The sequence below is a fragment of the Sapajus apella genome, unplaced genomic scaffold (assembly GCF_009761245.1).
Source record: "Sapajus apella isolate SASKATOON/1434 unplaced genomic scaffold, GSC_monkey_1.0 scaffold7, whole genome shotgun sequence".
In the NCBI taxonomy this organism is placed as follows: domain Eukaryota; kingdom Metazoa; phylum Chordata; class Mammalia; order Primates; family Cebidae; genus Sapajus; species Sapajus apella.
Genome location: NW_022436947.1, coordinates 12,816,593 through 12,887,809, shown reverse-complemented (window position 1 = coordinate 12,887,809; position 71,217 = coordinate 12,816,593). Strand labels below are relative to the sequence as shown.

Below are 71,217 nucleotides of genomic sequence, written 5' to 3'. Positions count from 1 at the left end.
CTTTTTCTGATTTCAGACAGTTTCATGTGCCAGTAGTTGCCCTTTCCTAGTCATATTTCTTGTATTTGATATATTTTCTCATTCTCATGCCTCTGTAATTTGGGTATTTTTGAACTTTCAATTGGAGAGCTGCACTTTAAGCCTCTCCTCCAAGTGGTTTAGTTGAACCCTTGTGGTTGGATGGGGCCATGTCTTTAGTTCTAGCCAGTGAGCTGTGAGTGGTAGTGACTTGGGTTAATTCTACATGAGAGCATTTCAGTGCTGGAGAAACCTGTGAGGCCCTCTTTTTCCTTCTGTGCAGTGACCAGCAGTGTTTCATATGGAACTGTTCCATTAGTGTAGGTCCTGGAATGATGATGCCATGAAGCAGAGCCCTTAATCTGTCCAATCTGACTGGGATGTGGAAGAGAATTCTAGACCGGTTGCTTTCTCTAGGGCATGCTCTTGTATTTCCCTTTACCCACCACCCGTCTGCAAAAGGACTGAGCCTGTTGCAGGAAGGTGACTGACACCTGCACTGCAGCACAGGAATTGTGCTACTGATATCTGGGGATTTTGTTAACTGAAGTGTAACAGTCTATCCTGACTGATACATTGTGTACAGCACCTATTGGATGCCAGGCATCAGCTAAGACCTCATCACTACCTGCCTCAAAATGTACAGGAGGTAGTAGGGGGAAACCTTGTGAACAAATAATGTGCCATGGTTTTATGATAGACATGTGTATACAGGATAGGGGGTATATAAAGATATTTGTAGGCAGGAGGAAAAACTTTAGAGGATTTCAATTTTTTAAAAATGAGTAGGTTGTAGGCCTCCTGGTCAACTTAGGGAAAGGTGTCTGAGTAAAGAGAACACTGTCAGCAAAGGCACGGATATGAGCCTATGCACAGCTCATTTAGAAAACTGCAAGTACAGTCCAGGCACGGTGGCTTACACCTGTAATCCTAGCAGTGGGAGACTGAGGCTGGTGGATCACCGGAGGTCAGGAATTCATGACCAGCCGGGCCAACATAATGAAACCGCAACTCTACTAAAAATACAAAAACTTAGGCAGGCGTGGTCACAGGCACCTGTAATCTCAGCTCAGTAGGCTGAGGCAGGAGAATTTCTTGAACTCGGGGGTTGAAGGTTGCAGCGAGCCGAGATCACACCATTGCTGTCCAGCCTGGGCAACAAGAGTGAAACTCCATCTCAAAAAAGAAAAAGAAAAATGCAAGTACAGGCTAGGCACAGTGGCTTATACCTGTAACTCCAGTGCTTTGAGAGGCTGAGGCAGGAGGATTGCTTGAGCCCAGGAGTTCAAGACCAGAGAACAGAGCAAGACCCTGCCTCTATTATAAAAATTCAAATTAAAAAAAATTTTTTTTTCCATCCAGGATCTCACTTTGTTGCCCAGGTTGGAGTGCAGTGGTTCAATCTTGGCTCACTGCAACCTCCACCTCCTAGGCACAAACAATCTTCCTGCCTCGGTCTCCCGAGTAGTAGGGACCACAGGTGTGCACCACTACCCCCAGCTAATTTTTGTATTTTTTGTAGAGACAGAGTTTCACCATGTTGCCCAGGCTGTTCTTGAACACCTGGACTCAAGTGACCTACCTACTTCAGCCTCCCAAAGTGCTGGAATTATAGGTGTGAGCCACTGCACCTGCCCCCCCCGCATCCATTTTTTTAAAAATATTAGCTGGGCATAATGATGCATACTTGTAGGCCTAGCTACCAAGGAGGCTGAAGTGGGAGGATAACTTGAGCCCAGGAATTTGAGGCTGCAGGGAGCCATGATCATGCTACTGTGCTCCAGCTTGGGTGACAGAACTAGACCCTGTCTCTTAAAATAAAACATTAAGGCCAGGCACTGTGACTAACACCTGTAATCCCAGCACTTTGGGAGGCCGAAGCGGGTAGGTCATTTGAGATCAGGAATTCGAGACCAGCCTGACCAATATGGTAAAACCCCATCTCTACTAAAAATACAAAACTTAGCTGGGCATGGTGGCGTACACCTGCAGTTCCAGCTACTGGGGAAACTGAGACAGGAGAATTGCTTGAACCTCCAGACTGGGTGACAGAGCGAGATTCCATCTATAAATAAATAAATAAATTTAAAAAGTGCAAGTACAAATTTTAAATCTTACTAGCTTGTGGCCTGAACTCTAGTGCCACCTAGTGGACTCTAAAGACGGGACTATTTTATATACGTACTATGTGCTGTGTAACGCTTTCTGAATTTGAATGACTGCTTCTAAAGCTTAAGATACAATCTAGTCATGCATTGTCCACTAAAAATATAATGCAAGGCACATATATAATTTAAAATTTTCTAGTGTCCACATTAAAAAGTAAAAAGAAACAAGGTACTTTTTACGTATTTAACCCAATATATTAAAGATATCATTCCAAAATATAACACAAAGTATTATTAAGGAGATATTTTAAATACTTTTTTTGTGGTACTAAGTGTGTATACTGGTACTAACAATATGTCTTTACTTGGATTTTGCACAATTTAGTTAGTTTTTGTTGGTCGTGCTGGTTGGTTTGTTGTGTCTTTTTTGAGAGTCTTGCTCTGTCGCCCAGGCTGGAGTGCAGTGGCATGATCTTGGCTCACTGCAACCTCTGCCTCCCAAGTTCAAGCAATTCTCCTGCCTCAGCCTCCTGAGTAGCTGGGATTACGGGCACCTGCCACCATACTGGACTATTTTTTTGTATTTTTGGTAGAGACAGGGTTTCACCATGTTGGCCAGGCTGGTTACGAACTCTTGCCTTCATGTGATCCACCTGCCTCAGCCTCCCAAAGTGTTGTGATTACAGGTGTGAGCCACTATGCCTGGCCTGGATTTGCCACATTTTAAACACTCACTGCTCACATGTGGTAGGTTAGTGGCTACTGCACTAGACAGTGCAGGTCTGGCCCAGGCTTTTCATTTTACTGCTGAGAAAATTGGCAGAAGACGACTATGTCACTTAGACAGTGCTACTGAGCTGATTGGTAGTCAGTTCTAGAATGCAGCTCTATTCTCCGCTGCATGCTTTTTTTTGGTCTTTTTCTAAAACTCTGAAATGCAGTATAACAAAGCATGTTAATAATGAGCTTTGTTTGTTACTCCTGGGACATTCTTAAGTGGGAACATGGGATTTGACTCCTTTCTTTTCTTTTTTTTTTTTTAATTAAAGGCAACCCAGTATAAAATTTAAAATTATAAAATGGGTATTACTTAGAATGTTTTCATGCTGCCTTGCCCATAGACCATCAACAATGCCTACAGACTTGATTTGCTTTGTACGGCAAAAATATGTCAAATTAATCACCTATAATTAATCACTTGAACACTGTTTTTATTACTATTTTATTTTAGGCCATGTCCATACACATGGGGAATTTTTTTTTTTTTTTTTTTGAGACAGTCTTGCTCTGTCACACAGGCTAGAGTGCAATGGTGAGATCTCAGCTCACTGTGACCTCTGTTTCCTGGGCTCAAGCAATTCTCCTGCCTCAGCCTCCTGAATAGCTGGGATCACAGGCATGCACCACCACGCCTGGCTAATTTTTGCATTTTTAGTAGAGATGCGGTTTTACCATGTTGGCCAGGCTGGTCTTGAACTCCTGACCTCAAGTGATCTGCCCGCCTCAGCCTCCCAAAGTGCTGGGATTACAGGTGTGAGCCACCATGCCCAAACTGGAAATTTCTGTATTATTTTAATCGTATGAATGCAATTTGGCATCTTTTTTCTTTTACTTACCATTATAACCTGCAGAATCAAATAATTAATAAAAGTTAAATAGTTCAATGTAATCTGAGGAATTCTAATTTGGAGAACATTATACTCATATAAGACTTATTAGCAAAATGTAATGTTAAATTTAAAAATATTATATGAAGTTCTCAGATTTTAATAGATCTTAGGTGCCCAGGGATGACAGAACTTAATAATTGGATGGGAGAATATAGAGAAAGCAAGACAATACATGCTGGAAATGTGCTAAAAGTGCTTCAAAGGAAAGCTATTACCCAATAACTAAAAAGAAATCGCTTTCATCTCACTTTTTATGTAAAGCTTTCCCTTCTTTTTTGTATATTTCTTCTTGGTGGTGGTGGGCTGTACTTGTTGGGGTTAGTATATCAGTTGTCGATTGCTATGTAACACATACACATTAACTTAGCAGTTTCAAGCAATTATTATCACATACGGTTACTGATGGTCAGGAATTTGGGAGTGGCTTAGCTACATGGTTCTGGCTCAGAGCCAGAACCTCTCATGAGTTTGCAGTCAAGCTGTTGGCTGGGACTGCAGTCATCTGAAGTCTCATCAGCAGCTAGAGGATTCATTTCCAAGTTAGCTCACATGGCTGTTGGCAGGCCTTGGTTCCTGGATGGCTATTGGCTGGAGGCCTTAGTTCTTCATCATGTGGACTTCTCCATAAGGCGGCTCATGACATGGCAGATGGCTTCCCCTTAGGTGGAATGATAAGGGGGCAAGGGCCAGGGCGGGGCTGGTATGGAGAGAGAAAGCTACCAAGATGAAAGCTGCAGTGCCTTTTATAACCTAATGTTGGAAGGGACATACCACTACTTGCGTCTTATTCTTTCAGTCACACAGCCCAACCTTGATACGTAATGGATAGAGACTTAGAGAGACTACTCCAAAGACCAGGAGGCGGGGATCACAGTCTTGAAGACTGGCCACCACAGTTGCCTTTTCCTTTTCAGGTCACTTACAAGGGTTTTTGTTGCTATGGAGGTGGATGTGGGCATATCGAAGGATACATGTTATACAGGCCTTTATTATGCAAACCTCTGCAGTAAAACAATGAAAAATACACCCCTGCCAAGACAGTTATACAGTGTTGAATTGAAGTGGAAAGGAAGGAATCAGAATTTCAAATGACAGAATGCCTAAAGTCTGCCTGTGCACATGTATGAATATGCATTAGGGAGAAGTAAAAGAGTGACCTGAAAATCTTCCTAAAGTAATATTGTCTAGAAAGTTTGAGAGGTTTAAATGTGGCCGACAAGATTTCCTGAAGATAAAATGTTCCTGGGGCCTTAATAGTTACGAGAACTTTGCCAAATCAAGAAAGCAAATATATAGGAGTCTAAAAATTATTCAGTTTTGCATAATCATTTCAGAGTACCAATTATAATTTTATTTTTAATTTTAAAAAGTTTCAAAAAAAGCAAGAGAACCAATTACAATATTGAAAGGAAACAGAGGAAGGATAGATTCGGGGCCAATTATATTCCCATTTGGGTTTTTGTTACTATAAAAATGGAAATATCAAAGATTTTAGAAAATGAGTATGGTAATAGAGTACAAATCTGCAAATGATGAATCAGTAATTATATCTTTATATCACACAGGATATGTTTGTGATATTGATGTATTAATGCACTACGAATTAATTAATTAATTAATTTTGAGATTGAGTCTTGCTCTGTCACCCAGGATGGAGTGCAGTGGTGCAATCTCAGCTCACTACAACCTCTGTGATATGATTTGGCTGTGTCCCCACACAGATCTCATCTTGAATTCCTATGTGTTGTGGGAGGGACCTGGTGGAAAGTAATTGACTCATGGGGGCAATTCTTTCCTGTGCTGTTCTCATGATAGTAAATAAGTCTCACAAGATCTGATTGTTTTTGTTTTGTTTTTCAAGATAGTCTCACTCTGTTATCCAGGCTGGAGTGAAGTGATGTGATTTCAGCTCACTGCAGCCTCTGCCTCCCAGGTTCAAGTGATTCTTCTGTCTCAGCCTACCAAGTACCTGGGATTACAGTTGCCTGCTACCATGCCTGGCTAATTTTTGTATTTTTAGCAGAGATGGGGTTTCACCATGTTAGCCAGGTTGGCCTTGAATTCCTGACCTCAGGTAGTCTGCCTGCCTCGACCTCCCTAAGTACCAGGATTATAGGCATGAGCCACTGTGCCCAGCCGAGATCTGATGGTTTTTTAAAAAAAGGAGGAGTTCCCCTGCACGAGATCTCTCCTTTGCCTGCTACCATCCGTGTAAAACATGACTTGCTCCTTCTCGTCTTCCATCATGATTGTGAGGCTTCCCTAGCCACATGGAACTGTAAGTCCAATTAAACCTCTTTTCTTTGTAAATTTCCCAGTCTCAGGTATGTGTTTATCAGCAGCATGAAAATGGATTAATACAGTAAATTGGTACCAGGAGTAGGGTATTGCTGAAAGATACCTGAAAATGTGGAAAGGACTTTGGAACTGGGTAATAGGCAGAGGTTGGAACAGTTTGGAGGGTTCAGAAAAAGACAAGAAAATGTGGAAAAGCTTGGAACTTTCTAGAAACTTGTTGAATGGTTTTACCAAAAATGCTCATAGTGATATGGATAATAAGGCCCAGGCTGAGGTGGTCTCAGATGGAGATGAGGAACTTGACAGGAACTGGAGCAAAGGTGACTCTTGTTATGTATTAGCAAGGAGACTGGCAGCATTTTGTCCCTGCCCTAGAGATTTGTGGAACTTTGGACTTGAGAGAGATGATTTAGGGTATCTGGTGAAAGAAATTTCTAAGCAGCCAAGCATTCAAGAGGTGACTTGGGTGCTGTTAAAAGCATTCAGTTTTCAAAGGGAAACAGCATAAAAGTTTGAAAAATTTGCAGCCTGACAATGTGATAGAAAAGAAAATTCCATTTTCTGAGGAGAAATTCAAGCCAGCTGCAGAAATTTGCTTAAGTAAGGAGAAGCCAATTGTGAATCTCCAAGACAATGGGGAAAATGTCTTCAGCACATGTCAGAGGTTTTTATAGCAGCCCCTCCCATCACAGGCCTGGAGGCCTGGGAGGAAAAAGTGGTTTCATGGGCTGGGCCCAGGGTTCCCAGGCTATGTGCAGCATGGGGTTTGGTGCACTGCATCCCAACTGCTGTAGCCATGGCTGAAAAGGACCAATGTAGAACTCAGGCCCTGGCTTCAGATGGTGCAAGTCCCAAGCCTTGGCAGCATCCATGTGGTGTTGAGCCTGCAGGTGCACAGAAGTCAAGAATTGAGGTTTGGGAACCTCCACTTAGATTTCAGAAGATGTATGGAAATGCCTGGATGCCCAGGCAGAAGTTTGTTGCAGGGGTGGGGGCTCTCATGGAGAACTTCTGTAAGGGCAGTGCAGAAGGGAAATGTGGGGGTCATAGCCCCCACACAGAGTCCCTGCTGGGTCACCATCCTCCAGACCCCAGAATGGTAAATCCACCAACAGCTTGTACCATGCACCTGGAAAAGCCACAGACACTCAATGCCAACCTGTGAAAGCAGCAGGAGGGAGGCTGTACTCTGCAAAGCCACAGGGGCAGAGGTGCCCAAGACCATTAGAACCTACCCCTTGCATCAGCACGACCTAGATGTGAGACATGGAGTCAAAGGAGATCATTTTGGAGCTCTATGATTTGACTGCCCTGCTGGATTTTGGATTTGCATGGGCCTGTAGCCCCTTTGTTTTGGCCAATTTCTCCCATTTGGAATGGCTGTATTTACCCAATGCCTGTACCCCCATTGTATCCAGGAAGTAACCTGCTTTTTTTTTTTTTTCTGAGACAGGGTCTTGCTCTGTCACCCAGGCTGGAGTGCAGTGGTGCAATCTTGTCTCACTGCAACCTCTGCCTGCTGGGTTCAAGCGATTCTTCTGCCTCAGCCTCTCAAGTAGCTGGGATTACAGGTGCACACCATCACGCCTGGCTAATTTTTGTATTTGTAGTAGAGACAGGTTTTCATCATGTTGGCCAGGCTGGTCTCAAACTCCTGACCTCAGGTAATCCACCTGCTTCAGCCTCCCAAAGTGCTGGGATTACAGGCGTGAGCCACCGGGGCCGGCACCTGCTATTGATTTTATAGACTCATGGGTAGAAGGGACTTCCAACTTGTCCAGTTGCCTTGTCTCAGGTGAGACTTTGGACTGTGGACTTTTGAGTTAATGCTGAAATGAGTTAAGACTTTGGGGGACTGTTGGGAAGGCATGATTGGTTTTGAAATGTGAGGTCATGAGATTTGGGAGCGGCCAGGGGTGGAATGATATGGTTTGGCTGTGTCCCTACCCACATCTCATCTTGAATTCTCACATGTTGTGGGAGGGACCTGGTGGGAGGTAATTGAATGATACGGGCAAGTCTTTTCTGTACTGTTCTCATGATAATTAAGTCTTATGAGATCTGATCATTTTAAAGAGAGGAGTCTCCCTGCACAAGCTCTCTCTCTGCCTGCTGCCATCCATGTAAGACATGACTTGCTCCTCCTTACCCTCTGCCATGATTGTGAAGCTTCCCCAGCCATGTGGAACTGTAAGTCCAACTAAACTTCTTTCCTTTGTAAATTGCCCAGTCTTGGGTATGTCTTTATCAGCAGCATGAAAACAGACTAATGCACTCTGCCTCTCAGGTTCAAGAAATTCTCATGCATTAGTCTCCTGGGTAGCTGGGACTACAGGTATGCACCACCACACATGGCTAATTTTTGTATTTTTAGTGGAAACAGAGTTTCACCATGTTGTCCAGGCTGGTCTTGAACTTCTGACCTCAAGTGATTCACCCAACTCAGCCTCCCAAAGTGCTGGGATTATAGGCATGAGCCACTGCGCCTGGCCTGCACTGTGAATTTATAATTCCAGTGATTAGATATGGATATTAATGTTATTCATTTTCTTTTTACCTTAAATATTTTGTTTGTTCTTAATAATAATTTTTAAATATTTGAAGATACAAATATCCTTAAATACTTTTAAAGTCATGTTAAAAAATATTCTGATTTCAAAAATTGATAATTCATTTGGAAATTGTAGAAATATGAGAGGGTCCTAATTTTGAAAATGAGGCACTCTGATATAGGTCAGTTGTACAAGGACATCAGTACATTAGTACTGGTGATTTCTTCATGTTTGGCAATTATAGTCAGGTACTTCTTTTATGAATTTAAAATTAGTAATTTATTTTATGACCAACTTTTCAGGAGCTGTTATTGTGAAAGTCTTTTTGCTACTGTGAGTTTTATCCAGTCAGAAACAGGAACCAGTTGTAAGCAATTACTTGTATTGCTGCAAACAATTTTTAAAACCTGCCAAATAAGCAATGCCTTGCTATTCAAAAGAAAAAAAAAATCATTGGTTTAACTCCATAGCTCTTTTTTTTTTTTTTTTTTTCTTGAGATGGAGCCTCGCTCTATCCCCCAGGCTGGAGTGCAGTGGCACCATCTCAGCTCACTGCAACCTCCACCTCCCAGATTCAAGCAATTCTCCTGCCTCAGCCTCCCGAGAGTAGCTGGGATTACGGGCATGCACCACCATGCCCAGCTAATTTTTGTATTTTTAGTAGAGACAGGGTTTCACCATGTTGGCCAGGCTGGTTTTGAACTTTTTACCTCAGGTGATCCACCCACCTTGGCTTCCCAAAGTGCTGGGATTACACATGTGAGCCACCATGCCACAAAAGAAAAAAAATTCAAATTTCATCCCTGAAAAATTGTCTCCTTCATGAGATCAACACCTGTGGAAAGAAAAGAAAAAAGAAAACATTATCTCCTTCAAACTAACCTGATAAGGTTTACGAATACGATAAATCCTCAATATTTAAAATAGTATAGTGCCACCATGTGAATAGGCAGTTCAAGACAATGTAAAATAAATTCTGAAATTGGCTCACTATAGTTAAGACTTTTGATTCTGAGAAAGGTGGCATTGTCCTCATGAATCTCAATGAGGCTTAAACTGACCTTCCTATTTAATAGCACAACCTTCCACCACATCCATCCCCAACATTCCTGCTCCCCCTTATCCTGTTCTTTTCTTTCTATAGCACTTACCACCTCCTAACACACTATATCATTTTTTTTAATTGTTGGAATCCCCTTGCTTAAATGTAGGCTTTTTATTTTGTTCATTGATTTATTCCAAGCATCTAGGATAATGCCCATCATATATAGTAGACACTTAATAACTAATTGTTAAATGAATGAATCTCAAATCAGTAGTGAAAGATGTAACATACTATACTATAAGTGACATGGGACAATTGATAGCCATCTGGGGAAATACAGACAAACACATTGGTTCTAGACTTTACCTCACACACCAGGAAAAAACCTAGGTGGATTAAAGACTTAAATAGAAAGATAATAACCGTAAAAGTAGTTCAGGAAACCATGGGGAAATTATTGCATAATCTTAGAATGGGGAAACTTTGTCAAAATATCATACAAAATCCCAAAGCCATAAATGAAAATATTATAAAACTACAATAAACATATTCAAAGACAAATTTAAAATTAGGAAAAAAATCACAACTCAATCTTTCCAATATGAAAATATTGCCTAAAAAATAGATAAGAAAAAGACCAGTAGCCTAATAGAAAAATTGGCAAATGTTGTGAATTAAAAATTCATAGAATAAAAACCAATGAAGGAAATGAAAAGATACCCAATTAAAATTACATTGAGATACTGTTTTAAAAACTTTCAGCCTGGTAAATTCAAAAGCTTGATGACATACTGGGATGGTAGATCTATAAGAAGCACAAGCTCTCAAACATTATTGGTAGAAATATAAATTGGTATACTTGTTATGATGCCCATTACAGTGGTATCCACCAGCATATACACTATTTTTTTTTTCAAATTATTTATTTGTTTTGAGACAGGGTCTCACTCTGTTACCCAGGCTGGAGTGCAGTGGCATGATCTCGGCTCACTGCAACCTCTGCCTCCTAAGATCAAGTGATCCTCCCACCTCTGCCTCCTGAGAATCTGGGACCACAGGCATGCACCACCATGCCTGGCTGATTTTTTCTATTGTTTGTAGGGATGGAGTTTCACCACATTGCCCAGGCCAGTCTCAAACTCCTGGACTCAAGCGATCTCACCTCAGTCTCCCAAAGTGCTGGGATTACAGGCATGAGCCATCACACCTGGCTCATATTCATCCTTTCACACCAATTCTACTTCTTTTTTTTTTTTTTTTTTTTTTTTTTTGAGACAGAGTCTTGTTCTGTCACCAGCCTGGAGTGCAGTGGTGTGATCTTGGCTCACTGCAACCTCCCAATCCCTGGTTCAAGCAATTCTCCTGCCTCAGCCTCCCAAGTAGCTGGGATTACAGGCATGTACCACCATGCCCAGCTACTTTTTGTATTTTTAGTAGAGATGGGATTTCACCATGTTGGCCACGATGGTCTCAATCTCCTGACCTCATGATCCACCTGCCTCAGTTTCCCAACAATTCTACTTCTAAGAGTTTATTCTTGTTACCAATCAGGATTAGCTAGGTTACGGTGAGGTAATAAACAATCTCAAAACATTAATGGCTTAAAATTACAAAGGCCTTTTAAAAATGTCTCACTAGGGCCATGGAAACACTATCCTTTAAAACATATCTAAAATGGCCTGGCCAAGTTGCTCATGCCTGTAATATCAGCACTTTGGGAGGCCGGCCGAGGCTGGTGGATCACCTGAGGTCAGGAGTTCAAGGCCAGCCTGACCAACATGGAAAAACTCTGTCTCTACTTAAAATATTAAAAAAAAAAAAATTAGCTGGGCGTGGTGGTTCATGCCTGTAATCCCAGCTACTCAGAAGGCTGAGGCAGGAGAATTGCTTGAACCTGGGAGGTAGAGGTTGCGGTGAGCCAAGATCACACCAATGCACTCCAGCCTGGGCAACAGGAGCAAAACTCCGTCTCGAAAAAAAAAAAAAAGTTTTAATAATTGCTGTGTTTAACAACTGGCTTGTAACATTCTGGAAAATGCAACAACCAGCTCTCATGACCTCTTTTGGTCTGGCTCCAGGACACAACTGTGCCACTGCCTTCTCCTTTGCCCACTGTTTCCAAATGAATAAGCCTGTTTGTTTGGTTAATAGGTGTTTATTTCTTTTTTAAAAAAAATCTCCTTTTCTCTCCCATGAGAGGGGGTAGGGAAGAGGAACTCCCTTTCTCCTACCCTTAGACTTCTCTGAGCAGGTGAACAAGTCACACAGAAGTTTTGTAACAGGCTTCACTGGGAGGCAAGAGAATGAAAGCCTGTTCCCCAGAGACTTCCTTGCATCTGGCCAGCTCACTGCTGTCTTGGCATAACTTTGGGAGGGTCATATTCCCCATTTGGAGTATGACTGAATGTTTAAAAAGTGGAATAGGCTGCATTACTGCTGGTTTGTAGTTGGTGGAAAGAGGGAGAAAAGAGCCTGGCACATCCTCTGTCCTTCCTCTCCTCTTCTTTTTTTTTTCCTTTTCTGTTGTCACCATCACATTCCTTGATGTCATTCCTGCCATTGTGAGCTGACAGGCCCTCCCGGCCCTGGTGGACAGCCCGTAAGTAAGGAGAGGAGAAAGAGCTGGGGAGGTGGGGGCAGATCACATCAACATCTTGCCATTGGGCTGGGTCTACGTGGAGCCCCAGAAATGTTCCCCAGCCCATTCTTCCCAAGAATCAATGAGTAAAATCAGGGGCTTCCCACCTGAGGTCAGGGAACCAGGCCCTGGAGTGGAACTTGGGGTGGAAAATGGCCTTCTTTGTCAACTAATTCATTCTCCAGAATTCAACTTGTTCTCCGACTCGGTGGTGTTTGAAAGCAACTTTATCCAGGTACCCTCGTGGCGCTCAGGGCCAGCTGTCTTTCTCTTTCCAAAACTTGTTCCTAGGGGATGGTTAGGAAATGCTGTGGCCTTTGAAAGCCCTGGGGAGGACAAAGAAGCCACCAAAGCTAGAGAAAACCAGAAGGTCTGGGTCCCATGTTCACCTCCATTTATGCCTGTATTATATTGAGGATCCCAGCAGGTCATCTGCTTTAAGGAAATCAATTTATACCTTACAAAAGGAGAGATCAGAGCTCAGTCTCCAGGCAGGATTCACAGGCCCTTTCTGGGCCACTTGTTCAAACTGGATGGTTACAGGGAATGAAGGTTGCTGTTAGAAACTCTGCTCTGAAATCCAACCTCCTCACTCTGGGTGGTTTAGAAACAGCCTTATTTGAAAGCAAAGACACTGGGTAAATAGGCGTTGCCCAGATCCTACCATTCCCTAAAAGGGTGGTGTTGACATGACCAATGGAAGTGAGCCTGGGATGGAGCTACTGGGAGTGGAGGGTGATCGTTTTCCTAAGTATCAAGTCTTCCGCAGGTGCTGCCTGCCTCCCTCTAGCGGTCTAGCCTGAACCCGCGCTCCTGTGCAGGAGAGCATAATCAGTTAGTCAGCCGGTAAGCACACACTAAACATCTACTGCATGCAGAGCAGGAGGTACAGAGAAAGATCAGAGAGTGTCCCTGGCCAGGAAGCCTATGAGTTTGGTTTACCTGTTATTTGGTAACTGTCTAAGCAAGTTGTATGTCAGAGAGTTTGGACCAGCTGATGCCCCAGGCGTGGCTGCAGAGAGTGTTAAAGGCATTCTTTCTGGACTTTGTCTGAAGACTTTACAGAAGGGTCTTAAGCCATTCTTTAAGAGACTGCTGAGATTTTGGTAAGTGGAAGAGCAGGGGGGAGTATATCCCAGACAGAGGGGCTTCAGAGTACCTGAGGAAAGGCAGGGAGACTGGAATGCAGGGAGGTCTGCAAGACAGACCCATTCAAATGGAGGGGGAAAGCAGCCAGGGGTTATAGGAGAGAAGGTGGGAACAGTTGGAGGTGAGTATTGGGCTTCATTTAGAGACTCTTTACAGAGCAATGAGCTACTCCCTGATGGAGTCTCAAGATTTTGGAGAGCTGTGTTTATGGCTCCTGCTGCTCCTGTGCTGCCCCTGGCAGATGTGTAGTTGGGTGATCAGCTGGCAAATCTGGGGTGAGCTCATTCCTAACATACCCTTGGTGGAGACAGAGCAGTAACATTGGAAATCCAGTCTCAGGATCTAATTTCTAGTTATTTCTATTTGGGTGTAATGATTTGGCTGCAAATATGTTCTCTTAATGTGTTTTCTATTCTTTTTTTTTTCTTTTTTTTTTTTTTTGAGATAGAGTCTTGCTCCATCACCCAGGCTGGAGTGCAGTGACGCGATCTCAGCTCACTGCAACCTCCGCCTCCCAGGTTCAAGCGATTTTCCTGTCTCAGCCTCCTGAGTAGCTGGTCTGTAGATGCCTGCCACCACACCTGGCTAATTGTTGTATTTTTAGTAGAGATGGGGTTTCACCTTGTTAGTCAGTCTGGCCTTGAACTCCTGACCTCAGGAGATCTGCCCTCCTCAGCCTCCCAAAATGCTGGGATTATAGGCATGAGCTACAGCACCTGGCCTCTTAATGTGTTTTCCTTGGCCTGATATTAAAACTGTTTAGATTATCTGAATGGACACTAAGTTACCAAGGCAGCAGCAAACTCAGAACCTGCTAGGGAGAGACTGACTCCCACAGTAAAGTTCAAAGTTTGATTTTTTGAAGAAATGTTTTGATAGAGACAAAGCCTCACTATGTTGCCCAGGCTGGTCTTGAACTCCTGGCTTCAAGTGATCCTCCTGCTTTGGACTCCTAAAGTGCTGGGATTATAGGCATAAACAACCACACAGCTCAAAGTTTACTTGAAATGATGCAATCCACATATTAGTTATAGTTATCATTGTTACAGTGCAGTTACACTGCTTCCTCTCTCCGTCTCCTCCACATCACCATCACTATCATCATCCCAAAGCAGCATCACCCACAAACATTTATTGGACACTTAATGTGTACAATCCTCTGTGTTTTGCAGAGGACATGAATTTCATTCCTCAACATGGGCTCCAAGAAGTGTCACTTTTTTTTTTTTCCAAAATCAAAAATCACTTTTCTTGGAACACCATCTGGTCAGGCTGGTGGGAAATTACATTTCAGTCATCCCCTGGGCTTTCCCTTGTCCCCACTTCCACCAAGGACTGTGCAGTGGTGTCGATGGTTTTACAAAGTCTAGAACATTGGCTGGGATAGTGGCTTGTGTCTGTAATTCCAGCACTTTGGGAGGCTGAGAAGAGAGGATCAAACAGGAATTTGACACCAGTCTGGGCAACATAGTGAGACCCTATTCTGTATTTTCTTATATATATATTTTTTGAGACAGAGTTTTACTCTTGTCGCCCAGGCTGGAGTACAGTGACATGATCTCAGCTCACTGCAACCTTGCCTCCCGAGTTCAAGCAATTCTCCTGCCTCAGCCTCCCCAGTAGCTTGTATTATAGGCATGCACCTCCATGCCTGGCTAACTTTGTATTTTTAGTAGAGACAGGATTTCTCCATGTTGGTCAGGCTGGTCTCGAACTCCTGATCTCAGGTGATCTGCCTGCCTCAGCCTCCCAAAGTGCTGGGATTACAGGCGTTAGCCACAGCACCTGGCCCCATTCTCTGTTTTCTAAAAAAGATGTAGAGCATTGGGAGAAGGTCCTCTGGCCTTGGGAACAGAGGGGTCCCTCCTCATACATTCCTTACCTTGGTCCCTGTGGCTCCTTAGTGGCCATACTTCTGGTGCTTTTCTGCCAGCCATGCACAGTGAAGTGAGGGGTGTCTTAGCTGAGACATAGTGCCCAGTGCCAGGCCACGCATCCAGTCTTTCTGTCCTGTGACAGCCTCCTGGTGCTTCCAGAGAATAGGTCCTCATTCCAATCAAGACCCAGCAACAAGATGGCCCCTTCCTCATCCTGGGATTAGTGCTCCAAACCTCCCTCAACTCAAGCTCTCTGGGTCTTCCCCATTCAACATCTCTTTCCTCACTTTCCTCCCCTTCTGGACTTTGTTCACACAATCTCCCTTCTAGGCCACTAGAAACCAGGGCCAGCTTCTCCTACCCAAGGGTGGGGGAATGAAAACTTCAGTGCCACTCAGCTTTTTCTTGCTAGTGCATCTTTTCACAGTTAGATAAAACAGAGGACACAGAGAAGGACAACACAGGGCTCCTGAGGCCAAGGACCTTGAAGTCTATTTGGGGAAGCCAACGAAAAGGATCAATAGCAGGTCAGGGCCCAGCCCTGTGTGCCGTACACCTGCCCCCAGATGAAGCGCCCCTTTCCAGCATCTGTATCTTTCCACATCTTGTTTTCTGCTTCTTTCTGACCCATGTACCTCTGGCTGATTTCTAGGTCACTAAGCCCGGGAACTGGAAAGATGTCTGTGAAAGGTCTACCACCGTGATCCTTGGGGTGACCTCCTCAGTGCCCTCCCTGCCACTCCCCAATGTCCTCCTGATGGCCAATGTTACCTGGCCCCGGGGTCCGTTTTCCACCTGGAACACACCTGGTGATGCCCCAGTCATCACCCTCAGCAGGTAAAGGCTTGAGGGAGGGTCTGGAAGGGATGGAATGATTGACTGGGATATGCATTGCTTTGTAGCTGGATTTTAGATCAAAAGAAAGGACAATGTTCTTTAGTGCATAAACTCTTTAGAATTCATTCATTTATTTGTTTAGCAAGTATGTATGTATGTACATATGTATGTATGTATGTATTTAGAGACAGAGTTTCACTCTTGTTGCCCAGGCTGGAGTGCAGTGGTGCAATTTTGGCTCATTGCAACCTCTGCCACCCAGGTTCAAGTGATTCTCCTGCCTCAGCCTCCTGAGTAGCTGGGATTATAGGTATGTGCCACCACAACCAGCTAATTTTGTATTTTTAGTAGAAACAGGGTTTCTCCACATTAGTCAGGCTGGTCTTGAACTCCTGACCTCAGGTGATCCATCCACCTCTCGGCTTCCCAAACTGCTGGGATTACAGGTGTGTGCCACCACGCCCAGCCTAGCAAGTATTTATTTAGTGTCTGTATATACCAAGCCACTGTGCTTTGTGCAGGGATAGGGCAGTATGCAGTCTTTGTCTAGAGCCTAGTTTTTGAGAATCCTGGCTTCCTTTTTTTGTGAGAGAGAGAGAGACAGAGGGAGAGAGAGAGAGAGAGAGAGAGAGAGAGAGTGTGTGTGTGTGTGTGTAGACACATTTCCATGTCTTTTAAAATCTCTTTTTAAATATTTTGATAATTTCTATTCAGTAATATGAATGAATTAAAATTTACTTGACCAGTTCCCTATTATTAGACATTTAAAAATGTTCTTTTTGTCAATATAGAGGGGGTTTCCAAGGAAAAGGTGGGGATATGAAAGTCAAGCAAAACTCTGAAGTGCTGAGATTGAAAAAAAAAAATACTAGGTATACAGGAGACATCCAGCCTTTTCCTTGCCCTTTCAACACAGTAAATCAGGATATAGGGAGAAAGAGTCCTAGAAATTGAGTCAGGAAATCTTAGTTTCAGGTCATACTTAATAAGATCTAAACTTGGGCAAATCACTTAGCCTCTCTAAGCCTCAGCCTTGAAATCTGTAAAGTGGAATTAATTATACTTATCTTGGCAAGACACAGTGGCTCACATCTGTAATTCTAGCTCTTTGGGAGGCCAAGGTGGGAGGACCACTTGAAGTCAGGAGTTCAAAACCAACCTGGGCAACATAGGGAGATCCTGTTTCTACCAAAAACTTCTAAAAAAAATTAGCTGGGCATACTGGCACACACCTGTATTCCTGCTAAAGTCCTGGCAGTTGGAGAGGAGTCAGTCTTAGCGATCACCCGCACTTTCATTACACGAGCTTTCTCCCTTCAGCATTCCCCAGGCAGAAAGGTAGGATGCCAGTGATGCTGAGCCACCTCTAGGTGGGCACCCATGTGGTCAATTGAAACCACAGCCTTCCCCATGGGAACGTCCTGATTATGCCCAGGCTTCTCCCCCTGAAGTATGTGGAGCTACGAATCTATGACCGGCTCCGACGCATTCTGAGGGTTAGGACAGTGACCGAGAAGATCTACTACCTGAGGCTCCACGAAAAACACCCAGAGACTGTGTTTCAATTCTGGATCCGCTTGGTGAAAATTCTGCAGAAAGGCCTGTCCATCACCACCAAAGACCCAAGAATCGAATTCACTCACTGCCTGGTGCCCAAGATGCCCACCAGCTCCACGGAAACAACAGTAAGTGGGCCTCCCTCCGGGACCTGTCGAGAAATAAGTATATATATATATATATGTAAGTGCGTGTGTGTGTGTGTGTGTGTGTATAGACATGTTTCCATGTCTTTTAAAAGCCTTTGTAAATATAATTTTGATAATTTCTATTCAGTAATATGAATGAATTAAAATTTGCTTAATCAGTTCTAGTGTTAGACATTTAAAAATCAATCTTTCTTTCTTTTTCTCTCTTTCTCTCTTTCTTTCTTTCTTTTTTGTTTTTTTTTTTTTTTTTTGAGGTAGAGCCTTGCTTGTCACTCAGGTGGGAGAGTGATGGTGCGATCTCAGATAACTGCAACTTCCACCTCCCAAGTTCAAGTGATTCTCCTGCCTCAGCCTCCACAGTAGCTGGGATTACAGGCATGTACCACCACACCCAGCTAATTTTTGTATTTTTAGTAGAGACAGGGTTTCACCATGTTGGCCAGGCTGGTCTCAAACTCCTGTCCTCATGTGATCCACCCGCCTTGGCCTCCCAAACTGCTGAAATTACAGGCGTGAACCACTGTGCCTGGCCTTTATTTGTTTATTATTGTAAATAATGCTAAAACAAGTATTTATGTGTATCATCTACATTTCTGGTAATATTCTCAGATTGGTTTTTAGAAGTAGAATTCAAAGAGCATGAACACTTTCAAGGCTCTTGACACATATTACAAGATTATTTCCATACAGATCATACCACATTATACTCTCACCAATATGAGTGTCTGTGTGCCAGGCGCAGTGGCTCATGCCTGTAATCCCAGCACTTTGGGAGGCCGAGGCAGGTGGATCACCTGAGATCAGGATTTCAAGACCAGCCTGGTCAACATGGCGAAACCCTGTCTCTACTCAACATACAAAAATTAGTCGGGTGTGGTGGTGGGCCCCCGTAATGATACTGGGGAGGCTGAGGCAGGAGAATCGCTTAAACCGGGGAGGCGAAGGTTGCAGTGAGCCAAAATTGCACCAGTGCACTCCAGCCTGGGTGAAAGAGTGAAACTCTGTCTCAAAAAAAAAAAAATTAGTAGCTGTGTCACTGTGTATTCTGTTACAATTGAGCAGTAAACATTTTAATAAATTTCCTCATATAATAGGTTAAAAAAAGGGGGGCATCTCTTTGATTTTCAATGAGTTTCAGCATTGTTATGTATATATATATATATATAACAATTGTTACATTGTTATGTATTTATAGCTCTCTCTATATATATAACACAAGATTGTTTATATATATTATATATATCAATGCCACATATGTGTATATACATATATATACAATGCCATATATGTATATACATGTATATATACAGTGCCATATACGTATATATGTATTTATGGCATTGTCTGTTGTGTTCTTTGGCCATTTTTCAATTGGCAATCTTGTGTTTCTCTAAATTGATTTGTAAAATAAAACTTTGATACATCAGGATTTTTGACCCTTTAATTACAAGCTTTTGCAGATATTTCCTCAAGTATTTGCCCTTCTTCTTTGGATTATTTGGGGTATGTCTTTGGCACGCATAAGGCCTTTCCAGGTCCTGCTTGGTGTAGAATCTCAGGAAGGAAGGCCAATAGATGAGACTGTCCAAAACCTTCAGATTTCAGAATCTAAATGCTTTTCTTCTCTCACTTAAGTTATGTGCTTCACGTATGTTGTGACTGACTTTGAGGGTCAGCAGTTTTATAGCCTGACAGCTCTGCCTCTGAATGTTCAGATCTGCACTCTGGACAGAGCAGCCACCATAGTTGACCGGGGAGGGTGTGTGACCCTGCCAGGGGTCCCGTTTTTTTGTCTGATGATTCTGGGGGCTTAATACTGAAGGAACAGATTCCCAGGGCTAGGCTGTGAAACTCAACTGCCATAGGGGTTTGTGATATTACAAAATTCTGCCCTGAGGAGGCCAAGAACACTCTCAGCACACACCTGACTCTAAATTTCTCCATCCAGCCTGAAAACAGCCTCCTGTCAACCCCCCAGCCCAGCGAGACTCTCATGCTGCTGGCGGCTGAGCAAACCAGTGGCAGTTTCTCACAGCTCTCAGGAAAGCCCCAGCTCACAGCAGACAGGTGGGTGCTTCGTGGGGTCAGCTCCAGATCCCTTCCTCCAGCGTGAAGTCATGGGGTCAATGACACCCTCTACCAACCTAGCTCAGTTCCTTTGTATTCTAGATAGTCATGCACATGGCTTTTTCTGTCAAAGAAAAAAAAAAAAAAAAGCCATGTGCATGACTATCTAGAATACAAAGGAACTAGTCTTTGAAAACAAGGACTTTGGCTGTTTGATCTGAATATTCACTCCCAAGGCAAACCCCAGAGTTTTCTAATGACAGGTGTTCAATAAAAGGAGTGAGGATGAGAAAACTAATGCAAAGTAGTGTAAGCTGACAAAGCAGACTCGTGGTGAAGCTAGCTATTGACTATTTCCAATCCAAGCTCGCAAGGGTCCCTGGGGTAAAACCCTAGTTCTCTTGGCCTCATCTGCCTCTTCTTCTTCTTTTATTTTATTTTATTATCATTATTATTATTATTTTTGGAGACAGAGTTTCACTCTTGTGGCCTAGGCTGGAGTGCAATGGCCTGATCTCTCAGCTCACTGCAACCTCCACCTTCTGGGTTCAAGCGATTGTCCCACCTCAGCCTCCCAAGTAGCTGGGATTACAGATGCCCACCACTGCACCCACGTAACTTTTTGTACTTTTTGTTTGTTCATTTTTGAGAAGGAGTCTTGCTCTGTCACCCAGGCTAGAGTGCAGTGGCACCATCTCAGCTCACTGCAACCTCTGCCTCCCAGATTCAAGCAATTCTCCTGCCTCAGTCTCCTGAGTAGCTGGGATTACATGCATCTGCCACTGCGCCTGGCTAATTTATGTATTTTTAGTAGAGACAGTGTTTCACCATGTTAGCCAGGCTGGACTCGAACTCCTGACCTTGTGATCACCAGCCTTGGCCTCCTAAAGTGCTGGGATTACAGGCATGAGCCACCATGCCTGGCCAATTTTTTGTATTTTTAGTAGAGGCGAGGTTTCACCATGTTGGACAGGCTGGTCTCGAATTCCTGACCTCAGGTGATCCAACCACCTAGGCCTCCTAAAGTGCTGGGAATACAGGCATGAGCCACTGCACCTAGCCTTCACCTGCCTCTTCTGCAAAATGGCCAGAATAAGGGAAACAACCAGTAGCTCCAAAGTTTCATTAATTTACTAAATAATAATTGTATTAGATTCTTTCTGTAACAAGTGTTAGAAACTCAAAGAAAGATAGTGCAACCAATATGCTGAACAAGTGCAACTTGTAGGGTATCATCAGAATGCAAATCTATTTTGTCTACCCTTCATAACTTTTTCAGTGGGAGAAGTTTTCCTCTTGCCCCCAGATAAAAGCTGGCTTTCTGGGCAGGCCACATAGCATATGGGTTCTCTCTGAGAATATAAAATGTCCTTTGTCCCATTTAAATTGCAAAAGCAGCCTCAATTCTGAAATTAAAATATCTAATGTCTAAAAATTAAAACTCTGAACTTATCACACCTCCTCCTTATCTCCCTATCAAGGTGACCTTTCCTAGAGGGGAACTGGGTTGTCACTCTTCTTTTTCTGTTTCCTGTTTAAAGTTAACTTTTTTCCTCTTAGGAACTTCTTTCTTTCCTTCCTTCCTTCCTCCCTCCCTCCCTCCCTCCCTTCCTTCCCTCTCTTTCCTTCCTTCCTTCCTTCCTTCCTTCCTTCCTTTCCTTCTTTCTTTCTTTTTTTCCTCCCCTCTGCTCTCCTTTCCTTTCCTTTCCTTTCAACAGTATCTCACTCTGTTGCCCAGGCTAAAGTATAGTGCCATGATCTTGGCTCACTACAACCTCAATTTCCTAGGCTCAAGCAATCCTCCTACCTCGGCCTCCCAAATAGCTGGGACTCCAGGCACACACCATCACGGCTATTATTTTTTTTTTTATTTTTAGTAGAGACAAGGTCTTGCTATGTTGCCTAGGCTGGTCTCAAACTCCTGAGCTCAAGTGATTCTCCCACCTTGCCTCCTAAAGTGCTGGAATTACAGTCATGAGCCATCACAGCTGGCCAGGAGCTTTCTTGGGTTCTTTGCAATCTTTTTGACCCCTCAACTGCAACACTTCCCTTTCATCTGGCCACCCAGCAACTACCTGCCCCCTCCCCTGGCCAACTGTGGCTCTGCAGGGTCCATGCTGTCCCAAGCATTAGCTATCCCATCACCCCTTTAAGAAGTCCTCTTGGGTAGGGCTTACAGTGGCTCCAGGCTTGTATGTACTTTCTCTCTCTCCCTCTGGCACAGTCCACATCTGGTCCTCAGGAAACATCTATTTTGACCAGGCACTGGAGAGGAAGACCTTGCTTCCTAGACACAGAAGCAACTATTCTCCCAGAGCCCTGGAGCCACAGCTCAAGCTCCCTGGTTTGTCCCAGGAAGGCCCTCTCTTTCAGCTTGAGGAGAAGGAGCCAGCAGCTCTTTACAAAGGCCTCTCCCCATGTGACAGCCCAAGCCCTTGGTTACCAAGGCTGGCAATCCCTCAGGCAGCCCAGCTCACTCTCATTTCCCTGATCGTAAATTTTTGGTCCCCTGGATTTTGTCTTGAGTCATAATGCGTTAGATTCTCAACACATTGCAGCAATGCTTAAGGTTCGAAGAGTTGTTTGTTCCTCCAGCAGGGCAGGCCTTAGCTCCAGGCTCCCTCCTCCTCTCCTCTGTGGCTTTCTCTCCTCAGGTTGCCTTTAACATCATTCCACATATGCATATTGTTACTGCCCCACATTTCCATATTTCCACATATGTTCAAGGCACTGGCGTTGGAAAAAGGCATAATTAGAAAGTGGGTGGGTTTTTTTGTTTTGTTTTGTTTTTGCGATGGGGTCTTGCTCTGCCACCCAGGCTGGAGTGCAGTGGCACCATCTCGGCTCACTGCAGGCGCTGCCTCCTGGGTTCAAGCGATTCTCTTGCCTGAGCCTCCTGAATAGCTGGGATTACAGGTGCGTGACACCATGCCCAGCTAATTTTTGTATTTTTAGTAGAGACAACGTTTCACCATGTTGGCCAGGCTGGGCTCGAACTCCTGACCTCAAGTGATCCACCCACCTCGGCCTCCCAAAGTGCTGGGATTACAGGCGTGAGCCACTGTGTCCAACCGAAAGTGATTTTTAAGTTAAATTTTAACAATGTTTTATTTTTCTTCCGTTGCTTTCAATAACCCCAAAATTCCCTGGCCTCCAACAGGAACGATGACACTGCCATTGAAACAGGCAATTACAGAAGCTGTAAGATACCCTCGCCAGTGGCATCTCCAATCAATTTGAATATACCCATGAGAGCTGCTTTGAGCCACAGCCTCTGGGAATAAGAGGACCCTCATGAGCACTTTCTACAAGTTCCTGCAGCCAGTTCCCTAGGAGAGCACTTCTTGGGACCCTGACACCAGACAAAACATGCTCTCCCTGGCATGGGTGTACTTGCTACCACCTCTTATAACACTCCTTTCCCACTGTGGGTCAGAGGACCATGGGAGAGGTGAGATGGTGTTTCCAACAAGGTGCCTCTGTACTTCTGCCAATAAACCTCCAAGTGAGTCTCTAATTGTTGTAGGTTGTGCTATTGGGAGGCTCCAGTTTGGGAAAGGACTGACTGGGAACAGGAGCACAGTTTTTGGAAAAATAGGTGGGAAAAACTACTGTCTGTGTATCAGTCCATTCTTGCATTTTTATGAAGAAGTCCCTGAGACTGGGTATTATTCATTTATTTATTTATTTATGATGGAATCTCGCTCTGTTGCCAGGCTGGAGGGCAGTGGTGAGATCTCGGCTCACTGCAACCTCTGCCTCCTGGATTCAAGCAATTCTCATGCCTCAGCCTCCCGAGTAGCTAGGATTACAGGCATGAAGCACCGCACTCAGCTAATTTTTGTATTTTTAGTAGAGACAGGGTTTCACCATGTTGGTCAGGGTGGTCTCGATATCCTGACCTTGTGATCCTACTGCCTCGGCCTCCCAAAGTGCTGGGATCAGAGGCGTGAGCCACTGCGCCCACCCCGCCTCCCTGGTTTCTTTCTTACCTATGTATTCCAAAACTTCTAGACCAAACGGTAAATTTAAATGCCACAAGCATACCCTATGTACAAAAATGAGGGAAGGATTAATTTAAATAGCATACATCACTGCAAAGAAAGAAATACAGGTGGAAGTTTTAGTTCTTATTTCAGCTTCTTGGTTGTAAGTCAGTAGTAGTTGTTATTTATGACTTCCCTCCTATACTACCATTCCAGGTACCTCTTCCTTTGACAGACTTCTTTCCCTGGTAGGGAGTCCACAGACTTTCACTCCTGAAAAAGTCTAAGCCCTTGATGGTTTTACACATGGAGAGTTGTGTGATTTTCTGTTGACAGAGCAGGAGCTGTGAAGAGGCATCTCAGTCTCCTCTGAATACCATTCCTACTCCTCTCTGCCTCCGTTTTATAGAGCCATCTTTTTGCTTTTAATAATAGCAGTCGATCCACTCCAACAACTCCAAAACCCCCTTCTACACATAACACTATGCACTCCTAATGGCAGGAGGAGCCAAAAATGGCAGCCGCAGCTCAGTCTTCAGTTAGTGGAATGATTTTTGTGTCCCTGGTGAAATCACGTTCACCCTTAGGTATTAAAATCTCCAAATTTTATATGTGCAATAAATTTTTTTCTTTTTAAAACATCTTTTCCCACATGTTCTATGCAATTTTTCATACAATTCTTTCTAAAGAAACTCCTGGAGGTTGTGCTCCATTAGAATGAAGTCAACTCAGAAAAACATGGCGTCAGGAAAGGGGTGGGTTCAATGCAGGAAAAAAGTAAAGGCAATATCCAGGTGAAGAAAGATGAAGAGAGAGCCAGAATGACAGAACAGCAGCCCCAGGAAGCAGTCAGCTCTTACTGGAGCAGGAGAGAAGACTCTGCTAAATGCATCTCCACAAAGATCAAATTGATGGAATACCTGATATGTATGAATGCACTAAGAGAGTCACACACATGGCAAAGTTTAGGGGTGTGTTAGGAACAGGACTATTAAACCAAGCAAACAAAAAATAATATAACTATTTACTCCAAGAGGAAGAAGTTGTACAAAAAAAAGAAATATAATTTAAGTATATACTGTATCTTTGAATATTCATAATACTGTACACATTGAATACAGATTGAGTCAAAGTAGAGGATGGTTGACGGGCAATTTGGGGGATGGGGGAAAGGTGGAAGGGAAAAACAGTGAAGATTAAATCCTTCTCTTCCATGGCTGGAAGTTCTGTGCCCCAGAATTCCCATGGTTCCTGCATGTTCTCCAAGCTGATCTACATCTAAGGGCTCATTGCTTCTGGTTTCCAGGTGGATTTGGCCAGTGGGAGGCCCAGGCAGGAGATTAGAGAGGATGAGGAGAATGAGGTCGGGACAACTGTTGCCTCCCTTGTGGTCACGTAAGGTAGGCTGTTAACAGCGGGAAACTGTCAGAGGCATTTGAACCAGAACAACTCCGTCTTGATTGGGAGCTGGGTAAAATAAGGCTGAGACCTACTGGGCTCCATTCCCAGGAGGCTAGGAATTCTTAGTCAAAGGATGAGATAGGAGGTTGGCACAAGATACAGGTCACAAAGACCCAGCTGATGAAACAGGATGCAGTGAAGAAGCCAGCCAAGACCCACCAAAACTAAGATGGTGATAAAAGTGACCTCTGGTCTCCCCACTGCTCATATATGATAATTATAATGTGTTAGCATGCGAAAAGGCTGCTATTCTCTAATAAACTTGCTTTCACTTATGGACTCTCCCTGAATTCTTCTTGCACGAGGTCCAAGAACCCTCTCTTGGAATCTGGATCAGAACCCCTTTCCAGTAAGAAAACTCCTCCTCTGGTGGTGGCTTCCTCTACTAGACTCTCCTGGATCCAGTAACCACTCCCTCCCGTCACCCTTCAGATCCCTGGTATGGACTTAGCTAACTGGATGCCCCCTTCCTGAATGGTGTAACGTGAGCAGGAACGTCAGTCATCTCCATGCAGGCGTGGCAGTGGAGACACCATCCTGGCGAGGCAGTTCCAGCTGCGAGACAGTTGCTGGGCTTCCCTCCAGCTTACTGCTTTTTGGTTCTGGCCTATTCTCCATGCCTGGTTCCCTTAACCTTCAGTTGGTGTGAAGAGCTCCGCAACAGTCTTCCGATAAATTCCCTTTGGCTTGGGTTGGCTGCACACTTTCTGTGTGTAGAACCATGAAGTCTAATTGATGTGGTTCTGTGCCCAGAAATGTGGATGATGTGTAGGGAAACATGCCAATCATATGTGTCTATTCATTGTGTATCTGCCAGTGCCTGGGTCCGTCCTACTAGACCGACCCAGTTAAAGTGTCTGTTTCTTGTTAAGTAAATCCATTTCTGCCGTAGCCGGCTCTGGCTGCTCCACATTGCTTCTCCCACAAAACAAGGGAAGAAACAACAGCTCTTGCTGACTGGGCTCATCTTTGAAGCTGATTTCTCAGAATCTGTTTCTTAGATGAAATTAACACCACACAAAGGATCAGTAAAACTTCTAATGACCAACATACACACCATTTAAAAGAGAAAAGGAACAAAACCTTGTTATCCAGAGTCAAGTAAACTCCACCAGAACATGACATGTGCAAAAACACTCCTCAAGACAATGTAAAAATGCTTCTTAAAGTTTCTGGGATGGAATTCAGAGAAAAGAGAAAACATCCTCACCGATAACACCCAAATGGACGCTCTTCCAATTGTGATGGAAATGAGATGAAAGCTTCACAAATGCCTTTGTAAGTCTTGAGAAAAATAATAAGCAGAGGGTTAATTCGGGCTGTATGGATGTTGATGAGGCAGCAGCCAGGGAAGCAGAGAAGCTGGGAGCGTGAATGTATAGAAGCGCGCAGTTCTGGGGGATTCATGAATGACCTCCCAGAAACACAGGTCGTCAAAACACAGGGGGCCCATCTCGAGAAATCCAACATCATGGCCTCAAAAGTGGTTCCAATCACTGAGAGGGGTAAAGCTTCATAATTTAAAATGAGCATTTAGAGTTATTAAGGCTGAGGCCATTTACAGAAGCTGTAACCTGAGTGGAAACCACCAGAACTACCACAAACTACAGAGAGCCTAAGAGAAGGCAGTTCTGGATTTTGCTCTGTCTCGGATTCCTGCCTGATTTAGAACAAATCAATTTATTTTCCCATTGGGCATTCTAATAGAAAATTAGATAATTTCCTTTTAGTAAACTATCACTGAATTTTTAAATTATATCCAAACAAAACACTGTTCTGGTGTTAATAATTGCAAGAGCAGCCAGAAAGACACCATGTATCCATGACATGCAAATAAATATTCACAGTTGGCGTATTCTAAGTTGCTTTTATAACCTTTCTAAAGTCTCCAAATTAAGTCCACTGCCTTGGACAAGGAAGGAAAGGAATGTCTATGACATGCATCCCTCCTCTCACTCCATTCAAGGGCCATATCTGGATGCAAGAAGAATGCGGTGTTTTGGGGTCCTGCCACTCTGTCTGCAGCCATCCTGGTACCTAAGCTTAAGTTCCATGAGCGGAAGCTGCTGGAGCAGGTGGACTTCCTGAACTGGGAGGTCACGGATCTGCACAGGCTGCCTCCCTGGCTGCGGAGGGAGGCTGGCACACGCTGCAGCCAGCCAAGCCTCCCATGCCAGAGCGGCCCAAGCACTTGCTGGACAAGCTGTACACTCTGGGCCTGGTGCCCACACACGGCTTGCTCAAATTCTGCAACATCGTCAGGGCTTTATCTGGGCCTTGTCCTTGTCGCCACTGCCTCCTGCCCACCATACTCCTCAGGCTGCAGGGCTTTCATGGAGCAATGCCATGTGTGCATGGGCTCCTGATGTGGTTACCGACTCCACCTTTCTTTGTCCTGTGCCGCATGGAGGACTTTGTCAGCTCATCCAAGTTCATGGCACATGCTGTGGTACAATGAGGAGTGCAACAACATCGATCTGGAAGACTTGCTGGTCTCCCAGTCTCCACAGCTGCCTTTTACAGCTGGGAAAACTGATGCTGGAGATTCTGTGAGGGCGCTCTCCCCAATGGTGTCAGCCCATTGTAGGTTCTTAGATTCCTCAACGGCAGGCCATGCACAGAGCCAAGGCGGGGAGAGGGCGTGGTCCCTGTTTTCCAGGAACTTTTCTTAGTATTCTTAGTACTTGGATTACTGGTTATTAAATGACTGCGCCTTGGGAGACAGTGGAAAGTGATTTGGTTCTGCAGTGTAGAATTGTTAGCTTGTGTTGGAAACTTTGTAGTGTAAAAGCAAGAATTCCAGCTGGGCACGGTAGCTCAGCCTGTACTCCCGGCACTTTGGGAGGCTGAGATCAGCAGTTCAAGACCAGCCTGGCCCACATGGAGAAACCCACCTCTACTAAAATACAAAAAATTAGCTGGGCATGGCAGTGTGCACCTGTAATCCCAGCTACTCGGGAGGCTGAGGCAGGAGAATGGCTTGAACCTCAGAGGCAGAAGTTGCAGTGAGCCGAGCTCGTGCCCCTGCACACCAGCCTGGGCAACCAAGCGAGACTATCTCAAAAACAAAAAGAAAGCAAGAACTCCACATATTCCCCAACCCCGCCCTGCCCCACACCCCGTCGTTTCCCTTCATGGTCTTGTAGCAGGACTGGTTCAATTTATTCAACTCAGATTCTTGCTCCTGGTCATGATGAAGCTGTGTACAGATAATGGAGAGTTTGGGCTCAAGTTTTTGTAAAATGGTGGACACTTTAGTGTTCAGATCCTCTCCCTCATTTAAAGGAATGCTTTTGTAATGCCAATCAATGCCCCAACTGCCTTTAAGTGTGAAGAAGAAGGTGACAACAATGAAGAAGACAAAGAGGAAGATGAAGAAGAAGAAGAAGGAAGGAGGAGGAGAAGAATGTGGCAACTAGTGGTAAGGGCTGTCACACAAACATACTCAGGATGCTCCATTGGTAAATGTTTGGCAATTTTTAGTGTCTCCACATCTATAATTTAATGAGATTCTCGTAATTGTGTAAGATAGCTTTATTATTAACTGTACTTCACAGATGATTAGAAAAGGAAAGCCCAGAACCGCTTAAGGGGTTAACAGGCCTTATGCATACAGGTATGAGTTTCAGGCAGCTTGTGATCCTCAAAGTCCAGCAGGCATTGGGGTGATGGCCTCTGGGCCTCTCCTCACAGGGGTCAGCCCCATTTTGCCCACTCCTCTCAGCTGTCATCACTGAGACCTTGAGTTGCAGGCTCAGTCCGGCCCAGCTTCTAAGCAAGTATACCCGACGGAAGGCTGTGCCATGGGTGTTCAGCCTTCAGCATGTGCAGTCTGGGAGGAGCCATGTTCCTATGATGGGCATGGGAATGTCCTGACCTTCCGTACCCCTCACCCCATTGACTCAATTACTGCAGGGATTTGAAACCTTCTCTGATCCCAGCACGATCCCCTGACGTTGCCCTGACTGACTCCAGAGGCCTTCCCTGGACAGCTGGACCTGCTTCCCATATTCCTTGATATTATCTGTTCACATTTTTCCAATTATCTTTCACTCTCTCTCTCTTTTTGTTTTTGAGATGGAGTTTCACTCTTGTTGCCCAGGCCGAAGTACAATGGCATGATCTCAACTCACTGCAACCTCCGCCTCCCAGGTTCAAGCCATTCTCCTGCCTCAGCCTCTCAAGTAGCTGGGATTACAGGCATGCGCTACTGTGCCTGGCTAATTTTGTATTTTTAGTAGAGACGCAGTTTCTCCATGTTGGTCAGGCTGGTTTCAAACTCCCGACCTCAGATGACTCACCTACCTCAGCCTCCCAAAGTCCTGGGATTACAGGCATGAGCCACCGTGCCCAGCCTCTCTCTTATTTTAAACCTCAGACAACTAAATCTTATCACTGTAAGCATTTTTTTATTTTCTTTTTTTTTAAGCATGTTTTTAAAGAAAATATTTACTGGACATGGTGAATCATGCCTATAGTCCCCGCTACTCAGGAGGCAGAGGTAGAAGGATCACTTGAGCCCAGGACTTCAAAGCTGTAGTGAGCTATGATCACACCAGGGCACTCCAGCCTGGGCAACACAGCAAGACCTGCGCAAGACCCTATCTCTTAAAAAAATAATAAGATAAAATATTTAATCTTTTCCCTGGAAACTTTTCTAGAACTTGACATGTTCCTCCAGCCTTCTTAAATCTGTGTACCTGATTAAACAGCCTTCTGCATGGCCCTAATTGAATCCCTTGTTGCCAGGAAACCAGATAAGTGCATTTCTTAAAATCATTTGTAATCCAGACATAGCTCAGGCGTCTTTCCCCTTTGAAAAGGCAAATATATGTTTCTCATTCCCTCCACTGATTTCTGCCTCCAGCATCAATGCGTGCATCACTGTTTTATACCCAACCATTCTGACCACAGAACTCAGTCCTTTGTTGACTTCTAAAGAAATCTATATCGAGAATTTTGTGAGTCTGGTGGACTCTATTAAAGATTAAGAGGTCACCTGAAAGGGCCTCCCCCATCTTGACAGCTCCTCCTCCTGCCTCCCAGCCCATCTGGCTTCCTATCCCTTCCTCCCAGACTCCCTCCCAGCTTCCAATTCTTCTTCCTCTACCATGCAGAGAATTCAGCTCTTCCAGCTTCTACATCTAAACTAGTTACACAAGTTTGCCAAGGTGCTCAGCAATCAAGAGACTCACCATCAAGAAGAGCTACCATCTTAGCAGACATATGAGATTGTACATACCTTTTTTTTTTTTTTTTTTTTGAGACAGGTCTCGCTCTATTGGCCAGGCTGGAGTGCAGCGGCACGACCATGGCCCACTGTAGCCTCAACCTTCCAGGCTCAAACGATCCTCCCACCTCAGCTTCCTGAGTAACTGGGACTACAGGCGTGTGCCACCACACTTGGCTAATTTTTTGAGGTCACAAATACTTTTTAAAAGTAAAGAGGAGGGCTAGTTTCTGTAACATATTTCTAAGATTAAGTTGACTGAATAAGGATGAGAAACCAGCATGTGGGGCAGGCATGGTGGCTCACACCTGTCATCCCAGCACTTTGAGAGGCCAAGGTGGGCAGATCACCTGAAGTCAGGAGTTCAAGATCAGCCTGGACAACATGGTGAAACCCCATCTCTACTAAAAAATACAAAAATTAGCCGGGCATGGTGCCAGGCACCTGTAATCCCAGCTACTCGGGAGGCTGAGGCAGGGAGAATTGCTTGGACCCAGGAGGTGGAGGTTGCAGTGAGCTGAGATTGTGCCACTGAACTCCGGCCTGGGTGACAGAGAGTGACTCTGTTTCAAAAATAATAATAATAATAAGCACGTGGGCTTTAGTGCACATGTAACATATAACCCATGATAATGTACATAAACTTGAATAGGGCAATTCTATAAGGGGTACTGATCACAAGTATTTTTCCTCTCTGAACATAAGAATTCAGTCCACCCAGTCCATGCATCTATATATAACAATACTTTAGGTTGTAAGCACAGGAAAAGGATTTGTTGAGAATGACTAACCTCGCAAACTGAGATGAAAACTAAATATATTTTGCCAGGCAGTTAATTTAGGCATAAATATAGTCACTCGACTGTGAATACCATGTATGGAGTTCTGAAGGCTGAACTTCCAGCCTTCTTCACTAGAGACTGAAATTGGCTTTGCTCATGTCTTTCCTGGACTCCTTTCTTCCCAGGTCCCTTGGTCTTTGTGTACTCACGTTATCTTCCCAGCAAGTGGGCTTCTTGCTTTAAGGTCTATAACAGCCTCATGTTTAGCTGCAAACAATGAGAACCCAGTCAACAAGAGATTAAGTAACTCTATTCACTATGTCTAAACTTTAAAGAAAAAGATGTATGTTCCTTGCAGGCTGTGGGAAGTAGAAAAATTCCTTTTTAAAATTCCCTTTCTTGTTAAAGAATAAGTGTGCTAATAACTTTGTTAAGCCCTATCCTATGTAGCTGTTAGGCATGCCATGCTTACAGGCACATAGTACCTTCTATGTCCTTGTACTTTAACCAAGATGTCTGTGCTGGACGTGTTCACAGGCATGTCCTAGCTCTCCATTGCTTTTACCTGTTTAGAAAAGTGTTAAGTTGTTAGCCAATCGGGTTTTAGTTTGGATTGTGAGGTCTGGCTCCAGCCAGTGGAGATCAGACACAGCAGTAAGGACAACCACCAATGTGTAAGGGATAAATTTGTGTGTTTTCCTTTGTTCGTTGTACTCTTAAGTCACAATGGCTAGCAAGGATACCCTTCCTGCAGTCCAGGAAATAAGAATTGTGTTGCTGAAAAATCCTTTGTCTCACTGCTAATTTTTCTTTGCAGCACTGAGCATCTATTTCCAACACAGGCCTAGCCAAGTCTTTTTTTTTTTTTGAGACAGAGTCTTGATCTGTTACCAGGCTAGAGTGCAGTGGCACGATCTTGCCTCACTGCAACCTCCAACTCCTGGGTTCAAGTGATTCTCCTGCCTCAGACTCCCAAGTAGCTGGGACTACAGGCATGCACCACCACGCCCAGCTAATTTTTCTATTTTTTAGTACAGACAGGGTTTCACCATGTTGGCCAGGATGGCCTCTATCTCCTGACCTTGTGATCTGCCCACCTTGGCCTCCCAAAGTGCTGGGATTATAGGCGTGAGCCACCAAGCCTGGCCCAAACCAAGTCTTTGGTAATATGCTTGGTATCTTCTCTATGCTCCTGCCCCCATCTCACCCCAGGCCAGGCCAAGCCACTCTCCACCCTCCTCCATCCTGCTCTCTGCCCCAGAGGCTGGGAACCTCTATGGATTGTGTCAAGGGAGGCCCATGTTTTGCAGCTTTGGTTGGATTTGGCCAGTGGGAAATCAAGGAGGACTGGGTAGGAGAGTCTCAGGCTGCAGCACAGTTCCAAGAAAGTTTCAGCAGACTGACAAGGAACCCTCAAACCCAGTGTATATTAGAGGACTCTGCATGTCCCTGGAATGGGGTTTCCCTGCAGCTGGAGGTCTGAATACAGCATCTTTATGGTCACCGAAAGAAGAAGTATAAATTATACCACTGCCAAGTCCTCCTGAACATTTTTAAATTTTATTTTTATTTTTTTCTTTGAGACAGAGTCATGCTCTGTTGCCCAGGCTGGAGTGAAGTGGTGTGATCTCAGCTCACTGCAGCCTCCTCCTCCCAGGTTCAAGTGATTCTTATGCCTCAGCCATACCAGTAGCTGTGATTACAGGTGTGGGACACCACGCCTGGCAAATTTTTGTGGGTTTATTGTAGAGACAGGGTTTCACCATGTTGGCCAAGCTGGTCTAGAACGCCTGGCCTCAAGTGGTTGCCAATTATGAATAACAGTTGTCTGCATGCTGGAAGAGGTTGAGGGTTTCGGAATTGAATCCATGCTAAATGTCAGTTACCAATTTGGATCGATGAAAGTAATTTTTCTGCTTTACTCCTTTCCTGTCAGAAAGGTTTTGCTCTGTGGTTCCCTTAAGTTGAGGATGAGCAGGCTATAACCAGGAAAGGAGGAAAGATATCAGGGGTTTTTAAGTTTGTTTAGAGAGCAAACCATATTGTGCCTCTTCATCTTGACCCAGGCTATTATAGATAGTTCCTAAACATTGCTGTTCACCAGATTATCTTAACAAATAATACTCAGCTAAATATTTGCATTTAGGAATACTCCTAAAACAGATATTGCCAACTAGATACACGGCCTCAATCTTGACCAGATGAGAGAACAGTTAAATTCTCGTAGATGGGTAGTAAATTGAATACCAATCTAGTAAATTGAATACCAATCTATCAGTTTGTTTCAACACAGAGGTTTCAAATGGAAAGCCAATCATCTTATAAGCTGAACAGAAAAAAACGCACATTACACCTGGCCTTTTAGAAAATGAAGCCATAGAAACAAGAAACCTTTAAATTATTAGTATGGTACTCCAGCAGCACCTTTAAAGCAATCTTTACCTTCGTTTTTGAGTTGTTTTACCTTTCAGCTCAATCTGAAAAGTTTTAATAAATACTGAGCTTACGCCGGGCGCGGTGGCTCAAGCCTGTAATCCCAGCACTTTGGGAGGCCGAGGCGGGTGGATCACGAGGTCAAGAGATCGAGACCATCCTGGTCAACATGGTGAAACCCCGTCTACTAAAAATACAAAAAATTAGCTGGGCATGGTGGTGCGTGCCTGTAATCCCAGCTACTCAGGAGGCTGAGGCAGGAGAATTGCCTGAACCCAGGAGGCGGAGGTTGCGGTGAGCCGAGATCGCGACATTGCACTCCGGCCTGGGTAAAATGAGTGAAACTCTGCCTCAAAAAAAAAAAAAAATACTGAGTTTATTCTTAGGGTGTGACCTGGCATTATTTCCATGCATTATGCCTGATGCATACGCCCCTGGGTACCCTTCTCCAGCCTTCAGATGCCCTCCACTGCAGGTTCCCTCAGGAGATAGCATTATTAATATAGCCTCAGTCTTGTTTATAAAGATTCTAAGTTGTCTAGTAAAGAAGTCTCCCTGAATCTTTTTATAATTTTTAATTTTATTTTTTGAATGTTTACAGAAACTTTATTCACAATTGCCAAAACTTGGAAGAAATCAAGATGCCCTTCAATAGGTGAATGAATAGAAAAAATGTGATATGTTCATACAATATCATTCAGTGCTATCAAGACACAAAAATACATGGAGAAACCTTAAATGCATATTACTAAGTGAAAGAAGCCAATGTGAAAATGCTACATATTGTATGATTCCAACTGCATGACATTTTGGAAAAGACAAAACTAGGGAGACAGTAAGGGGTTGATGAGGGAGGAATGAATAGGTGGAGCACAGTTAATTTTTAGGGCAGTGAAAATACTCCGTATGATATTGATATTGTAATGATATATACATGTCATTATATCTTGTCCAAACCCATAGAATGTACAATATCAAGAGTGGATCCTAATGTAAATTATCAACTTTCTCTAGTTCTCTAGTCTCTCTGTCAACACGGTTTTTTGTCTAGACTGAGATGTGTAACAAGATTATTAACTTTTTTCAGGTCTAACATTCTAAGTCAGGCCCGGTGTGGTGGCTCACGTCTATAATCCTAGCACTCTGGGAGGCTGAGGCAGGAGGCTCACTCAAGGCCAGGTGTTCAAAACCAGCCTCCTGGGCAATAGAACAAGGCTCTGTCTCAAAAAAAGAAAAAAGAAAAAGGATTCTAAGTCAATGAGTCTCAGTGGGCAGAACCCCACCATAGGAGGTGTTTGGCGTTTCTTAAATGATAGGGTGTTTGGGGAGTCACCATGGCTGGAGGGCTCTAACGGCGTTCTAGCAGTTGAGGCCCATGATGCTAGAAGCCCTGCAGAGAATAAATAATGATCTCCTTATGCCACTCCAACCATTCTGGCAGGTGAAGAACCTGTTTACAACTACTTGAGTCTAGACCTTAACTTCCCCCACCCACTCACCCAATTTTAATATACTCAGAGTTGTCCAGGAATGTAATCATCATGTAAATCAAAGGAAGATGGTACTTTGAGGGGTTCTTTTGGTGCTTAACCAAAAGTTGCTCACAGTTTGGAAAAACATTACAAAGTTGCTCCTAGGACAGTAAAATCTATTTAATAAGTGGGTTCAGATCCCCTCACAACCCTGATTTTATCTGGGGCTTGGAGAAAAGAGCAAAGCCAGCAGGAAAAAGCAGGCCACTCCTGCAGGGCCTCTCCTCTGGGTCCAGAATTCTCCCTACAGGTCTCCCCAGGTCAAACCAAGAAAATGGGCACCAAGTAACCAGAAACTGCTGAAATCATCACCTCTGGTCCTGGGAATCCCAGCCAGCCTCAAAACCTCAATTTCTTTCTTTCTTTTTCTTTCTTTCGACACAGTCTTGCTCTATCACCAGGCTAGAATGCAGTGGGCGATCTCAGCTCACTGCAACCTCCGCCTCCTGGGTTCAAGGGATTCTCCTGCCTCAGTCTCCAGAGTAGCTGGGATTACAGACGTGAGCCACCACGCACAGCTAATTTTCGTATTTTTAGTAGAGACAGGGTTTTACCGTGTTGGCCAGGATGGCCTCGATTTCTTGACCTCGTGATCCACCTGCCTCGGTTTCCTAAAGTGCTGGGATTACAGGCGTGAGCCACCGCTCCTGGCTAAGACCTCAATTTCTTCACCCGGCCATGTAAGCTGAGTGGACAATTGCCACCAGGTGGCGCAACGCCACAGTTGGGACCCCACCAGATTGGCTCTGCCCCTCCCAGCCCCCTGGCGGAGCCAATTAACCCCAGCATTTCATTGACTTCGAAATAACGCCACCCCACCCTGATTGACTATTTTGAACCGCACTTACCAATCTGTAGTAGATCTTTACTGTTTTTGAGTAGTAAATTTGATAAACCTTATGGGTCTATTTTTGTAACTACTGCATTCTGGGTACAAGCTTCTGATTCTTTTTTTGTGTATGTGTGATGAAGTTTCACTCTTGTTTCCCAGGCTGGAGTGCAATGGCACGATCTCGGCTCACTGCAACCCCTGCCCCCCAGGTTCAAGCGAGTCTCCTGCCTCAGCCTCCCGAGTAGCTGGTATTACAGGCATGTGTCACCATGCCCGGCTAATGTATTACTTTAGTAGAGACAGGGTTTCTTCATGTCAGGCTGGTCTCAAACTCCTGACCTCAGGAGATCTGCCCACCTCGGCCTCCAAAAGTGCTGGGATTACAGGCATGAGCCACCGCGCCGGCCACAAGCTTCTGATTCTATTTCATGACTTTGAATGAAGTCATGCACAAGCACTTACATAATGATTTATGCATTGTTTTATATTTTCCTTGTATATACAGTTGGGGCAGGATATCAATTTTTAAAATTTATATGTATCGGTAGGTTACAATCACTATGATTTTTATTTCAGGCTGGTGAAATGGTGTGACAAAATATTTGTCATAAAAAGAGGACTCGGGTCTTGACAGGGTTGAGAACCACAACACTGGAGGAATGTTGACCTCCCCAGTACTTCTCTGTTGACTTTGGTGGCACTTAGACAGTTCCTGCACCATCTCTGCCTCCCCTCCCCTCCCCCAACACTGGGGCTGCTTCTCTAGGCTCCTCTGCTCTGCTCTTCCCACACCCTCTCCCCAGCTCTCAGAGCAGAGTCCTGGGCAGCCTCTCCTGCTCCCTGGCTCCATCCCAGTCATGGCATCACCCACACCTCAGTCTCTCCCACCCCTCCCTAGTCCATGCCACACTGACTCCAACTAGGTCCTATAATCTTCAATCTCTTCTGGGCCAACTGTGGGAGGGAGGGTTCCTCCCTAGATTCCTGTCCTGTTCATAGGATCAGGTTCCAAAGCTCCCTCATTTTAATTTTATTACTTTATTATTATTATTATTATTTTTGGATGGAGTCTCGCTCTGTCACCGAGGCTGGAGTGCAGTGGCACGATCTTGGCTCACTGCAACCTCCACCTCCCAGGTTCAAGCAATTCTTCTGCCTCAGCTCCCCAAGTAGCTGGGACAACAGGATTGTGCCACCAGGTTCTGCTAATTTTTGTATTTTTGATAGAGACAGGGTTTCACCGTGTTGGGCAGACTGGTCTCAAACTCCTGACCTCAGGTGATCCACCCACCTCGGCCTCCCAAAGGCTGGGATTACAGGCATGAGCCATCATGTCCCGCCAATGCCTGCTCATTATACGGCCCCTGCTCCAGCCAGCTGAGCCCTGGGGGTTCCCTACCATGGTCCTGTTAGGGAACAGGGGAACCTCCTGTACCAGCTAATTTACTGTCTTCTCCTGAGCGCTCTTAATCCTGAAGTCCCGGTTTCTGTCCTCACCACAGTATTCCAGGGCAGCCAGGTTCCGGTCCTCACAGCCATCTCTAACTCCTTGTCTCTTACACTTAGCAAGACACCAACTGAATTAAACTCACGAACATTTCAATGAATTTTTTAATAAAAATTTTAGATATGTATTACAAAAAGATTCCAATAATTCAGAACTAAAGCAATTTTGGGGCCTGTTTATCCCCCCTGCCATCCCAGCCAAAAAAACCACTTCATTGCAACAAACACTTCAATTACTTTTTATTTAATAATTCATTCGTTCTTGTGTAATCTGAGGGTGTCAAGTTCTGTAACCTTCTAAGGTCACTGATTCTTTTATTATCTGAAGGAAGTGACTCAAGCCCCTAGGCCACTCGCTGTCATTCCTGAGCATTTTCAGGGATGCTTGCACTCTCCTGATTTACAATCACTTTGATGTCTGAATCCCACTGAATCCCACAGGCTAGTAATTTTTTGTGTGCTTTCTAGCTTAAGGGCATTGTGATCTAGATTTGAATATTGCCTTTATTGCTCATAAAGCATTTTTTACTTGTAAATTTCCCTATGTACTTAAAATTACAGCATACTCTGCAACTGTTGGGTGTAGTGTGCTCTGCCTATGGTCTATTAAATCGAGTTTGTTAATCATGTTTAAAGCTTCTATATCCTTACTGATCTGGTCTGCATTCTCTATCAATTACAGAAAGGCATTAAGGTTACCTTCTGTGATTATGACTTTGTCCATTCCTACATGCAGTTCTGTCCGTTTTGTTTCATGTAGATTGAGACTACTATACATTTAAGGTTTTTTTTTTATGTTCCTGGTGAATTGAACTTTTTATTGTTACACAGTAGTCCTTTTTCTTTTTAGCAATGGTTTTCGGCTTAAAGTACATTTGACTGGGCCAGGTACAGTGGCTCACACTTGTAATCCCAGCACTTTGGGAGGCCTAGGCAGGCAGATCACCTGAGGTCAGGAGTTCCAGACTAGCCTGGCCAACGTGGAGAAACCCAGTCTCTACTAAAAATACAAAAATCAGCCAGGCATGGTGGCGGGTGCCTGTAATCCCAGCTACTCGGGAGGCTGAGGCAGGAGAATTGCTTGAACCGGAGGTGGAGGTTGCAGTGAGCCAAGATGGCATCATTGTACTCCAGCCTGAGCAACAAGAGTGAAACTCGGTCTCAAAAAAAAAAAGTCCATTTGACTAACATTTATATAGCTCACTAGCTTTCTTTTGTTGGCGCTTATATAGTATATTTTTCTTTCATTCTTTTACTTTCAGGCTTTCTTTATACTTTTGTTTTCCTGTTTCTTTTGGAGATGGGGTCTCTCTCTGTCACCTAGGCTGGAGTGCAGTGGTGCATCATATCATATTTTCCTTTTGACAATTAGCATGTGAATTGCAGTGATATCGAATTTGTAATTTTCAATTATTCTTGCTTTCTTTAATACTCCCATTTAGTAAGATTTTTTGTTTTGTTTTGTATTTTTGGGGGGAGTTTTTTTGGAGACGGGATCTCTCTCTGTCACCCAGACTACGGCACAGTGGCACGATCTCAACTCACTGCAACCTTCGCCACCAGGGTTCAAGCCATTCTCCTGCTTCAGCCTCCCATGCAGCTGGGATTACAGTCATGCACCAACACACCTGGTTAATTTTGTATTTTTAGTAGAGACAGGGTTTCGCTATGTTGGCCAGGCTGTTCTTGAACTCCTGACCCCAAGTGACACCCCCGCCTCAGGCTCCCAAAGTGCTGGGATTACAGGCATGAGCCATTGCGATGTTAAAATCAATATTAAAACATGAGCTTGAAACATACACACATAGCTGGAATCCCAGGAGAAGGGAAGAAATATTTGAGGAAATAATGGCCAAGAATTTCTCAGAATTAAGGACAGCCATCAAACCACAGATCCAAGAAGCTTAGAGAGCATAAAGCAGGAGACAAACACAAGCATGCGCACACACACACACACACACACACACACACACACACACACACACAGTACTACCTATGCATTTTAAGTTCATATTGCTGAAAACAAAACAAAAAGGACATCTTGAAGGAGCCAGAGAGGAAAGAAACACATCCACAGAGGGCTTGGTTCCCCCACAGATACCAAAATCCACACATTCCTAAGTCCCGGTGGAACCCACTGAAAGGAAATGTGAGCCCTCCATCTAGGCGGGCCTCACATCCAGCCAGTACCATATTTCACCATAATGCATCCTGTGATGCCCTTCCCCTCCCTAAAATAGATAACCACCTTTAACTGACCATTTGCCCCAACATATATAACCAGTCCCCATTCCTACGCCCCTTGCCTAACTCCTTTCTCAGACTTGGCCCCCTTGCACCCAAGCGTGAAATAAAACCGCCTCGTTGCACACACAAAGCCCGCCTGGTGATCTCTTCGCCCGAGCAATGCAACTAACAGAATCTAATGCCGCTGCTGATCTGGCAGGAGGCCGAGCTCTGGTGATAATGTGAGCAATGGGCAGAGGCTGTAAATACAGATGAAGGCCACTGTCGGCCACTGACCTCCTGCTGTGTGACCTGGTTCCTAACAGTCTGCAGCAGTCTGGGGGTTGGGGACCCCTGCTTTAGTTGGTAAATTTGTTTCTTACACAATATGGGTTAGCAACTCTGAAACTACATTACATTATAATGGTCAACGTATTAGGATTGAACAAATAAGGAAACATCATGAGAGCCAGCTTTCTCACTGTCAGAGGAAGGAGTTCAAAATAGGTCAATGGAACCTGACGACATGGAGCCTTCTGTCTTCTTTCACTTAGCCTTATTGTTGCATGAATCAATAGTCTGTTCCTTTTTGTTGCCAAATGGTATTCCACTGTGTGGATGTAATGTGGTTTCTTTATCAACTCACCCGTTGAGGGACATCTGGGTCGTTTCCAGATTGGGTGATAAAGCTGATGGAAACATTTCCCTCGGGAATATACATGGAATTTGGTTTCCATGTGTTGTCAGTATGGTCTTCCCCTTACCCCTCATCCCCCAATCCTGAATAGTTTCCTGGCCTTTCCTTGCCTTTCTTGTTCACGTAGACAGCACAGACTTTTATGTTTTTGCCTGGGTCTGTCTGGTGTTTCCTCATGATCAAACTTGGGTCTTGTTTCCTCGGCAGGAGTACCCTGGGAATGGAGCTATGCTGTCCTTAGAGCCGCATATGGGAGGACTGATTTTGTTGTCTGCCAGATTTTTCTACCATGACATTTTCCTTTCTCCCTCTGTAATTCAGTAGATTTTTCCAAAAATATGTCCCAAGATTGCATTCATCAAACCTCCTCTATTCACTAGCTTTAGCCTCTATTGAAAACTTCTGCCTGAATCAGCTGCAACTCTGATGGTGCCAAATGGTGATTTTCTTGGTGTTTTTTTGTTTGTTTTTGAGACAGGATCTCACTCTGTCACCCAGGCTGGGGTGCAGTGGCATAATCATAGTTCCCTGCAACCTCCACCTCCCGGGCTCAGGTGATCCTCCCACTTCAGCCTCCCAAGTAGCTGGGACCACAGGCGCACACCACTACAACCCGCTAATTTTTGTAGAGACTGGGTCTTGCTGTGTTAGTCAGGCTGATCTTGAACTTTATGCTCAAGTGGTCCATCCACTTTGGACCCCCAAAATGTTGGAATTACAGGTGCGAGCCATTGCGCCCTGCCAAATGGTGATTTCCTACTTCCATTATCCCTCCTACTATGAAGCGTCGGCATTCTACTGTAAAGAAGAGGCTCCCCCCACCATCAGTATGACTAATAGGTTCCAATTTTATTTGAGAGTTTGTAACTCATTACTGTCATTTTCTGCTTTGATATTCAAACGGTCCCAAATTTGGCCAGTGGGAGCACCTTCAGGCTGCCTTCTGCATTCTTTTGACTTGTCAGCTTCATTCTTAGAACACTTCCTTCCTTTCTGGCAAACAAGAGGTTCCACTCTTATCTTGTACTTTTCCTGTCCCAGTCTTGGAATCAGCCATTTCTCCAAGAAATCCTGGTTCTTTAGAGTGGAAGATGGTATTTAGAAAACCAACATACACACTTAGTGCAGGTCTTCCTGCTGTGGTGTCACTGCTTCTAGGCCCTCTCAATGAACAGAGTTAGGAAAACACACACACACATCCATACATGCACACACAGGTTGTTTTTTTTTGAGATGGAGTCTCACTCTGTGGCCCAGGTTGGAGTGCAGTGGCACGATCTTGGCTCACTGCAAACTCTGCCATCGGGGTTCAAGTGATTCTCTTGCCTCAGCCTTCTGGGTAGCTGGGATTACAAGTGCCTGCCACTGCACCTGGCTAATTTTTGTAGTTTTTAGTAGAGACAGGGTTTCACCATCTTGGCCAGGCTGGTCTTGAACTCCTGACCTCGTGATACACTCACCTCAGCCTCCCAAAGTGCTGGGATTACAGGCGTGAGCCACCGTGCCTGGCCACACACATAAATTTTTATTCACTCTTGCACCTATAACTATATATCTCCATCTATCTATCTTTTTTTTTTTTTTTTTGAGACAGAGTCTCACTCTGTTGCCAGGCGCCAGGTTGGAGTGCAGTGGCACGATCTTGGCTCACTGCAACCTCCTCCTCCCGGTTTCAAGCAATTCCCCTGCCTCAGCCTCCCGAGTAGCTGGGACTATAGGCGTGCACCACCAGGCCCAACTAAGTTTTGTATTTTTTTAGTAGAAACAGGGTTTCACCATGTTGGCCAGGATGGTCTCGGTCTCTCGACCTCGTGATACACCCACCTCGGTCTCCCAAAGTGCTGAGATTACAGGCGTGAGCCACCGCGCCCAGCTCTCTCTCTATATATTTTAAACTGAGTTCATTTTGATATCTCCAATTTCAGTCTACCACCTCTGGGTTCTTTCTAGCCTTCCCAATCTTGCCATGCTTATAAGAACCTTCTCCCACAGTGAGAAACCTGGCTACCATTATCCTCAATATGTTTACTCAATTGCTCATGTAACCAGTCTCCCAACTACACTGGCTGACTCCCTCATCTGCCACCGCTCCTACTGAGCAAGCCCTCTGTCTTTGAGAAGCTCTCAGATCTGCCTCATCCTTCATCCCTGGGCATCCTGCGATCTGCGCCTAATGGGCTCACCTTTGTCTTCTTCCCTGCTTGCTGCCACACTGCAGGCAGTAAGGCAACTCCTCATGGGAAATTCAAAGGACTACAATGGCGTTGGAAGGCTGCAGGTTGTGTTATTGACATTCACTCTTCCATAGGGTGAAGGTCCTGGGGTGATGAGGACCCAGGGGCCTGGGGTGATGAGGACTCAGGAATGATTGAAATGTAAAAAGCTGTCTATATTTAATGTATACAACTTGATGAGTGTGGGGGTAAGTATACACCTGTGAAGCCAACTCTACTATCATCAAGGCCATAGACATACCCATCACCTCCTGAATTTTCCTCCTGCCCTATTATTTTGTGTATGTGTGTGCGCATGTGCGTGCGCGCGCGTGTGTGTGTGTGTGTGTGTGTGTGAATAATATTCAATATATTCAATGTCTACCCTCTTGGGAAATTTTTTTTTTTGAGACAGAGTCTTGCTCTGTTACCCAGGCTGGAGTGCAGTAGCACGATCTCAGCTCACTGCAACCTCTGCCCATTGCGTTCAGGCGATTCTGCCTCAGCCTCCCAAGTAGCTGGGATTACAGGTGCGTGCCACAACACCTGGCTAGTTTTCTCATATTTTTAGTAGGGACAGGGTTTCACCACGTTAGCCAGGATGGTCTCAACCTCCTGACTTGGTGATCCACTTGCCTTGCCTCCCTGAGTGCTAGGATTACAGGCGTGGGCCGCCACGCCTTTTAACTATATAATACAGCATTGTTAGTGGCAGGCATAATGGCACATATTGGAGCTCTAAAACTCACTCATCTATTCTACAACTGAAACTTTGTACTCTTTATCATCTCATCTTCACCCCCACCCAGCCCCTGGCAACCACTGTTTTACACTCTGCTTCTATGAGTTTGACTATTTTCTTTTCTTTGAGACAGGGTCTCTCTCTGTCACCCAGACTGGAGTACAGTGTGGCACAATCATGACTCTGCAGCCTCAACCTCCTGGCCTCAAGCAATCCTCCTGCCTTAGCCCAGGAACACAGGCTCTGCTAATTTTTATTAGTTTTTTTTGTAGAGATGGGGTCTCATTATGTTGCTGAGGCTACTCTTGAACTCCTGGTTCAAATGATCCTTCCGCCTTGGCCTCCCAAAACTATTGGGATTACTGATATGGGCCACCCTACCTGGCCAACCATTTTTTATTCCATGTATAAGTGACATCATACGATATTTGTCTTTTTGTGTCTGCTTTATTTCAGCTAGCATAATATCCACCAGGTCCATGCATGGCGTTGCCTACGGCAGGATTTCCTTCCTTCCTTCCTCCTTCCTTCCTCTCTCCCTTCCTTCCTTTCTTGCTACCCGCCCCCCCACCGCCCCCTTCACTCCTTCCCTTCTTTTCTTTTTCTTTTGAAACAGGATCTTGCCCTGTTGCCAGGCTGGAGCGCAATGGTGGGATTACGGCTCACCGCAGCTTTGCTCTCCCAGGCTCAAGTGATCCTCTTGCCTCAGCCTCTCAGGTAGCTGGGGCTACAGGTGCATGCAAGTACCCCTGGCCTTTTTAACTTTTTAAAAAAATTTTTAGTAGAGACAAGGTCTCACTATGTTGCCCAGGCTGATCTCAAACTCCTGAGCTCAAGCAGTTCTCCCACAGCCTCTGAAAGTGTTGGGATTACAGGTGTGAGCTGTTGAACGGAGCCAATTTCTTTCTTTTTTAAGGCTGAATTGTCTCCTGAAAAATTTTTAAACGCCCTCTTTTCTATTTGTAGATGTATCCTATTCTCATGGGATAATCCTTCAAATCAGCCTGAAGAACTAAACAATGGTGAGCCCAGCTGGGCTTTTCTGTCTCTAATGAGACAGTGCTGTGAATGATAGGGGATTTATGAAGGTTTTTCTTGAATTATTTTCTTCTACTTTTTTTTTTTTTTTTTTTTTTTGAGACGGAGTTTCGCTCTTGTTACCCAGGCTGGAGTGCAATGTCGCGATCTCGGCTCACTGCAACCTCCGCCTCCTGGGTTCAGGCAATTCTCCTGCCTCAGCCTCCTGAGTAGCTGGGATTACAGGCACGTGCCACCATGCCCAGCTGATTTTTTGTATTTTTAGTAGAGACAGGGTTTCACCATGTTGACCAGGATGGTCTCGATCTCTTGACCTCGTGATCCACCTGCCTCGGCCTCCCAAAGTGCTGGGATTACAGGCGTGAGCCACCGTGCCCGGCCCCTTCTACTTTTAAAAGGTTTTCTTGAATTGTGTCCCTGAACTGATTACTCACTCCCTCAGACTGCTCTTCTCCAATTTGGGGAGGGGGAGGGAGTAATTTGTGAGAACTCTGCACAATTTTATTAACTAGCGTTTTTTCTCTATTACCAGGCTATCTCCAGATTTTATGTCTTCCCTACCCTGAGGCCACCTAACTTAAACATTTTCTTTGTTAGGTTATCAATAGTTAATCTTTTGTTATTTAAAAAATGATATACTTAATGTGCACGGCAGGGGAGTCATTCTATGACACAGCTTCTTCGCACAGGTTGCTAATTGTCCATCAATAGCCCTCATCCTTAAATAATAAATAATTCTCCAGTTCTAGGTGGGCTCATGGCCACCCAGTGAAAAGTTACATTTCCCAGCTTTCCTTGTACCTGGGTGTGGCCACATGTCTGAATTCCGACCAATGGGATGTGAGCAAAAGTGATTATGCCATTTTCAGGTCATAGCCTTAAAAGGAATGAGTGTGCACTCCCCTTTCTTTTCCCTCTTCTCACTGGTCAGGATGCAGACATAATGGCAGGAGCTGGAGTAGCCACCTTAGGACCCAGAGCTCAAAGTCGCATGCTGAGAATGGCAGAGATACTGTATCCGCTCTGGACTGCTGACCTTTGAACTATTATGTAAGAGAGAATCAAAATTCTATTTTAAGTCACAATATTTTGGAGTCTTGGACTACCTGGACTACATCTTAAGTAGTATAGCTTCATGCCACTACTTTCACCCAGAAGCCTGCACCTCCCCTTTATTTGCACATAGTTATATTTTCCTATTTAATGTTATATGTCCATGTTTTCACAAAGTAAAATGTTTAGTGATCCAAAGAATTTTTTTCCAAAGAACCAGCTTATGGATATATTTTTGTGTGCTTAGTGTTTTGAGATTATTTTTGCTACATTTGAATGAATTTTAAGCCATTTATAGAATTATGAGGTCACATACTTTTCTTCTCAACATTCTTTCTCCATTGTTTCACTGTCCTATGCCATCTAAAATTGCTGGAAAGAAGTCTGAGGCCTGTCTCCTTTTTTCCCCTGGGTAGACTGTCAGCTTCTCCTATCTGGATGTTTGTAGTATAATGCTTTTTTTTGTTTTTTTGTTTTTTAAGTATGGGGTTTTCCAGAAACTGGAAAACCTGCTAGACAAATTCTTCTTTTTTTTCTTTTTCTTTCTCTGTCACCCAGGCTGGAGTGCAGTGGCATGATCTCAGCTCAGTGCAGCCTCCGTCTCCGGGTTCAAGCCATTCTCCTGCCTCAATCTCCTAAGTAGCTGGGACTACAGGTGCTTACCACCACACCTGGCTAATTTTTGTATTGTTTGTAGAGACAGGGTTTCGTCGTCTTGGCCAGGCTGGTCTCAAGTGATCTGCCCACCTCAGCCTCCCAAAGTGCTGGGATTACAGGAGTGAGCCTCCACACCCAGCCCTGCTAGACAAATTCTAAAAGAGTAGTAATGCTTAGTTAATGCATTCTTTATCCCTAAGATTTAGGAACTTCACAAGAGCTAGACTGGTCTCAGTGGCTTCTTGACTCAGTTTATCTGCAATATAGTGAATTCTGTTCTTTTGTCAAATCAGGTCTTTTTGTTTGTTTGTTTTAAAAATGGCTCTTTCTTTTTATGTTTTTATTACTTTTTTGAATTTCATTTGTTCCCTAATCCCCAAGGACTCAGTCTGTGTGTTGGATCAATCATTTCATCTCTCTCTGCAGCTTTATTGTATGATTTTTTTTTTTTTTTTTTTTTTTTTAGATGGAGTCTTGCTTTTTCACCCTGGCTGGAGTGCAGTGGCACGATGTTGCCTCACTGCAACCTCCACCTCCCGGGTTCAAGCGATTCTCCTGCCTCAGCCTCCCGAGTAGCTGGGACTACAGGTGTATGCCACCATGCCTGCCTAATTTTCATATTTTTAGTAGAGAGGGTTTCACCATATTGGTTAGGCTGGTCTTGAACTGACCTCAGGTGATCTGCTTGCCTTGCCCTCCCAAAGTGCTAGGATTACAGGCGTGAGCCATTGCGCCCGGCTGACTTCCAGATCTTTAGTGTCTTTTTCTTGTTTCTTTGCTTACCTCTTTGGGTTACCATTTCATCGTTTTATCTTATTTTGGCATCTCTATGTTTTTCTTTCAGAGGGCCCATATTATATTTAATTTTCTTGAGAGTGCAAAGAACAGTTTTATCAAATATTTTCCTCTACTTCCTGGGATCATTATACTTTTGATATGCAGTCGTCATGTGTATTTTCCTCCTGGCATTTTTTTTTGGGACGGAGTTTCGCTCTTGTTACCCAGGCTGGAGTGCAATGGCGCGATCTCGGCTCACTGCAACCTCCGCCTCCTGGGTTCAGGCAATTCTCCTGCCTCAGCCTCCTGAGTAGCTGGGATTACAGGCATGCACCACCATGCCCAGCTAATTTTTTGTATTTTTAGTAGAGACGGGGTTTCACCGTGTTGACCAGGATGGTCTCGATCTCTTGACCTCGTGATCCACCCGCCTCGGCCTCCCAAAGTGCTGGGATTACAGGCTTGAGCCACCGCGTCCAGCCTCCCTCCTGGCATTTTTTGGGGGAGAGAAGAGTAATATCTGACAGAGATCCTGTGATAGAGCTTTACTAAGAAATAGTGACTATTTTAATTAAAAAAAAAAGTCTATCTTGAATCCAGTAACCCTTTAGATAGAACTTCTATTTCACAGGAAATAAGCAGTAGAGAATCAAGCTAAACATCACGCCATGGAAGCAAGCAAAGAAACCTAGAAGGTAGGGCATGCTGTAGGACAACTCATTCAATTGCTTTCACTAATAAGCGTCCTGAAAAGAGAAATATATCAGATTAAAATAAGCTAAGGGAACATGCTTGGTCCTGGATTGGGTACTGATTTGGATAAATCAGCTATAGTAATAATTTTGGTTAACTGGAGAAAGTATAATATGGTCTGAAAATTAGGTAAGAGGAAAATACACAAAGGCAGAGACTGTCAACTAAATGAAGCAGGTTATTAAAAAGTTATAAAACAATATTTAAAGTATGATCTCATCACACACCCCTTCAGGAGGAAGGACTATGCTGAGTTTTATTAAACACTTGCTGTATTGCTGGGCGTGGTGGCACACGCCTGTAATCCCAGCACTTTGGGAAGCAGAGAAGGGTGGATTGCTTGAGGTCAGAAGTTCAAGACCAGCCTGACCAACATGGTGAAACCCCGTCTCTACTAAAAATACAAAAATTAGCCGAGTGTGTTGGCAGGCTCCTACAATCCCAGCTACTCGGGAGGCTGAGGCAAGAGAGTCACTTGAACCCGGGAAGCAGAGGTTGCAGTGAGCTAAGATGGCACCACTGCACTCCAGCCTGTGTGACAGAGCATGACTCTGTCTCAAAACAACAAACAAAAGCCTTGCTGTATTTTCCAATATTCTTCAAAGCTTGGCACTGCTTATGTAATAATAAAGTGTTTTAAATAGTGACATAGATTTAAATGGGACAGACTTACCACAAAGATAATAAAACTTAAGCTTCAGGGCCTCTAAATCATATGGGCCTCATGAGGCCCTAGGAGAACCCTAGCAATTTCATATCATACTTTTGGGGAGGTTTTAATTTTGTTTGTTAAGTTCTAGTGTCTTTTCACTGTGGTGACATATACACAACATAAAATGCACCATTTTAACCATTTTGAGTTTACAGTTCAGTAGCATTCAGTACATTCCCATTGTTTTGCATCCATCACCAGCATCCATCTCCAGAACTTTTTCATCTTCCCTAAATAAAACTCTGCACCCATTAAAAAATAACTCCCTATGATCCCCTCCATCTAGTCTTTTTACTTTTAAGAGTTTCTGAAATTTTACAAACTCTTAGCGTCACAAAACCTGGGTCCAGCCCCAACTGACAACCAGATGTTCTGATAATTCCTGGGCAAGCTATGAAATGATACCTTGCCCTGCCAAAGTGGCTTTAGCCTCAGACCAAAGGACAGTCAGCATGGTTAAGGTTGTCACCAAAGTTTTCATCACTAAATGTGCAAACAGTAGTATTTGTGTCAGCGTCAATATTACTGAATATGCAAGGAGGAAAAAGCAATTTTTTTCATCAAGTTACTGGGACCTACATTTATATAACTTTCCCCAGAAGCTACAAGTTTGTTATTCCTACAGTCCTAATTTCCTGTAAATTAACAGTATTTTCTTCATTGCTTAAAATTCTTGGTAAATAATTTTACATCTCCTTTTCCAGAAGGTAGTCACATGGCCTTACCTAGCTGCAAGGGAGGCCAGGAAATGTAATCTTTTTTATAGGAGACCTGTGCCCAACTAATTATTAAGTATTCTATTACTAAAAAAAGAAAAAAACACACACACAATTGGCCAGACATGGTGGCTTACACCTGTAATCCCAGCATTTTGGGAGGCCAAGGGGGGCTGATCACTTGAGGACAGGAGTTTGAGACCAGCCATTAGTAGAGATGGTGAAACCCCATCTCTACTAAAAATATAAAAATTAGCCAGGCATGGTGGTTCATGCCTGTAATTCCAGCTTCTTGGGAGGCTGAGGCAGGAGAATCACTTAAACCCAGGAGATGGAGGTTGCAGTGAGCCAAGATCATGCCACTGCACTCCAGCCTGGGCAAGAGTGAGATCTTGTCTTAAAAAATAAAAAGAATAGAATGGGTCTTAGGACAGACAACTAATAGACAACTAAGCATCTCTCACATAGCTTCTAAAAAGATTCAATATGCTTGTTTTTGAGGTTTGGTGGGGGGAGTAGGAAGGACTGCACATCTTTTTTTTTTTTCTTTTTTTTTTAATAGAGACAGGGTCTCATTCTGCTGTGCAGGCTGGAGTATAGTGCTGAGATCACAGCTCATTGTAGCCTTGAACTCCTGTCCTCAAGCGATCCTTCTGGGAGCCTCAGCTCCTCAAAGCACCAGAATTACAGGTGTGAGCACCTTAAAGCACCATTTACACAACTGCTTAGCATCTTGTTTAGAGTGAAAAATTCACTTGCTCACAATCAGCTTTCTAGATTGGGCACTCAAGCCTTCTTCCTCTGAGGGTTGGTGAACACTACAGAAGTGGGCTTAACAGACTTGCGTGGAAAAGAGGAGTAATCTCCCCAGCCGACTCTTGGGTGTCTCAATGGCCAAGTATATGCAAACCGTATATCTCAACCAGTGAGCTTTATTGTTGTAGTTAAACTTTAACTGTGAACAGCAACATATCAATTTACTAATTACTACACTTTTGTGCTGTGTGTTCCCTTTCCAGGTTATTTCCAGGGAAATGCAAACCACAGGGCATGGTCTCCGATCCGATCCTTAGAGAATGTGACCATGAGGACACTTTTCCTACCCGGTAAACAAAAGATAATGAGAAAAGTGAGGTCGGAAGTTGCTTCGCTGACCCAGGAGCTGTAACAGGTGCTTGAGCAGGGGTGTGATCTGAACGCCCAGAGGGAAGGACTGATGGAAGTGGGTGGGGAGAGCCTCTAGCCCCTTTAGGCCTCTCCCTGACTTTATGATGAAATACAAAAGTCAGCCTCCATGCTTGTCCTTTGTGTTTAATGGTTGTCAAACTCCTTTTCTATATTTGTCACATTTGACCTTGATGGTTAATTCATTATGTAATAAATTCAGAATTTGGTCCAAATTAGGAAACACTTTCTCCCAGGAATGGGCTTGAATAATGTCAGCCTGCTTGGTTCTTTCCCCTGACCTAGCAGCCCATGATTTGGGCTCGTTCCTCCTTTGGTTCAGGGGTGAGGGACGCTGTCACTTTTCAAGAGGGGAAACGGCTTGTGGACCTAGCAGAGCTGCTCGTCCCAGCCAGCGCCATGACAAATCCAGCCTCTGGACAGGAAACGAATTACTTCTCCTGCTTCTTCAGTTTGACCTCTGAAGGGAAATAAGTCCTGCAGAAGAAATCAGCCTACCTCGGCAGAACACAGAGCAGGCACCAACTCCCCTGCATCTGCTTCCATCACCTACAGATCCCACATGATGCAAAGCTTAGGAAGACGGGGCTTTCAATGGACACACAGCTTTTAAAGTGTGTGAGACAGGTTGCATTCAGAGTAAGGAAGGGTTGAAAGGCAGGAAGGGCATTTTCCTCTTAGCCGTGGAAGGAGCTTCCTGACAGCCCTCCTTCCTTGCTTTCTGCCTGGCTTACTGCTTTCTCAGCAAGTTGTGGGAGAACTATGTCCTGGGGTTCTGCAAAGGGTTAGAGAATGTCAGGGTGTGGATAAGTCACACAAGCCCTCTGGAGGAAAAGGGAGGCTCCTTTGCACTTCCCCTTCCTGGAGGTCTGTCCTGGTTTTTCATGATGTCATCCATTCATCATTGTGAGCTGACTGGCGGTCCAGGGCTTGGCCAGCTGCCCAAGGCCAGGAGGGGAGAGAGAGATCCCAGGACAAATGTGCAGCAGGCCCCTGAGCATGAGTAGAAATGTCATCAGTTCCACATAGAAAGACTTGGAGGAAATCAAAGAAGACAGTAAAAGTCACACGATCCTATCCAACCTTCCCTTCCCTGAATGCCTGGGAAGAATTCAGGGGCCTCTTGCCTGTGGATGGGGAACCGAACCCTGGAGTGGCCCTAGGTGTGGAGGAGGGACTGCTCTGCCAGATGCTTCATTCTCCAGAATTCAACCTGTTTCCTGACTCCGTGGTGTTTGAAAGCAACTTCGTCCAGGTACTCTGGGGTAGTGCAGAACAGCACTTTTTGATTCTTCTAAGCCTGTTCCCATGATATGACTGAGAGAGCCCATCCCTGAAACTGGGGCAGAGTGATATTGAGGCAAGGAGAAGCTAGTGGACCTGGAATGCAAGGCCATCCCCATTGACCTGGGGTTTCCAGAGCCCCAGACAGGGCTTCTACCAACAGCTGTCACCCGGGGAGAAAGGTCAGGGGTCCTCTGCTCTAAGTGGGAAATTTGGTATTCAAATCCCCCAGTTTACTTCAGCACCCAGGCTGTCACCTGAAGCAGATAAACAAAAGAGGCAGTGAAAATATATGCTTCTTTTGTTATTATTATTATTATACTTTAAGTTCTGGGGTATATGTGGAGATCGTGCAGGTTTGTTACATAGGTATACACGTGCCACGGTGGTTTGCTGCATCCATCCCCCCATTGTCTGCTTTAGCTATTTCTCCTAACATTATCCCTCCCCAATCCTCCCACCCCTGCTACCCCTCCTCTGTTCCCCCCACCCCCCCAGGCCCCTGTGTGTGATGTTCCCCTCCCTGTGTCCATGTGTTCTTGTTCAACACCCACTTATGAGTGAGAACATGCAGTGTTTGGTTTTCTGTTCTTGTGTCAGTTTGCTGAGAATGATGGTTTGCAGCTTAATCCATGTCCCTGCAAAGGGCCTAAACTCATCCTCTTTCTTAAGAACAAAAATGGGCGTTGGAGAAAGAGCAGCATCTGGGGACCCAGAGAGAACTGCTCTCAGGTTCCAGTCCTCTGCCTTCTCCTTGGGAGGTGACCGTGCAAGGACCTGCGCAGCCTAAATCTGGCTCCTTTAATGTAAAAGGGTTGAACTGACCTGAAGATGAAATGCAAATACAGCAAGCGAAGTACCTGGTCTAACAGGCACTCGATTTGCGTTTGTCTCCTTGCCTGGGCTCTCCTCTGGTTGGATGGAAGCGAGAATAAACAGCACTTTGGAGTTAGAGAGGACCTCCCAGCTCAGTGAAGGTGCAGGAGATAACAGGGCCCCTCGGGGAAGGACCAAGACGATACATTTTTCAAAGAAGGGCAGGAAACAGTCCAGGGAGGACTGGCAGAAATATGACAGATGCCAGGGAACTCCTGGGTTATAATTCTTGTGGGCAATTGTTAACAGCAGGGCGTTGAAATACTGTTTAAATACTAGTAGTTGTTTAACCAATATAGTGGTTCTCAACAAGAATCAATTTTTGATCCCTACTGCCAGGGAACATTTGACAATGTCTGGAGATATTTTTCATTGTCACAGGTTGGCTGGCAGTGCTACTAGAACTAGTGGGTAGCGGTCAAGGATGCTACTAAGCATTCTCTAGTGTGCAGGGCAGTATCCAGCCCTCAGCGAAGAATATCCGACCTAAAACATTAATAGTGTGGAGGTTGAGAAACCCTGGGCTGAAACAGACTGCAGCTTTTGCCAAATGCTCAGGTTGTGCCTGGGGGCTGTGTTGCAGGTCAAAGGGGGCAGGAATTGGAGAGAGATCCATATAGCCTCCAACACCACAGCCCTGGGGGTGACCTCCTCGGTGCCCTGCCTGCCCCTCCCCAACATCCTACTCATGGCCAATGTCAAATGGCACCAGGGGCAGAGCCAGACATGGAACAGACCATCCACAGTCCCCAACATCTTCCTGAAGAGGTGAGCAATGCAGATGGGAATGGAGGACAAGAAGGGTGAGGGGTGGCTGCAAAGCAGAGGTTGCTTGACTACTAAACTCAAAGAGAAGATAGAGCTGTCATCAGCAGTGACATTAAATTGTTTTAGACAAGAGCAACCTAAGACAGGTGGTGCACTAGAAGGACAGAGGTCAAGTGGGACAAAGGGAGGCATCATGTGGACAGGAATGAGGGCCAGTCTACCTGCCCACTTTCTTTCTCGCTGCACAGACCCTACTGAATTCATAGGAAATCTGTCAGCATTTGGCCCAAGGGCAAGGAGGCAGTGAGGTCCAGCAGATGGAGTGCTGGTTGGGGGAGGGAGATTGTTTCTAGTTATTGGTGTGCAAGTAAGTGGATTCAATTTTTAAAATCACAAGTTATTTGCTGCTCCTTAGTTTTTCTTTTTCTTTTCTTTCTTTCTTTCTTTCTTTTCTTTCTTTTTTTTTTTTTTTTTGAGACTGAGTCTCTCTCTGTTGCCCAGGCTGGAGTGCAATTGGTGGGATCTCGGCTCATGCAACCTCAGCCTCCCAGGTTCAAGCAATTCTCCTGCCTCAGCCTCTCTAGTAGCTGGGATTACAGGCTCCCGCCACCACGTGCAGCTAATTTTTGTATTTTTAATAGAGTCAGGGTTTCACCATGTTGGCCAGGCTGGTCTCGAACACCTGACGTCGGGTGATCCACCCACCTCGGCCTCCCAAAGTGCTGGGATTACAGGTGTGAGCGACTGCACCCGGCCAGTTTTTCTATTAGTAAAATAAATGGGACTAAGTCTCACTTAGAACTGTAGCATGGAGTGACATCATGCTTGTCTGGGATGAAGTAGCCTTTTTTTAATCTTTGGGCCTCTTTAAATAATCTGTAGGATGTCTCATGAATCTCTAGATATTCCCAGAAGTCCAGGAAGACCCTTCATTTCTCCATGCTACCTCAGTGACACATCTCTCCGTGATGTTCTTGGTGTAGCAAGTACAGCCCAGTCCCAGCTGACTCATATTAGGACCAAAGCCAGCTCCTTGAACTTGAACTCCCTTGGGAAGAGTAACTGTGGCATTAAATTCAATAAATGCATAACCCAGAGAGTGGGGCAAGCTCCTTTGGTGTTTTCAAGAAAGAAATTGCAAAATCTATGACTCCAGCCACTTTACCTCCTAGGCTGTCTCTCTCACATAGAGTCTAGGACGCACGAGAATATGGCAGGGTGGGTGGAAGTTACAATGCAAATTCCAGGGTCACACCCGACTCCTACTGAATTGGAATCTTTAGTGGTGTCTTCAGGCGTCTGCATTTTAAACAAGCTCCAGAGGCATATTTGATCTCCCTGGCATGTGAGCAGCCCTGTGCTAAAGCACCCTCTTTCCTACCTCCAGAAGCTTTAGTCCTAAAGGAGACCTTCTTCATTTTGGTGAAGACAGGGTCAGATCAGACGCAACAGGGCTATTAATGTGTATCTTCCCTGGTGGCTTCAGGATTCTCCCATTGAAGTTTGTGGAGCTCCAGGTATGTGACCGTCATCAACGTATCCTGCGATTGAGGACAGTCACTGAGAAGATGTATTACCTAAAGCTCCACCCTGACCATCCTGAGACTGTTTTCCACTTCTGGATCCGACTGATTCAAATTCTGCAAAAGGGGCTGTCCATCACCACCAAAGACCCTAGGATTCTTGTTACTCACTGCCTGGTACCCAAGAACTGCTGTAGCCCCTCAGGAGATTCCAAGGTAAGTGAGCAACCATTGCCAGCCTCCAGCCAAGGCCAGAGCAGCGAGGTAGAGCTCACATAACCCAGCTGGTACGTGAGCGCCCTATGAAGGTGATCTCAGCCTGAGGCCTTTTCTAAACAGCTTTATTGAATATCATTTAGAACGATAAAATCTACCATTGTAAGTGTACAGTTTCAACACTTTCAGTAGATGTATATAGTTGTGTAACCATCACCACAATCCAGTTTCAGAACATTTCCATCACCCTAAAAAACTCCCCCTCGCCCATTGCAGTCATTCCCTGTTCCTACTCCCAGCTCTAGGCAACCATTATATGTCTTTAGGCTCTACGCATTCATCTTAGTCATTTCATATAAATGGAATCTTACAACATATAGTTTTTTGTGTCTAGCTTCTTTCACTTAGCATGACATTTTTCAGGTTCATCCATGTTGTAGCATGGGCCAACTCCAGGGCAGAGTGACAGGGTATTTGCAGTTTTTTTGTTTTGTTTTGCTTTTTTTTTGTTTTTGGGAGACAGAATCTCACTCTGTCACCAGGCTGGAGTGCAATGGTGTGATCTCAGCTCACTGCAATATCCACCTCCCGGGTTCAAGCGATTCACGTGCCTCAGCCTCCTGAGTAGCTGGGATTACAGGTGCACATCACCACATCCAGCTAGTTTTTGTAGTTTTAGTAGGGACAGGGTTTCGCCATGTTGGTCAGTCTGGTTTTGAACTCCTGACCTCAGGTGATCCACCCGCCTCGGTCTCCTAAAGTGCTGGGATTACAGGCGCAAGCCACCTCACCCAGCCAGTTTATTCCTTTTTATTGCTGAATAGTATCCCATTGTATGGATAGACCACATTTTGTTTCACCAGTTAATGGACATTTGGATTGTTTCCAGTTTGGGACTATTATAAATAATGCTGCTATGAACATTTGTGTACAGATTTTTCTAGACATTTGTTTTCATTTATCTTGTGTAGAGTTCAGTGAATAAAATTACTAGGTTATTTGGTAAATTTATGTTTAACTTTTAAAGAAACCGGCAATGTTTTCCAAAGTGGCTGCACCATTTTACATTTTCACTAGCAACACGTGAGGGTTTCAGTTTCTCTGCAGCCTCACCAAAACTGGTACTGCCTATTTTATTATAACCATTCTAGCAGATGTGTAATGATTTTACTATTATTTTCCCTAATGACTAATGATACTGAGCAACTCTTCATGGGTTTATTCGTTGTTCATATACCTTCTTTGGTGATATGTCTATTCAAATTTTTTGACTATTTTTCCTTTTTTATTATTATTATTTTTTTGAGACGGAGTCACTCTGTCGCCCAGGCTGGAGTGCAGTGACACGATCTCGGCTCACTGCAACCTCTGTCTCCCAGGTTCAAGCAATTCTCCTGCCTCAGCCTCCTGAGTAGTTGGCATTACAGGTATGCAGTACTGCGCTGGACCAATTTTTGAGTTTTTAGTAGAGACAGGGTTTTGCCATTTTGGCCAGGCTGATCTCGAACTCCTGACCTCAGGTGATGCACCCTCCTCGGCCTCCCGAAGTGCTGGGATTACAGGCCTGAGCCACTGCACCCGGCCTTGACCATTTTTCAACTGGGTTTTTCTTCTTATTGCATTGTACGAATGCTTTGTATATTCTGGGTACAAGTTCTCCATCAGATATATAATTTACAAATATTTTCTCTCAGTCTATGAATTGCCTTTCATTCTTAATGATGTTTTTGAGGAGCAAAAGTTTTTAATTTTTATTAAGTGAAATTATCAACTTTTTCCTTCTTCTTCTAACTTTGGGTATTTTTTTTTGAGACAGAGTCTCGCTCTGTTCCCCAGGCTGGAGTGCAATGGTATAATCTCGGCTCATTGCAACCTCCACCTCCTAGGTTCAAGTGATTCTCCCACCTCAGCCTCCCAAGTAGCTGTAGCTGGGACTACAGGCATGTGCCACCACACTCAGCTAATTTTTGTAGTTTTTAGTAGACAGGGTTTCACTATGTTGGCCAGGCTGGTCTCAAATTCCTGACCTCAGGAGTGATCTGTCATCCTCAGCCTCCCAAAGTGCCAGGATTACAGGCATGAAGCTTTTTCTTTTATGTATCAGGCTCTTAATGCATATCTAAAACTCTTTGTTTATTCCAAAGTCACAAAGATTTTATCCTGTTTTATTCTAGGAGTTTCATAGATTCAGCTCTTACATTTAGGTCTATGATCCATTTTGAGTTAATATTTATGTGTAGAATGAGGTAATGGTCTAAGTACTTTTTTCGTGTATGTGGATATGCAATTAGCCCAGCACCATTTGTTGAAAAGACTATTCCTTCCCACATTGAATTGTCTTAGCACCTTTGTCAAAAATCAGTTTACCATAAACATAAGAATTTACTTCTGAATTCTCAGTTCCATTCTGTTGATTTGGAGTTTGCCTATTCTTGTGTGAATACAACAATGTCTTGGTTAATGTAGCTTTATATTAAGTGTGAAAATGGGTGGTATAAGTCTTCCAATTTTGTTCTTTTTCAAACTGTGTTGGCTATTCTAGATCTGTTGCATTTTCGTATAAATTTTAGAATCAGTTCGTTAATTTCCGTTAAAAAAACCTTTTAGAATTTTGATAAGCACATGTTGAATTTATACATCACTTTGGGGAGAAGTGCCATCTGACAATATTGAGTCTTCCAATATATGAATATAGAATGTCTTTTCATTTATTTCAATACTTTAGTTTCTCTTAGCAATGTTTTGTAGCTTTTGTTTTGTTTTTAATAGAGATGAGGTCTTGCTAGGTTGGTCTTATGGGAGAACTGGGTTCAAGCAGTTCTCCCGCCTCAGCCTCCCAAGTGCTAGGATTATAGGTGTGAGCCACACGCTTGGCCTGTTTTGTAGTTTTTAGTAAACAGGTTCTGCACTTCTTTTTAAAAATGGTTTCCTAAGTATTGTTGATGCTGCTGTGAACTAAATTTTGTTTGTGTTTTCTTTTTTTTTTTTTTTGAGACGGAGTTTCGCTCTTGTTACCCAGGCTGGAGTGCAATGGCGCGATCTCGGCTCACCGCAACCTCCGCCTCCTGGGTTCAGGCAATTCTCCTGCCTCAGCCTCCCGAGTAGCTGGGATTACAGGCACCATGTAATCCCAGCTAATTTTTTGTATTTTTAGTAGAGGCGGGGTTTCACCTTGTTGACCAGGATGGTCTCGATCTCTTGACCTCGTGATCCACCCGCCTCAGCCTCCCAAAGTGCTGGAATTACAGGCGTGAGCCACAGCACCCGGCCCGTGTTTGTGTTTTCTTAGTTTCGTTTTGGGGTCATTCATTGATAGTATTAGAAATACAATTTGTTTTTTAATATTAACCTCATTATACATTATAGCAGTTTTGCAGATTCCTTGGGATTTTCTACATACACACCACACACACACACACACACACACACACACACACACTCTCGTGTTGTCTGCAACAAGTACAGTTTCACATCTTCATTTCCAATCTAGATTTGTTTATTGCTCTATTGCACTAGCCAGAACCTCCAGTGCATGTTTAATAAAAGAGGCAAAAGCAGACATCTTTGTCTTGTTACTGATCTTAGGAAAAAAAAATTCAGTCTTTTGCTATTAAGTATGATGCTTATTATGAATATTTATAGATGCCCTTTATCTGGTTGAGGAAGTTCCCTTTATTCCTAATTTATTAAAAAGTTTTCTTTTTTATTATGACTGGGTATTAGATTTTGTTAAATGCTTTCTCTGCATCTATTAAGATGATTATATAGTTTGTCCTTTATTCTGTTAATATAACATATTACATTAATTGATTTTTTTGATGTTAAACCAACTTTGTGTCCTTGCAATAAAATCGGCCTGGTCATGGTGTATATACTTCTTTTTTATATGTTTCTAGATTCAGTTTGCTCACATTATGTTAAGGAATTTTGCATCTATACTCATGAGAGATAGTGGTCTGCAATTTTCTTGTGGTATCTTGTGATACCCTAGCTTCGGTATCAAGTTAATATTAGCCTCATTGAAGGAGTTGGAAAGTATTTTCTTCTCTATTTTCTGAAAGAGTTCATGAAGCATTGCTATTACTTCTTTAAATATTTGATAGAATTTACCAGCGAAGATACCTGAGCTTTTTTACCCCAAAACATGATGAGTATAAGTCTGACTTGAGCTACAACAGAAACTCCATGAAGGCAGGAGTTTTTTGTCTGTCTTCTTTACTGCTATATCCCTGGTATCTGGTAGCTAGTTGGCATTCAATAAATATGGAATGAATGAGTGGCTATGGACAGCACGCACAACTGGAGCACTTTTGAGTATCATAGGCAGCAGGAAAGAAATTAATTTTGTCCAGTTGTAAAAAGCAGCTCACTACAGAATATTTCTTAGAGAAATTAAGTTTTAAAATACTAATTAAATTTCTATAACAAATATATTATTCCCCTACATTTAAGTATAAAACCAAGCAGCATAAACTTTATTAAAGCTTATATTAATAAGCTATTAATACATGATATTAAGGTATATTAATAAGAATAAGTATCTGCTAGGTTATGTTAAAAGTATGTAATGAAGATATTCCCCTTAAGGCAGAAGAGGACATTTTTACCAATTCAAAGAGTGTAAACTAACAAATATGGCCTCAGAATTGCCTTTGTGAGCAGCTAGTATGGCTGCACCTTGGAAAATTCTGAGTTCTAACACTTTAGAGTCTGGACAATGATATTAGGAAAATGTGAAGACCCTAAGGCCTTAACCACCTCGTTCTGCTTTTTTTCTCTGTATAGTTAAGACAGAAGAAACTCCAAGCCTCCCAACCCAGTGAGAGTCTCATTCAACTAATGGCCAAGGGGGAGAGTGAAGCCTTCTCTCAGATTTTTGCCGACTTACACCAGCAGAAACATTTCAGGTACATGACTTAAAACAGGCCAGCCTCTGACATTCCTTTCTGCAACCCAGATGGTCTGAGCTGTGAGATCCAGAAACCAAATATCTTGGTTAATGAGAACAGGGAGAGACCCTGAAATACTGCCACTCACTATACGGTCTTTGGTTTTTGAGACAGACTCTTGCCCTGTCACCCAGGGTTCAAGCAATTCTGCCTCAGACTCCCAAGTGGCTGGGATTACAGATCCCAGTAGCTGAGACTACAGGCATATGCCACCACACCCAACTGATTTTTGTATTTTTAGACGAAACAGTGTTTCACCATGCTGGCCAGGCTGGTCTCAAATTCCTGGCCTCAAGCGATCCACCTGCCTTGGCCTCCCAAAGTGCTGGAATTACAGGCATGAGCCACCATGCCCAGTCACGTAAAACCTAATTTCTAATCCAGTTTCTAGTCCTACAGAGAAATAACCGAAACATTGTTTAAAACATTGTTGACTTACTGAATTTACTTACCTACTCACTTGGTCTCTGCTTGGACTTTTTGGAGCATCTGTGGTCGTTTCCTTAAAATAGAGTCTGTCCTGGAAAGCTCCATGGTACAGATCTATCTTCTTTATGACTAAGGAAATATCACTGTATGCACAGATGACTTAGCATTAAGTCTTGGTATAAAACTGGTTGGTGTAAGAAACACAGGAGTTGGGCTGGGCGCAGTTGCTTATGCCTGTATTCCCAGCACTTTGGGAGGCTGAGGCGGGCAGATCACGAGGTCAAGAGTTCGATACCAGCCTGACCAACATAGTGAAACCCTGTATCTACTAAAAATAGAAAAATTAGCTGGGTGTGGTGGTGCACATCTGTAATCCCAGCTACTCAGGAGGCTGAGGCAGGAGAATCGCTTGAACCCAGGAGGCAGAGGTTACAGTGAGCAGAGATCACGCCACTGCACTCCAGCCTAGGTGACAGAGCAAGACTCTGTCTCAAAAAAAATAAAAAGAGAGAGAGAGACAGGAGTTGAGAGTTCTTAGACCAGAGGGTACCACAGAGTATCCAGTCCCAGATAAAGTGGGATCCAAGGTCCTAGTGTTTGTTATTTACAGTTTAATAAAAAAAGGCAGAACAGAAATAAATCAATAAATGTCACCAGGAGAGAAAAGTGAGGTGTCAGAGGGGAGAATTTTGTCATAACAGTAACCAGTTGGACCAGCATCTCAGAGGCAGAACAAATCCCCTTTCTTTCTGATCACTGGTAATAAACTGAAAACCGGTAGGGCTCGGAGGAGGCAAGTGCTTAGAGCGGTGGAGAGCTCGCATAGAGCTGGGCCCGAGTCACTGCTGTGACTGCACCCTTGAGCATACTGAAACTTGAGGGCTCAGTTTTCAGATTTGTAAAGTGGAAATGAAAATAGTGCTAACCTCATTCAGATGTCGTCAGGATCAAATGAGCTCATATGCATCAAGCACTTAGAATGCTCCTCAGCAGATTTAGAGGCAAATTATAAGTAAGCTCTCAATAAGTATTAACCTGTATTATGAATTCTAACTTGACTGGAAGTAGAAAACTATTAACACAAGAAAAAGACTTATCTGTTGCCCAGTGTAAAGAATATACCCTGGAGATTGTCCTTCCATATGTCATACAGAGATCAGTAATTAAAGAACTTCTTGATGAGTTGTTATATTGCTGAGCCCTGGACTCTAATAGAGCAAGCTATTTTGAAGCTACTTTTTGGCTGTCTCAAAATATTAAATCACTGATTCTTTCTTTCTTTGTTTTTTGAGACAGAATCCCACTCTGTCATCCAGGCTGAAGTGCAATGGCACAATCTTAGCTCTCTGTACCCTCCACCTCTCAGGTTCAAGCAATTCTCATGCCTCAGCCTCCACTGTAGCTGGGATTGCAGGTGCCCACCACCATGCCTGGCTAATTTGTGTGTTTTTATTAGAGATGGGGTTTCACCATGTTGGCCAGGCTGGTCTCGAACTCCTGGCCTCATGTGATTCACTCGCCTCAGCCTCCCAAAGTGCTGGGATTATAGGCATGAGGCACTGTGCCTGGCCAAATCACTGATTTTTAAATTACTGTTTAAATAATAGCTTCTGTGTATATCTCATTGGCCACACTCAGTCACATGGCCTTGCTCAGCTGCAAGGGAGGCTGGGAAATGCATTCCCTGTTTTGCATAGTCATGTACCAACACAAAATTAGTCACTTTGCTCCCCAGGGAGAAAGGAAAAAGGGTCACTGGGGACCTACTGGCACTCTCTGGCACAGACAGCTTTTAATATTTCCAGAAGTTGAGAGGAGGCTAAGATCTGAAGGAGAAAATAGGCAATAGACTGCTAAAGAAAGGGTGAAGAAGGGCCAGGCAGGTTAAGGGAATGGACAGGTGCAAGGCTGAGACTTCCACAAAAGAAGAAACTTGGTAGAAAGGAAGAGCAGGTAGTGGTGGAAGAGAATAAGCAGAAGAGAGCAGAGAGTGAGCCAGGCAGGGCTTGGGAAGCCATGCGAAGAAATCTAGACTTCCAGTGCCATGGGAGCTTTAGCAGCATTTTAAACAGGGAAGTGACGTGATCCAATTTACATTTTGAAAAGGTCATGCTAGCTGTTGCCTGACAGTTAATTTTAAGGGAAGGAGAGACATGGAAAAAGCAGCTAGGGAGCTATGGCAACCTAGTCTGGGCAGATGAGAGGGATGTAAGAAATGAGGGAGGAAGGGATTCGTTTTTGCTTCACTGCTATCTCGATAATTGCTTTGTACAGACATTTAGTTCCTTCTCTTCAGTTTCCCAAAATGAAGCCCCTGAGTGATGATTTTTCTCTGATTCGGGCTGGTTCTAGTCTGGTTGCAATTATTATCAATTTCTGCACATTTGGCAACAAGCTGCAACTTAACAGCAAATATAATAAATGGCTGAGATGCAGAACTGAACAGATGGAGTCACCCCTCCTCCTCAGCAAAATCAGCAGCATGGGCTCTGCTCCTCACCTCCCACCCCATTCCACCTCCCCTTCCCTGTTTTTTTTTTTTTTTTCTGGAACTTTAATATGCGTCACACCCATCCAATATAGCCACAGCTGGCTTTTTTCATATTTATATCTGTCCCTAAAGCTTTGCATCAGGAACTTTGGAACAAGATCTGAAATACAAATTTAATGTTCTTTTCCTTTACTTTCAACTTTCATTTCCTTGATCCTGAAATGGCTCGAGTTTCAGGAGCAGCAAAAAGGTGGAGAGCAACAGGAACAGCTCAGGTAAGGGAGGGCACAGGGTACCATGCCTCAAAGAGCTTTCCACTCTGGATATAAGAACATGATCCTCCCCAGCTCCCATTCCAGTTGTCCTGGTGCTGTCAGTATTGCCATTGTCCTTCCATGCCTTAGTTTGATTCCTTTAGGCTCTCTGGCCACCACAGTTAAGTTGGCACCAAGTCTTAGTCAATTTCTTTCTTTGCAATGTATCTTCTATTCTTTACTTCACTTCTACACCCACAGACCCTACCCTAGCCCAGCCCTACTCATCTCATGCCTGCAGCGCTCTTCCACAAGTTCTTTTATCCATTTATTCATTCAAAAACATGCACTGAGTACTGTGTAAGTGCCAGTTACTGTGATGGGCTTTAGGGTCATCATGTAGAAAGACACCATGTTCTCTCAAGAAGTTTAGAATTTGGTGGCATCAGATGGGGAAATCCCCAAATTACAAAATGTCTCCTTCCAGGAAACATTCAAAGCTTATGCCTAGGGGACCAAAGGAGCATAAAGAAGGTGGTCCCTTGTTCCTGCCAGGAAGCTGGCCTGGGAGGCATGGTTTCTGAATTGAGTCATAGACTATGAGTGCGGGTGAGCTGGCTGGAACAGATAAGGCAGGGCATTCCAGGAAGAAGAGACAGAGTCTGCATGAGAGAGCATAATGCATTCTGGGAAAAGCACCCAGTTCTCTATTTCCAGGTTCTAGTTAACCCCAAATCCACTCGGTGTGGCATGCATGGCCCTGCACAAACTTCCCCCATCTCACCTGATCACTCACTCTGCCTCTAATAGGAGCCCTCAGCCTAATCATCTTCTCTAGCCCAAATCTTTTGCTCCAGCAAACCATATCCATCCCATGCCTCCTTCATCTCCATCCACTCCCTCCCCGTGATGCTTCCCTCTAAATCCTACCCTTCACACAACACCTTCCTGCTCAGGCTAATCCTTCCTTGCTCATAACCTCTCTTTCATTATTCCCTGGTTGTTGTATAAGTTCGAGGCACATTTCTTCAATGAATACTAAATTGTTTTTATGCTTCTCAATTATCCACAGCATAAAGTAGAGGGCTGAGAACACAATGGGAAGCAATAAATACCCATACACCATGCCACAAATAAATTCTTCATGTTGGCTCAGTAGGCAGGCAGAATATCATAAGATATCTGTAAATTTAGAGAAGGCTATAGGTCCCAGGGGAACTCTGCTAACTTTCGTCTAAATCAGGGATTACAAATGCATAGGTCTGCAGGTGATATAAATGGGTAAAGGGCTGGGTGACATGGATGGAAGAACATGTTAACTTTTCTCTAAATTCTGTTATAAGTTAGACAACTGCTGGCAGCTGACACTTGGTGTCAAAACTGAGAAGACAACAGGGAGTGGTGAGGACAGTGGCAATGAGAAGGTGAAAGCTTCAATTAAGACTTCCATTAATTGTTGCCATGCTGGAATCCAGGCCAAATGTTCTGATTTTTTGAGAGAAGCCAAAAATCTGGACATATGTGGCATACCACCTTCCCACAAAATATTAAAGCACAGTATTGGCTAACACTTAGTGGGCAAACAAAACATATCTGCAGACCACATTCAGCCTGGAGGCTGCCAGCTCACAGCCCCTGTTCTAAATGGTAAGCACAGCTGTGGCTGCTTCACATTTTGTCCAAGCCTAGGAATGTTTTCTCATGTTGTGCAACTAATGACATGATGGTGATTCGTTTCTCTGTAATTCAGACACACATACATATAAACATACACACTCAAAACACACCCCATGGCATTAGGGTTGAGGAAAACAGATGTGAGAGATATTTCAAACATTTCTGGGACTTGAGAAAACAGCTAAAATTTTAGGATCACAGGGTATCTGGCATCATAGGAGCTACCATGCCCACGATGTTCCTAGGCTGAAATTAAGTTGAAATTAATCATCCCAGGTGGCCTCCAGGCCCTCTTTTCTCATTGGGTGAGGTAGCATACCCTCCCAGTTTAAAAGGACTGTTAAACCCCAGCCTCTTGGAACTTTTGGATGAAAAAGAGAGACTTAGAGTTGGAAAAACCAGAGACCCAACAGAACCTGTGTGGCCGAATCTTTCCACTCCCCTCCAGCAGGTGGTGTGGCCCATTACCACAGTGCTTCCCAAACTTTAATGGGCAAACAGTCCCCCATAGATCTTGTTAAAAGGCGGATTCTAATTTCTTGGGTCTAGCGGGCTTCAGACTGCTATTCTAACATGCTCCCAGGTGATGCCAAAGGTGCTGGGCTATGGGCCATCCTTTGAAAAGCTGGGACCAGGTGGACCAAGAAAAGGCTCTGGCTTAAGGCCTTCTGGGTTCAAGGCCATTGCAACATCAGCTAGATGAGTCTCCTGGGGAAATTCACTTAGTTAACCCTTCTGAATCATATTGGGTCTCTCCTTTTACTGGTGCTGTCTTGTTCACATGACATAGGGGCAAGAACGTGGACTCTGGAGCTGGGCTGCCAGGCTTGGAATTCTGACTCTGCCTCTCCTTGTGTGCCCGTTGGTAAATTACTCACCCTCTCTGACCTCACAGAGTTGTGGTGAGGATTAAAGGACCATGAATGCATGTAGTTGTTTGGAATGGTGCCTGGCACATTATAAGCAGCCCCCAGATGTCAGTTGTAACCTGTGTGTGCTCTGGGAACCAGCGTACAAGCAAACGCATTTCTTTACTTGACTTAGAGAAAGGTTCTTCTGGTGAAGACAGCATCCCTTGCACCCGTGACCTACGCTGGAGGGCTTCATTCACTTCCGGAGAGTGGGAAAGAGAGAACCCCTCCGGGCTGCAGCCCCTCTCACTCCTCAGCACTCTGGCAGCCTCCTCCGGGCCACAGCTGGCCCCACCCATAGGTACAGCAATGGGAGTAATCCCCTGCCATTGTGGGGCAGCCCTGGTGTTTAGCCTCAGGGCTGGGTCAGGTCCTGGAGTCCTGAGGGTGATTCCAGAAAGCTGTGGGGTGGGGTCGAGTGACGTTGGCCACAGAGACCTCAGCCCTCTTTTTCCAACTGGGTTGAGCAAAACCCTGATGTGTGGCACCTCCAGGGTCCCCAGAGTTCCCCAGATGCTGTTGACACTACAGCTGCTTTGTTTTGCTTTGTGGGAGGTGTAAGGGGTCTCCTATGCCGAGTCCCCATGTGCTCCTTCCTCTCTTTTCCTTTCCTGGAGCTCTTGAAGAGCTTTCTTACTACTTTGGTTGGGTGCAGAGAGTGAAAAGGAAGGAGGCTAAGGGAGCAGGGGTGGGGTCAGAACTCCTAAGGTCCCACCCAGTCCTTCTCTTCATGCTCAATGCCCATTCGTCCATCCACACATTCATCTAATGAACATTTGTGAAGTACTTCCTATGTGCCTCTGCCTGGCCAGAGATCGATTTCCTAAAAAGGGAGTGTCAAAACTGAGAAGACAACAGGGAGTGGTGGGGACAGTGGCAATGAGAAGGTGAAAGCTTCAATTAAGACTTCCATTAATTGTTGCCATGCTGGAATCCAAGCCAAATATTCTGATTTTTTAAGAGAAGCCAAAAATCTGGACATATGTGGCATACATACCACCTTCCCACAAAATATTAAAGCACAGTATTGGCTAACACTTAGTGGGCAAACAAAACATATCTGCAGACCACATTCAGCCTGGAGGCTGCCAGCTCACAGCCCCTGTTCTAAATGGTGAGCACAACTGATTTCTGTTTTCTAAAGTAAAATATTGTTAATAAACCACTGGCTTCTTTTTTTTTTTTTTTTTTTTTTTGAGATAGAGTCTTGCTCTGTCACCCAGGCTGGAGTGCAGTGGCATGACCTCCGCTCACTGCAACCTCCGCCTCCCAGGTTCAGGTGATCCTCCTGCCTCAGCCTCCTGAGTAGCTGGGATTACAGACACCTGCCACCACGCCCAGCTAATTTTTGTATTTTTAGTAGAGACAGGGTTTCCCCATGTTGGCCAGTCTTATCTTGAACTCCTGACCTCAAGTGATCTGCCCACCCTGGCCTCCCAAAGATTACAGGAGTGAGCAACTGGGCCTGGCCACCACCAATTCTTATAAGATGCCTGTTATGAATAGTTGACAGTTTTTTTAATTAGCATAGTATCTATGTGCCCGCAAAAGAGCTTTTTAGGTAATTCATATCCTATCAAACACTTTTCTCTCCTATGCTCACAGGAAATTCTATTTGAGCCACCCTTCCGCACTGGGGAGAATCTGTGCAACCCTCATCAACACTACTCTGCAGCATTCAGCTTCTGAGGGATTATCGGGATGGAGGGGAAGAGAAAACTGCAACTAAGCAAAAATAGAATCATCTCACGGTGACAGCAGAGCCTTTCCAGCTGTGCGTAACCACGTCCTCACCCCTGCACCTCGCCACTCCCTGCCTCCATGCCGCTGCCAGAGCTGGCCTAGCAAGATGTGCGCTCAGAATGGCCAGGACCGAGCGATGGAGGAAAGGAGTGAGAGGAAAGTAGGAGCAGAGAAGAAGTGGAAGGGAGCAAAAAGGAGTGGTGAGAAAGAAGGAAGTCAAAGCGGATGAGAGACACGAGACAAGTGGTAACAGGAAACAGAAGAGACTTGGCAGACAAGATAAAGAGGACAAGAGAAGAGGCACACCCCTGAGAGATGCTCACCAAGCTTCTATTTATCTAATTTAAAACTTGAAAGTAAAGCCATAAACCAAAAAAACGAAATACGTTCTCTTCCCTGCTCAGACCACTCTGGACAAGTGTGAACTGCCAGACTCCTTCAGTTTCCCTTTCTGTCTGTTTTTCTTGCTAGTTCCTCTCTTCTGATTAAAGCTGTATTCTTTGTTGGTCTGTTCCCTAACTTGGACTTGCTAGCCCAGCCTTGGTGTTCCAAATAGAGGTTTGGGTTTCAGCTGCAGAAATGTTCCTGTGGGAGGCAGTAAGACAAGGTGGGTAAGGTAGGGCGAATTTCTCTTTTGTGTTCAAATTCCCTAAGTTCGCTATTATCTCAGTGCTGCAAACACTGGCTTAACTTCTTTTTTGTATAACACTCCTTGAAATGCCGACATACATTGTTAGTGCTTTTTAAATTAGAGATTCCAGAGATAGGAAATAAAGGCTTAAAGTATAGGTTGATCAGAGGTTTATCAATTATAGATGAAGAGAGTCACTAAGGAGTGTTTGTCAGATGGTCTACGGACTGGCCTCTGTTTAAAATGTGCCATATTGTCAGGTGCAGTAGCTCTCGCCTGTCATCCCAGCACTTTGGGAGACCGAGGCAGGTAAATCGCTTGAGTGCAAAAATTGGAGACCAGCCTGGGCAATGTGGCGAAATCCCATTGCTGCCAAAAATAGGAAAAAAAAAAAAAAAAAAGATGGGAGTGGTGGCATGTGCCCGTAGTCCCAGCTACAAGGGAGAGGCAGAGGTAGGAGGATTGCTTGAGCCCAAAAAGTCGAGGCTGCAGTGAGCCATGAGTGTGCCACTGTGCTTCAGCCTGGGTGACAGAGTGAGATCCTGTCTTAAGAAAAGAAAAATTTCATATTTAATGAGAAAGAGACTATGAATATTTCAGGAAACCTGCCCATCCTCCAAGTGGGCAGGATATTTTGGGAGGTTTTGATTTGATTTAAGATATCCTAGTAGGGTCTTTTTCCTCACTAAAGTAGTTTTCAGACTGAAATGGTTGGAGGGCTAAAAAATAAGCTCCTGGATCACCATTACTCCAAGGCTGAGTTATATAGTCACGTCCTAATTCTTACTGATTTCAACATCCACATAGATGATCCTTCCCATACTTTGATCTCTGTTTCCTGAACTCCTGCCTTCCAATATTAATTTTTCCACCCTCCTCATCCACTGTCTCCCTTGATTTTACCCTGGTATCTGTCATTAATAACTGTACATAACTCCATTATTCCCACTCCCTAGCTATATCCAGCTCCTATTTTTTTCCCGAGTCCAATAATCCGTTGACCCACCAATCCTACAAGTTATTGCTTCTACCAGGTTTTCACTGTCTCTCACTCTCTTCATGTTCTCATTTCCTTCCCCTGTAACTGAGGTTACCTGTGATCACTCATTGTTATTATCACTTCCTGGCATGCACTCTCAACATCTTTGTGTCTCTCTCACTTTCTTCCCTTGGCTAAATCCAGCTCTCTACCAACTCCATGCCTGTGTGATGCTGCTGACCTTGCCCTGAACCCCACTGGAGAAGATCACATGACATACTAACCAGTTTCACTGCAAAGTCATCATCCTAGACTCAAGAAGGTCCTTGATGTTGCCTGGAAATCATCCTACATTCCCCCAAATCTGTTCACTCTGCTGAATGGCTATTTCACACCTTCCCTCTCCTCTAACTGCCAATGCCCCTAATGACCAGGCTTCCTATTTCACTGAGAACATAGTCACAGTTGAAAGAGAATTTCAGGCTTTCATATCTACCAATTACCTAGATCCAGACCCACTGACTCTGGCTTCTCTCCTTGTTACTATGGAGAACTGCCTCTCCAAGCAAAGTCCAGCTCTTCCCCTTTTGTACTAGATCCCCTCCCATCCCCCCAAGGACGTCGCACCAGCAACTCTTTCTTTTTCTTATGTCATCAGTTTGATCTGTACTTCTAGATCCTTCCCATCAGCAACAAATATACTGGTATGCCTCCTAAACATACTTATTTCTTCCATTAAAAACAGAACAAAATAAAACAAAACCTCTCTTGGCCCCTCTGCCTTCTTGCTCCAGTTTTCTCCACCCCTTTACAGCAAACTCTGTGAAAAGGATCCAGCTTTTTGAAATCTCCATGGCCTCTTGAAGCCCTTCAATCAGGGTTTCGCATCCACTACCTTGACAAACCTGTCAAAGATTCCCACATTGCTAAAGCCCATGGCCAACCAGGCCCCACCTCACTGTCAGCAGCATGCTTTCTCCCTGAACCTTTTCTCCAGGACACTCTCCTGCCTTTCCTCCTCTCTCATTAGCATTTTTCTCAGTTCCTTTGCTGATTCGTTTTCATCAACACCCCCCAATCATATCTGAACATCAAAAATTCCCAGGATTCAGTCCTTGCGTCTCTTGTAATCAAAACACATGGATTTCATTCCACCAATATACTCCTAAATTTATATATTTAGTCCAGACCGCTATGAACTCTAGAGATACATATCCAACTGCCTAGTTGAGATCTGTACTTGAATGTCTAATATGTATCTCAACATGCCCAAAACAAATCTCTCAGTATTATCTGTTAAATTAGCCAGATGTGGTGATGCATGCCTGTAATCCCAGCTACTCTGGGGGCTGAGGCACAAGAATCACTTGAACTCAGGAGGCGGAGCTTGCAATGAGCGGAGATCATGCCACTGCACTCCAGCCTGGGCGACAAAGCAAGACTCCATCTCAAAAGAAAAAAAACAACAAACAACAAAAAAAACCAAATATCCCTCAAAACTTTGTTCTCTCTAAAGTTTTCTCTATCCAAATAAGTGGAAGCTTAATTTTTCTACTTGCTCAAAACCTTGGAGTCATCCTTGACTCTTTTTCTCTCCACTCTATTTCCAACCCATTAGGAAATCCTTTCAAACCACTTTCAAAAGTGGTTATCATACTCAGAATTTTATATTTTTACTACTTCCACTGCTACCAACCTGGACCAAACCATTATCATCACTCACCTAGATTGCTGCAAACCACCTCCTAAATGCACTCTGTTCCTTAACTTTACTCCCTTTCAGTCTAATGTGATCCTTTTAAAATCTTAGATCATGTTACTTCTCTGCTCAAAACCTTCCAACAGCTTCCCTTCTGTATTAGTTAAGGCAATGCTATCTCTGAAAGAGATAAATCCTAATATGTAATGGCATAAAATAGCTAATAGAAGTTCTACCTCTCAGTCACAAAGAGTCCAAAAATGGTGTTGCTGCTTCAAAAACTGAGTGGTA

The 71,217-nt window shown here is 44.2% G+C and overlaps 2 protein-coding genes and 2 pseudogenes across 5 annotated transcripts in view; 2 read left to right on the top strand and 2 right to left on the bottom strand.

Moving 5' to 3' along the window:
* LOC116550208 (protein FAM71F2) overlaps window positions 1-23,626 on the top strand; it is a 26,671-nt gene extending 3,045 nt beyond the window's left edge. The window contains exons 1-5 of one of the 4 annotated variants that reach the window (XM_032276053.1): window positions 11,692-12,290; window positions 16,008-16,192; window positions 17,628-17,877; window positions 19,847-19,965; window positions 23,126-23,626. In XM_032276053.1, coding sequence (XP_032131944.1) covers window positions 16,113-16,192; window positions 17,628-17,877; window positions 19,847-19,965; window positions 23,126-23,249 — 573 coding nt within the window. In that variant the 5' untranslated portion in view covers window positions 11,692-12,290; window positions 16,008-16,112 and the 3' untranslated portion in view covers window positions 23,250-23,626. Of the gene's footprint in view, window positions 1-11,691; window positions 12,291-15,235; window positions 15,883-16,007; window positions 16,193-17,512; window positions 17,878-19,846; window positions 19,966-23,125 lie in introns of those variants that run through there. The other 3 variants (XM_032276055.1, XM_032276054.1, XM_032276057.1) reach the window with 3 other exon arrangements.
* A 22,554-nt stretch (window positions 23,627-46,180) lies between these two features.
* On the bottom strand, window positions 46,181-46,221 carry LOC116550467 (annotated as a pseudogene).
* A 239-nt stretch (window positions 46,222-46,460) lies between these two features.
* LOC116550466 lies at window positions 46,461-46,528 on the bottom strand (annotated as a pseudogene).
* Window positions 46,529-51,268: 4,740 nt separating this feature from the next.
* Window positions 51,269-68,119, top strand: FAM71F1 (family with sequence similarity 71 member F1). The gene is made up of 7 exons (XM_032276052.1): window positions 51,269-51,751; window positions 53,240-53,424; window positions 54,911-55,163; window positions 59,949-60,070; window positions 63,264-63,307; window positions 66,008-66,175; window positions 67,480-68,119. The coding sequence occupies exons 1-7, from the start codon at window positions 51,506-51,508 to the stop codon at window positions 67,491-67,493; spliced, it is 1,032 nt and encodes a 343-aa protein (XP_032131943.1). The 5' UTR covers window positions 51,269-51,505; the 3' UTR covers window positions 67,494-68,119.
* The last annotated feature ends 3,098 nt before the right edge of the window (window positions 68,120-71,217 follow it).

What these genes read in the sequence shown, in the direction of transcription:
- FAM71F1 (XM_032276052.1), top strand. Translation starts at nt 51,506, where the DNA reads ATGTCATCAGTTCCACATAGAAAGACTTGGAGGAAATCAAAGAAGACA. An exon ending in TTGAAAGCAACTTCGTCCAG is followed by an intron (nt 51,752 to 53,239) that starts GTACTCTGGGGT and finishes GCTGTGTTGCAG; the next exon opens with GTCAAAGGGGGCAGGAATTG. An exon ending in CCCAACATCTTCCTGAAGAG is followed by an intron (nt 53,425 to 54,910) that starts GTGAGCAATGCA and finishes TGGTGGCTTCAG; the next exon opens with GATTCTCCCATTGAAGTTTG.